Source organism: Anas platyrhynchos, chromosome 15, assembly GCF_047663525.1.
Source record: "Anas platyrhynchos isolate ZD024472 breed Pekin duck chromosome 15, IASCAAS_PekinDuck_T2T, whole genome shotgun sequence".
Lineage (NCBI taxonomy): Eukaryota > Metazoa > Chordata > Aves > Anseriformes > Anatidae > Anas > Anas platyrhynchos.
In genome coordinates, this window is record NC_092601.1 from 370,728 (window position 1) to 438,950 (window position 68,223).

Here is a 68,223-nt window from a genome sequence, read left to right on the forward strand (position 1 = left end):
CAGGCTCCGAGGGGCGTGGGGGGGGCCGAGGGGGTGGGGTCCGGGAGTGCTCTGAGGGGTCTGGGGGTGCTCACAGGGCTCCTGAGGAACGGGGGGGAAACGGGGGGAGCCCTGAGGGGGGGCTATAGGGGTTTATGGGGCTCCTGAGGTGCTCAGAGGGCTCCGGGGGTGCTCGGAGGGGTTTGGGGATGCTCAGCAGTCTCCTGAGGGGACAGGAAGGTAACAGGGGGAGCCCTGAGGAGGGCTACGGGGGGGCTTAGGGGGCTCTGGGGATGCTCGGAGGGGTTTGGGGGTGCTCAGGGGGATCCTGAGGGGTGGGGGGGTAATGGGGGGAACCCTGAGAGGGTCTTCGGGGGTGTTCAGGGGGCTCTGGGGGTGCTCAGAGAGCTCCGGGGGTGGTCAAAGGGCTCCCGAGGGATGTGGGGGTGCAGGGGGGAGTCCTGAGGAGGGCTCTGAGGGTGCTCAGGGGGCTCCTGAGGGGCAGGGGGTGTAATGGGGGGAGCCCTGAGGAGGGCTTTGGGGACTCTGGGAATGCTCAGAGGGGTCTGGGGGTGCTCAGAGGGCTTCAGGGGTGGTCAAAGAGCTCCCAAGGGATGCGGGAGTGCAGGGGAGAGCCCTAAGGAGGGCTCTGGGGGTGCTCAGAAGGCTCTGGGGGTGCTCAGGGGGCTCCCGACGGGGAGTACCGGGGGGAGGGCCTGAGGAGAGCTCCAGAGGGGAGCCCCCTCCTTGGGGGCTATTTTGTGACACTTTGGGGACACTCTGGGGATAATTTGGGGACAATCTGGAGGCACATTGGGGACACCTTGGGGGCTATTTGGGGACACACCTTGGGAGCTATTTGGGGACACCCTGGGGACAATATGGGGACACTCTGGGGACGCACCTTGCAGGCCCTTGGTGACGTAGTGGACGTCGATGTTGTCACCTGTTGTCACCCTGTGCCCCCCCCTCACCGGCGTGCAGCCCCCACTTGCAAAAGAGGCTGCGCTGGAGGAAGCTGCTGGCCCCCACCAGCTGCCTGATGACGTGCAGCTCCGCCATGCCCTGCGGGGACACGGGGGGGGGGACATGGGGCCACACACACACGGTGTCACCCCACCCCAGAGGGGGGGTCCATGTCCCCCCGCAGGGGTTTCTCCCTCTGAGTCCAACCCCTACGTATCCCCCCCCGGCCGAGGGGACGTGGCGGGGTGGGGTGGGGAAAAGGGGGGAAAAAAAAAAAAAAGGGGGAAAAGTTTTTTGTTTTTTTTTCCTGAACCAGCCGCAGATATTCAACGGGGACTTCGTGGACCGCGGCTCCTTCTCGGTCGAGGTCATCCTCACGCTCTTCGGCTTCAAGCTGCTCTACCCCGATCACTTCCACTTGCTGCGAGGTAACGGGGCCACCACGGGTGCTGGGTGTGATGGGGCAGGTTGTGGGGTTACGTTGAGCAGCCCTGGCTGTGGGGTTTTGTCCCCACATCCTGGGATTGGGTCCCATGCCTGGGGCCACAAGGCTGTGTGCCCCGCTCTTGGCTGCAGCGATGGGTTTTGGGGACTCGTCGCCTGTCCTGGGTTTTGGGGACTCATTCCCTGTCCTTGGTTGTGGGGCTGGGTTTTGGGGACTTGTCCCCTGTCCTGGGTTCTGGGGACTCGTTCCCTGTCCTTGGTTGTGGGGCTGGATTTTGGGGACTTGCCCCTTGTCCTGGGTTTTGGGGCCAGGTTTTGGGGCCTCGTCCCCTGTCCTTGGTTGTAGGGCTGCCACATGTCCCCTGCCGCAGCGCCATGCCCCGTGTCCCTTTTGGGGGACATCCTGGGGCTGCCCCATCCCCAGGATTCCCTGAGCCGATGTCACTGGTGCCTCGTCCTTGCCCCACGTCCCCGTCCTCCACCGAGAGGCCCCGCTCCCCCTGGCTGTGCCCCATCCCACATCCTCAGCGCCTCGCCCCCTGTCCCGGCTGCCCGGCGTGTCCCTAATCCTCGGGGCTGATTTTGGGGGCCCCCCCGCTTCGTGTCCCCCCAGGGAACCACGAGACGGACAACATGAACCAGATTTACGGCTTCGAAGGGGAGGTGAAGGCCAAGTACACGGCGCAGATGTTCGCCCTCTTCAGCGAGGTCTTCGAGTGGCTGCCCCTGGCCCAGTGCATCAACGGCAAAGTGCTGGTGGGTCACCCCGGGGGGGCCGGGGGGGCTGTCCCCAGGTGGGCGGGGGGCATTGGGTGTCCCCGTGTGGGGTCCTGGGGGGGCTGTCCACATTTGGGGCTGGGGGGGCTGTTTCTATGTGGGTCTGGGGTTGTCCCTGTTGGGGTCGGGGTCTGGGGGGGCTGTCCCCATTTGGGGCCCAGGGGTCATCCCCATTTGGGTCTGGGGGGCTGTTCCCGTGTGGGTGGGGGGGCATTGGGTGTCCCCGTGTGGGGTCCTGGGGGGCCTGTCCCCATTTGGGGTGCTGGGGGCTGTTCCTGTGTGGGTGGGGGGGCATTGGGTGTCCCCATGTTGGGTCCTGGGGGGGCTGTCCCCATTTGGGGCCAGGTGGGCTGTTCCCATGTGGGTGGGGGGGCATTGGGTGTCCCTGTGTAGGGTCCTGGGGGGGCTGTCCCCATTTGGGGCTGGGGGGGCTGTTCCTGTGTGGGTCTGGGGTTGTCCCTGTTCGGGTCGGGGTCTGGGGGGGCTGTCCCCGTGTAGGTCCTGGGGGCGTCCCTGTTTGGGTTAGGGTCTGGGGGGGCTGTCCCTGTGTGGGTTGGGGGCCTCCCCTGTGTTGGTCTGGTGTGTCCCAGTTTGGATCTGGGGGGCTGTTCCCGTGTGGGTCTGGGGGATGTCCCTGTAGGGGTCAGGGTCCTGGGGGGTGTCCATATTTGGGTTGTCCCTGTTTGGGTTGGGGGTGTCCCCATGTGGGTCCTGGGGGGCTGTCCCTGTGTGGGGTGGGGGCATCCCAATTTGGGTCTGGGCGCTGTCCCCATTCGGGTCATCCCCGTTTGGATCCAGGGGGCTGTCCCCGTGTGGGCTGGGGGTGTCCCTGTGTGGGTTCGGGGGGGGGGGCTGTCCCCATTTGGGTCTGGGGGTGTCCCTGTGCCCACCTGCCTGCCCCCCCCCAGATCATGCACGGCGGCCTCTTCAGCGAGGACGGCGTCACCCTCGACGACATCCGCAAAATCGAGAGGAACCGGCAGCCCCCAGACTCAGGTGGGACTCGGGGCTTAGGGGGGGGTGTCCCCTGTATCCCCCCCCCCCCAGCCGCTGTGGGGTTTTTGGGGGGGGGGGTCCCTAACCCTACACCCCCCCTGCAGGTCCCATGTGCGACCTGCTGTGGTCGGACCCGCAGCCGCAGGTGAGTCGATCCCCACCCTACAACCTCGGGGCTCGGTCCCCCCAAAATAACCCTTGGTTGGGAGGGGGAAGGGGGGCTGTGACGGTGACGCCCCCCCCCCCCCTTTTTCCAGAACGGGCGCTCGGTCAGCAAGAGGGGGGTGAGCTGCCAATTCGGGCCAGACGTCACCAAAAGTTTTTTGGAGCGCAACCGCCTCGACTACATCATCCGGAGCCACGAGGTCAAGCCCGAGGGCTACGAGGTGGCCCACGATGGCAAGTGTGTCACCGTCTTCTCCGCGCCCAACTACTGGTGAGTGGCACTGGGGGGGCTGTGCCACCCCCCCCTCCAGCTCCGGGGGGACCCGCGGAGACCCCCGAGCTCCTCCCGGGATAGCGAGGGGCTGGGTGGCTGAGGGAAAGGCTGCGGGCGTGGAGTCCTTGGTTTTGGGAAGGGTTTTGGCACCGTTTCCCGCAGTTTTGTCCTCAAAAAAAGGGGCTGTTCTCGGCTGGGACTTCTTAATTGGGTTAAAAACCGGATTACGGATGTTGGGACCCCAGATTACGGATGTTGGGACCCCCAGATTACAGATGTTAGGACCCCCAGATTACGGATGTTAGGACCCCCGGATTATGGATGTTAGGACCCCATATTATGGATTTTAGGACCCCCGGATATTGGGTATTAGGACCCCCAGTTATGGGTATTAGGACCCCCGGATTATGGATGTTGGGACCCCATATTATGGATTTTAGGACCTCCAGATTATGGATATTAGGACCGCAGATTATGAATGTTATGAACCCCCGGATTTTGGATATTAGGACCCCTGGATTATGGATATCAGGACCCCTGGATTATGGATATCAGGACCCCTGGATTACGGATATTAGGATTGGGATGGGCTGCCCAGGGGGGTGGCGGAGTCCCCATCCCGTGTCCTCGTGTCCCTATTTTTTGGGGGTTTGGTTGGGTTTCGTGCCCCCCCCCCCCCCCCCAGCACCTCTCGGCCTCGCAGCCCCCCCTCTGCGGGGTCCTCTCGGTGTCCCCCAATTTCTGTGTCCCCCCCCCGCAGTGACCAGATGGGCAATATGGGCTCCTACATCCACCTGCGAGGCGGCGACCTGCGCCCTGACTTCCACCAGTTCACAGCAGTGGTGAGTTTTGGGGGGGGGCCCCAAATCTGAGACCCCCCCCGGTAACCAAAATTCCCCCAAAATCCCCCCGACCCCCTCCAAAATTTCCAGCCCCCCTCTCCCTCCTTTTCCCAGCTTGGGGTGATTTTTTTTTTTGGGGGGGGGGGGGGGGGGGATGCTCATGGGGGTCGTAAGCAGGCGGGGGGGGCGATGGGGGCACAGAAGGGTTTGTGGGCATGGGGGGGGCTTTGAGGGGCTGTGGGGGGGTCTAGAGGGAGCTATGGGGGGGGGGTCGGGGGGAATGGGGATCTATGGGGGGGGTTTGGGGGGAGTGGGAGGCTATGGGGGGGGCTTTGGGGGAAGTCGGGGGCTTGGGGGTGACTTTGGGGGGTGCAAAGGAGGGGTGGGATTTGGGGAAGGGGGGGGCAGTTTCAGGGGTGCCCCCCCTGGGCCCCCCAACCCCATTTTTTCTCCTTTTCCCCCCCCCCCAGCCTCACCCCAATGTCAAGCCCATGATGTACGCCAACACCCTGCTGCAGCTGGGCATGATGTGACCCCCCCGCGGCACCCAGGGGTGCCCCCCCTCACCCCCCCCGCCCCCACCGCACCTCCTCCTCCCCCCCCCAGGGCGTTTTTAATATATTGGAAGATTGTATTTATTTCTCCCCTCCCCCCCCCCACCTCCTCCCAGTGCTCCCAGTTTGGGGGCTGCGCTGGGGAGGGGGGGGTGGCACTTGGGGGGGGGGGGCTGCTGGGATCTCCTCCCTCCCCCCCCGGAGGGGGGCTGCTCCCCCTGATAAGCAATGGGGGGGGGGGGCCGTGCCCCCCGGCTGTGTGTGTCCCCCCCCCCCCGCCCCAGGCCGGGCGGTTTTACTGTCTGTAATTAAAGATGTTAAAATAAATAAAGTTATTATTGTAAAGCGGGGGAGGAGCCGCCTCAGTTTGGGGGGGGGGCACTGAGGGGGGGAGGGGGCTTCCCAAACATGGGGCAGCTTCTAGATCTTTCTCACAGAAACCACCCCTATGGCCCCCTGCCACCAAAACCTTGCCAATTAAACCCACGACACAGAGAAAATCAACAAATTCCGGTCCCATTGAGATTGGAAATACAAAATTCAATGAAATCTTTATTATTATTATTATTATTATTATTATCATTATCATTATCATTATCATTATCATTATTTAATAATAATAATTATTATTTATTTTTATTATTTTTTATTTATTTATTATCATTATTATTATCATTATCATTATCATTATTATTATTATTAAATTTGGAAACCCAAATTTGGAAGCCCTTTGCTATGGGCTGACTTCACTCACACGGTCAGGAACCAAATCTCAGCTGCTGCATTTTCTGGCCTGTGTGAAGCTGAGCACGAACGTCAGCCCTCAGACACTTGCAAAATGCGTCCAGCAACCCCAGGGAGAACAAAGATGTCCTTTGAAGGGGACCTCCAGGAAGAGCTCTCCTAGAAAAATAAATGACCAAGATCTCTGGAAGAGCAGGATTTTCCTCCAAAACGACGGCCTCTTCTCTGGATCAACGGAGCCAGCTGAAAAAGTGGGGTTAGAAAACCCAGGAAAGGAAGTTTTTTCAGGAGGTAAAGACTTCGTGGCTGGGTTATAAAACCGTGCTCCGTCTCCTATAGTTGCTGTCACATACAGTCAAGTGTTCCCCTCTCTCCATCCATGAGATTGCCCAAGATGTGCCTCAGCAGCCCAGCCGTGAGCTACCAGTGACCTCCCAAGCAGAGATCTTGAGGACTTTTTATTTCTAGGGTTGGTCACCGTGTAACGGGCAGGCTTCCTCCAAAGCTTTGCGTGTCACGTTGCGACTTTTCTTGTTTTAACCTCCCAGAATTGCGTCGCCACAGAGCAAAGAGCCTTTTTGGGGTCAACGTTTCCCCCAAGGGAAATACTCAGCTTTCCATTCCAAACATTCCTCACAGGTTGCCCAGCGAGGTTGTGAAGTCTTGCATTGTCTGGATTTAACCTGGCAAAACTGCAGCTGCTTGTCATAGAGAGCCCTTTTTGTGCCAGCATTCCCCCCCCACAGAGGATATTCTTGTATGTAATCCTGTTGCTTCAGTGTTTTTCTTTTAAGCCATTAGACCTTCATTTTTTTTTGTGGGTCTAGAATCAGAACATGCAGCAAATAGGAGGTGGAGTGGAGAATGGCAGGCAGGGTGCCACAACCCCGGCAGGTACCTGGGAACTTCGGGTGGCCTTTGGTGGGGTGCTTTACAAAGGGCACTGTGAAAATCAGGCACCAGCACCAGCAACTTGAGTCCATGTTCGGGCAGAAAAAAAAAAAAGAAAGGATTGCATAAGGAAGACGCACCTGCAAAAATGATTCAAGCTATAGGTGGTGAAGGAACAGCATTTCACCCACACAGCAAGAACCCAACAGCTTGCAGAAGGAAAAACTTCTCCTTTCTGTTCATCAAAATCAAACCAGCCAAGTGCTTCCCTTGTTTAATGTCTTCCTGCACCAAGTCCTAGTTAAGGGTTTCCATAATGCGGTTGCAGAATGGCTCCTCAGATAATTTTGCATCTGCAGGGGCTGCTCAGGGACCCCTCCTGGTCCTTGGCACGTGGGTGCTGCTTCATGCTGGCTGCGACACAGATTTCTTGCTGTCCCTGGCTGGCACCAGCATTACGGCACCTTCCACCACGGGCCTTGAGGAAGGCCATCAGAGGCATCTCAGCCACCAAGAAGGTGGTCAGGAAGGTGCTGCCTTGGCCAGTCCCTTCTGGGGTCCCATTTGCAGCCGTAGGCAGCCCTGAGGCCATGGGGGATCCCGTAAGCTGTCGTGATCCTTCCCTCCACTGAGCAGCAGAGGACAAAACAAAGCCCTGACCCAGAGAACCCCACTGGTATGGAGCCGACTTTTATCCCTGGTGGTTCCATGGGCTGTAGGATTTCTAATCGTAATTTCCTTCTGTCACTGAAACTGAGAGAAAACAAACACCAAGTATGAAAGGCAAGGGGCTATGGGGGACAAAGTTTTGACTCCAAATGCAGGGGCACGTGGTTTCTAACCATAAAGTAAGGTGAGAGGCAGACACCCCCAGCTGCAGACAGCTAATGGGAATGTCAGTTCTCTGGTCCAGAGACTCAGCTGTTGGATGCTGCTTCTCAGCAAGGTATTTAATGCCATTTCATCCACAGAATTGCAGAATCCTAAAGGACCCTAAAGATAATTTAACTCCAACCCCCCTGCCACAGACAGGGACATCTCCCATTCGATCAGGCTGCCCAAAGTCCCACCCAGCCTGGCCTTGAACACCTCCAGGGATGGGGCATCCACAGCTTCTCTGGCAACCTGGTCCAGTGCCATCTACCAGACTAACTTCTTACCAGGGGAATAAGCAAACAGTCCTAAGCAAATAAATGAATCAATAAAATCTTTTATAGAGCAAATCATTCCCGAATCAAGATTTAAGCGTTACCCATTTGTAAATGTGACAAAATCTTGCAATGCTTCTGTACTGAGCCTGTCTGGGAAGGACTTCTTTGTCTTCACAGCGGCTTCTATGGTGCTGTGTGTCCTTCTTCCACTTTTCCTTTGCTTAATAATTTTTATCTCAACGCACAACTTTGGTTGCTTTCCTTCTCTCCTCAGTGCCACGGGATGTGGTTGTGTGGTGCTTAGCTGCCTACCGGGGCTAACCAACAGCGTCACAGTACAGTGTTGCTCTTGCTGACCCAGCCGGAGGCTGCTCAGGAAGAACCGCTTGCTCCCTGCATGCTGCGATGATAAATATTTCCCCAGCTCTTTGTATCACCCCTAAAAAAGACTGGCACCCCACATGTGCATTCGGCATGCTTGTTCCCATTATATATTTTTGTCAGAGGAAGATATTTGCAGAGGGACTGTCCATGAGCAGTGGCCCAGATCTTGTTCTACGCTGCTGTCCCTTCTTTGGGGAATCCATTTCTTGTGGTTCCAGGGGAAGGACTGGAGCTCAGCCCAGCTCCTACAGCTCCCTCTCAGCTCTGTCCTGCAGGTTTGGGCAGTGGGGGGGGGGTTCACAGAGCAATGCTGTCATTTGTCCATGAAGTCTACAGTAAAGGTGGCGTAGTGATGAATGCACCTTCCAAGGACCACTCGCTGGAATGGAGCTGGTCTTAACGAGATAGGATTTAGTAGCTTAGTGGGTAGTATTGGTGATAGGAAGACGGTTGGACTAGGTGATCTTGATCTTGAAAGGTTGTCCTTTCCAACCCTATGTTTCTACGATTCTACGATTCTGTGACAACCTTGGAGAAGTTGTCAGGATGTCCTATTCCTAGCAGGGCACTGGATAACTAAACCCAGTCCCAGAGAGCTTGAGTAGATATTCTCGCCGATACTGGAGGTATTTGTGATCACAGAATCACAGAATCACAGAATTTCTAGGTTGGAAGAGACCTCAAGATTGTTGAGTCCAACCTCTGACCTAACGCTAACAGTCCCCACTAAACCATATCAATATCCCTAAGCTCTACAAATCTGGCTAATATTCCTCCCTGGGTAACATGCTGATTGCCATGGCATTCTCCCTGTCCAGAGGCTTGTTCTGTGCACATGGTCTGTTTATGAGCTGGTCGCTCACACGCCCTACACAGTCAGCACAGGGACATGAGGTCCTCCGCATCCTACCCTGCTGTGGAACGAAGGGAGGTGTGCCCATGGTCCCCTGCCGAGGCCTTCCCACCTGTCTGAGGACCTGGGGATCTAGCCCAGGTGGAGATACTTCCAGGCAAGACTTCTGGAGTTAGGTTCGCTGAATCCTAACCTTATGGCAGGAGAGGGAAACCGAAGAGGCCTGATTCGCCTGCCCATCCATGGATTTCCACTGTAGTACTGAGTCTCCCAGACAAACAGCTGTGAGAACCCCCCCTTGTGATTTGGGTCTCTTGTTGCGTTTTTCAGAAGTAGTCCTAAAATGAAGTATTAAATGACCTCAGACACAAGGAGTGGCCCTGTGCCACCCCAGAGAGACCCGGGCCTTGCAGGCAGAGTGCCTGGTGCTCTGTGTGATGAGGGGTTGGGGAGACGGCAAGAGATGGGGGACGGCACCTCCGAGCTGGGCTATTTGAGCACAGTCCTGTGCTTCTTTCTGAGGAGAGCTCCAGACCCTCTTCCCATGCAGATGTTTAACTGCTGCTTAAAAATCCAGGGCTGCACAGCACTGACCTCTGTTTGGCTACGTGTTGGGATTCCTGACAACGTGGCCTCCTGTGGGATGCTTCCCCTCAGGAGGCACGAAGGAGGGAGCCGAGTCTCCACCTCCCCAGCCTGTTTCTTCAAGCCCCAGTGCCAGGCTTGCAGTGGGGAAGAGGGACAGGGGCTGAGCTCCTACTCCTCCCTCCATTCCTGCACCAAGAGAGAAGGAGATCTGCAGCCCCCGCTGCCAGCCTGGCACTTGCGCTGCCTGCAGGTAAGAGCCAAGCAGAATCCTGCCCTGGATAACGGTGCTCAATCCACCGGGGGTGCCCACAAGCTAAGACCCTCTGTAAAGCCATGATTGTGGCTGAGCACAGAGAGAAGGGGCACACGGGGTCATCACAGGGCTGACAGGCTGCAGTGTGGTGCAGTGCATCCGTCCTTCCTGGGAGAGTGAGTGCTCATCACCTCCTCATCGGTGTGCAAGGGAGATGCTTGCCTGGGCAGGCGGCAGAGTCCTGCTGAAGGTCAGTGAACACCTCTTCCTCCTGCAGCCGGCGGGTCAAAAGCAGCAGGAGGAGACATTGACTTGGAGGAAGTTTTAAAGGTATTTTCCTCACCCTTTCTTGCTGCGTCTTGTCTGATCCAGGATTGCACTGACTTGTGGTTAACGACTCATTAAAAACTCAAGCAGTGCAAAATGTCCAGCGAACGGGACAGAGCTGGGAGCTGACAGTGCAGGAGCGGTCCTGTGTTAAAGCCTGGGTCAGACCTTGTTTGAAGAAGCCAGGGTAATATCCCACTGTTCTCACTGAGATCAAGACCACCCCACACATGCCATCCCTGTTAGGGGGGCACCTTGAAACAACACAGCTCTAGGAAGGTATCCCTACAGTTCCAAGGCCATCACATCAAATGGCATCTCCCCCAATTTCCAGCACCACCAATGTCTCTAGGCATCCCCGGAGCTGCACCTCCTGGAGCACGAGCACCCCTGGAGCAGTACGGGTCACACCCTCTGAAGGTAAAAGACTGATGTGATCAGACATTGCAAGAAATGTCTGTCCCCATCTAGGAGAAAAAGACACATACGTGAATGGTGGACATCCAGAGGCAGGTGAGACAAGTTTCCCCTTAAGATACAGCTCGGTTGACTCTCCTAGAGTCCTGTGGGAGTGCTGAACGTGCTGCTCTTCCCTTAACCATGCCCAGATCTGCTAATGAGATGAAAGACGCTTTCATTACAGCTCAGGATAAATCAGGCGACTACCCTTGTCCTCTCCATCAAGACCCATGGTTAGCTACAAGTGGGTGCAGATCCTAGGAGAGAACAAGGTCAAAACATCTCGGGAGAGAGCGGGAGGGAGGGTGAGCTGTCTGCCTGAGGTGTCTGCAGGTAGGTTCATCCCTCTCAGTCCATGCAAAGCCCTTGGAGCTGCAGCCCATGGTGGCCAGGGTTCAATTCTGCTCCTCCCTGGATGAATGCCAGTAAGAAATCCTCACTTCTCCCTTGTGTGCAGTGTGCCCTAAGCCTGCTGAGGAACTAATGCCACTTCTGTTCTCTTCTTTCTTTTCCAGCTGCAATCAGTGCTGCTGCACACCGATAGGCCAGTGTACTCCTTTAGCTAATGCAGCACAACCCTTGAAGGCAAGCAGCAGTGGAGAACAAAAAGGCATGCTGTGCTCGGCATAGGACTGAGAGTGCAGAGAGAAATTCAGCCTTAAAAGGGGAATGCTCAAAATCTTCACCACTGCCGTCCTCACACCAAGATACAGCTGCTGCTGTTAAAATATTGCTCTTCTTGTGCTCTTCTCAGACAAAGCACAAATGAGAAGGGAGAATCAAACCGTTCCAACAGGGTTTGCTTTTATTGGGTTTTCCTACTTTCCTAAACTCCAGGCTGTGCTGTTTGTGCTGTTTCTCCTCATGCACGTGGTGACCCTAGTTGGAAATATTATGATAATGTTTGTTATCAGGCTGAATCAGCAGCTGCACGTGCCCATGTATTTTTTCCTAAGTGCTCTGTCCTTCTCAGAAATCTGTTATACCTTCTCCATCATCCCAAAGATGCTGTCCGGATTAGTGCTGGGAACTAGAACCATTTCTTTCCTGGGCTGCGCTGCACAGATGCATTTCTCCTTCATGTTTGGATTCACGCACTCTTTCCTCCTGACGGTGATGGGATATGACCGGTACGTGGCGATCTGTCAGCCCTTGCATTACAGCACCGTGATGACCTCCCGAGCCTGTACCCAGCTGGTGGCTGCCTCATGGGCAGGGGGTGGTCTCCTGGGGCTGCTGGTGACCAGCGCTGTGTTCCAGTTACCGTTCTGCCAGTCCCACCGCATTGACCACTTCTTCTGCCATGTGCCCCCCATACTCCAGCTGGCTTGTGCTGGTGGCGAGGTGGTTGGCACTGTAGTTGGCATCTTTTGCATTACTGCCTTGTTGGGATGCTTTCTGTTCATCCTTCTCTCCTACGCCTTTATCCTTGGCTGGATCCTGCAGATGCCATCAGCCAAGGGGAGGCACAAAGCTTTCTCCGCCTGTGCCTCCCACATCACCGTAGTGGTGGTGCACTATGGCTGTGCCTCTGTCATCTATTTGAAACACCAGTCACCCCGTGCTGCAGGAGCTAGTGTTCTGATTGATGTGTCTTACACTGTCTTCACCCCCTTCCTGAGCCCCATCATTTTTAGTCTGCGAAACAAAGATATAAAAAATGCCTTTTGGAAATCTCTGAAGAAAGTATTTGTCCAGGATCTAGTTTCAGTTACAGGAGTGATTATTGCTAATTTTTATTTATTTATTTTTCCTTTGGTAGTTCCTTGCTGCTTTTGAAAGAATAGCCATACTTTTTTTTCCAGGCAAATGATTCATTCCTGCAGACGTGACACCTTTTGCACTCACTGGGCATCACAGGCTGCACTGCAAGGCTTGGCTGGAGCACCTAGGTGTAACTTTTAATGCTGAAAATTCAGCGTCATGCAGAAGCAAGAGTGGACAAAGCTCTCAACACTCCCAGAGGAGACACGAGCCACTTCTTGAGGAGCAGCAGGTGACTGTCTGAGACCTGGTGCAGTAGGCTCTTGTCCCCACCATAGGCACTCTGACTGATCCTCTAAGTATGACTTTGTCTCTTCTGGTGCTGACTGTGAAGCTGGCCTGAGAAGGCTTTGGACTGATTCCCTTTTGTCTTGTTCAGCTTTTGACAATTTGCAAACTCAAAAGTGCTTGCTTGAAGACAAACACGTTTTACTATTCTGCTGTTTTGAAAAACTCACTTCTCTAAGGAATTTAGATGTGGATTTAAAAAGGTAGTTTTAGAGTATAAGGATTTTGTTTGAGATAAAAATATTTATATATTTATTTATTTCTCCAGGTATTTGCACTCCTGTTTATGCAAAAACAATCAAGCATTTAAACAGTTTTCCTACATCTGGATAGGTGCAAAATCATAAAATACCTCGTTTTTTCTGAACACTGATTTTCAGGCATAATTTCTCCCCCCATGACATACGTGTAACTTCAGCAGGACTGTGTTCTCTCCCAGGGCTACAGACACAAGACAGGGAGATCTCTGAATCCACTTGCTTTAATTAATAGCTTTGTAATAAGTAATTAACCTACCAGTGCTCTTCTGTACTCAGAGTGAAAAATGAAGGAAGTGTTACTCAGTAGTAGCACATTTGTGCATGATTGTTACTGCAAGTGAGAGGACACCACTTGAATGTGCTTTCAACAGAACTAAGGAAAACAAACAAACAAACAAACAAACAAATACTGGGTAAAAGTCATTGTACTTTGCACAGACCAGTAGATATATTTGTTGGCCCAGCCACAGCTTGAGGAACAGGCAGACTTCCAGGGTCTAACATCCAGGATATGAAACACTACACTGATTTCATAGGGACCAAGACAATGATGTACAAAAAGAAATGCACAGAAAGATGTCAGGAAGGTTGTGTGGGGTTGTTGTCTCCCCATTTCATCCCATCAGTGCACAGGAACCCTTGGTGAGACAGATCTCAGAAGGGAAGGATAAGAAAGAGAGAAAAACCCATCAAAGTAGCCTGATACCGACAGGCAGTGAGCATAGTCAGGAGAAGAGGAGCTTTGGACAGGGGTGTGCCAGTGCTGCCCTGGAAAATTCAGCCTGCTTTGTGCAAATCTGACAGGACTCTGTTTAAAAAGAAAGTCCAAGAGCCTGCTGAGCTCAGATCTGAAGGATAGGTCTGCCCTTGGCCTTTTGGACAGGTGGACAGGGGCTGGAGCATGGGGAGGTAGGAGTAGGGCTCTGGCCATGTTGGCACGTTCTACTTTGTGCCTGGCTGATTGCATGCCAGAGCTTGGCCATGTCACTGCTTATAGCTGGCTTTAAAACGTCAAGCTCAGCAGAACCACCTGAAGAACCCCCTGAGAAACAGACATTACCAGCTAGAGTTCCCATTGCACCAGGCCTCTGCTGGAGCAGCCACCAGTGCCCCTGTGCTGCTTGTGCCTGTGCTTCCTAGCAGAGATGAAAGGTGATTCAGACGGAAATATTTATCCTTTACATCCATAGAAATAAACGTGGCATAGCACATGTTGGTAGTTTTTGTTGTAGTTTGATTTTTTATTTCTTTGTTATTTGTTTTTTAAACAGCTTTCTACTTTGGTTTCTGCCTGCACAGAAATCCAGTGCAAGGCACAGGTTGGTCAATCTAGCTCTAAACAGGCACCGACTGTCTTTGTATTGCATTTTATATGGACTTTAGGACTATAAAACTCACATCCTCCCTTCTTAACACTGGCATTGCTGCAAAGGGCAGACACTGATGGCAGTGGTGGGCACTCAGACACACATCTCATTTACCCTTGGGACCAAACAGCTACAGCTTGGCCCTGGGAGAGATCTGCCCTCGAAGCAGGGACCAAGATGCTGTCCTTGTTTCTGGTACTGTCCTTTTCCTGTAACATCGAATTTCATATCCATCTCATAGTCCATTTCCTACTTCATCAAGTAAAGTTTCATCCTAATTTTGAGATTTGCTTTAATTCACTATAATTATTGTGGAAGGTGCTGTTCTGGACATACCTTAGCATTTGGCCTTCTGTTTCTCTGGCCACCTACAACCATTTTCTTGCTTATGGATGCCTATTTACAGCTTCCTGAAAATGGAAATTTTCCTGGTCTTTGCATGGTGATATGCCAATCACAAGGCATTCTATGATTGTTTTCTGAAATTCTTTCACCAAAGAAAAGCCTGGACTTCAGAAAGACCTTTCACACTGTTCCCCTATCAAATTCAAAAGAGAAATGTGGCTATACTGGAACAAGCCCCATGTAGGGCCACCAAGGTGATTGAGGGACTGGAGCACCTCTCCTATGAGGAGGAGAGGCTGAGGGAGTGGGGGCTGCTCAGACTGGAGAAAAGGAGGCTCCTATCAATGTCCTTAAATACCTGAAGAGAGTGCAGAGAACACAGATTCCAGGCTCTTTTCATTGGTGCCCAGTGCCTGGAGAAGAGGCACTGGGCACAAACTGCAACAAAAGAGGTTCTGTGTATATGTCAGGAAGTGTTTCTGTGCTGTGTGGGTAGTGGAGTACTGCAACAGGTTACCCAGAGAGGTGCTGGAGTCTCCTCCTGGGAGATCTTCAAAAGCCGTGCGGACATGGTCCGGGGAAACCTGCTCTAGGTGCTGGTGCTAGAGCAGCAGGGTTGGACCAGATGACCTCCAGAGGTCCCTTCCAACCTCAACCATTCTGTGGCTCTGTCATTCTGTGAAAACAGATGAGGAAGCTGCCTCCTTTTAACACTTGCAAGATCCAGTGGGGTAGGTGGTCTCTGATGTGGCAGCAGATTCCCCTGTGTTATTTACAGCCATTTGCATGGGCATCTCAGTATTCTCGGGGAGGAAGGAGAGACTGTCCAGCATGAAGAGGCAGAGCAAAACATCAGATAAAACCTTTAGACTTCTTCCACCCACGTCTTTTATGTCCCATGCTCAAATCTTATTGAGCGACTAACATACCTTCTTGGGTGGAAAGGACTTCTCACCCAAGACCACAGCCTCAAAAGCCAACTTCTGTCCCACACAGGAGCATGTCAAGGACTCGCTGTCCTCCAGGTGCTGCTGTGGAAGTAGGAAGGGCACTGCAGAAGGGGAGCTACCCTCCATATTTAGAGGGATGTACCAGAGGACCTGCTTCTGTGCGTTATCCTGCCTCTTATCCATGTCAGGGCTGTTCCAGTCTTCACTAACACTTCTCTAATCTGGATTCCGCATAATGAAATACAGCAGTGAAAAGGTCTCTGTTTCTTTACCTTAGACTCTTCCTGCATCTTCCTCGCCCCAGCCCTGCACATGGACACATTTGTACCTACAACTCGTCCTGCTCGGGCAGAGCTTTAGAGGCATTTGCTTTGGGCTGCAAGGAGGCACCAGGAGGCTGGGTGTCTGTCACTATCTGCCCATGTGAAAAATCACTTTCCATCTTTTTTACAAACTACCTTTGATTACTAAAAGGATGCAATGAGGTCTCTCTCCTCTCGTCACCTCGCCTCATCTTGCCTCTCCTCTCCTCTTCCCACCTCTAAAACATTTCCAGTACTGTTATTCCCCATGGAAAGTGGCCTTCCATGGAGACAATTTGTACCTCATGTACCATTGAGGAATGCACCTTACATTTTATTCAGCTATACCATGTTTTCTCCTTGTTCATTCACAGCCAAGAGAAATCCTTCTGTGTGCAGGTAGTTCTCTAAGTAAGGTAAGAACAGGCATATAGAGCTGTAACTCTCAGCTATGGACTGCAGTAGAAAATGCACAGATGTGAGAGAGTTCTCTGAGTTGCAGGTGGATGATAAAAGTGGGGTGAAGGGGTGGCTAAAGAGTGCCCATACATTGTCCAGTGGCGAGGGTCCTCCTTTTCCTCCACATTCAGAATTCAGCAGGAGATACTATGAATCAATAACAATTATAGAAAGCTGGTATTGCTTATTCTTTAAGTTGTAAAATAAAGATATTTAACAAAGACAGAGAAGTGTTTTTGTTTATTTGTTTGCTTGTTTTGGTTTTGGTTTGTATATGCATTGATATCTTCCCTTTTTAGCTACTCTCCTGATATTTCTCCAATTGGCCACACAGGACTTGAAGGCAATTATGGGCAGAGTCGTAGCTAATTAGGACTTTTTTTTTTTTTTTTTTTTTTTTTTTTTTTGTGTGTGTGTGTGTTTTAATAAGCACTCTGGTGCAATTGTTAAGATACTGACAGCCTTCATCTCCAGAGACAGCTTTTGGCTAAACAGGAAACTCATGACTGAGCTCCAGTGCAAAAGGGCAATCTATAGGAGGTGGATGCAGGGAACAGCTGAAAAAGAGGAACTGAGAACCACTGTTTGAGCACAGAATTTGGAAAGCCAAAGCTCTCCTAGAGCTGGCACTTGCAAAGGACATCCATGGTGTGCATATGAGCTGCTAGTGTTTCTTTTACAGTAAAAGAGGAAACAAAGAAAATGTGGGTGCACTGCTAGATGGGATGCAGAATGTAGCAGGGGTAGATGCAGATAGGTCAGTCTTTACCAGCCAGGTCCTTTAGGCTTTTGTTCTTACACAGAAGACTCAAGGAAGAGAAAAATGCAGTGGATGAGGATCAATTCAGGGGCTACTTGAGCACTCAGCCATGAGGAGACCATGGTCTGGAAGGGCTGCATCCAAGGGTGATATAAGAACAGATCAATGACACACAGACCATTCTGTACCATCTTGGAAAGCTCATGGAGATCAGGAGAACCATCTGTTCATTGCCAAAAATGGGCACACATGATACTGCTAGGGGAAACCTGGGCAGTATCAAAATGGACTACAGAGCTCTGAGGGCAGTAGTCAAGTGCACAGGGACCCAGGTGGTATTCCCCTCAATCTTGACGGTGAGGGGAAAGGTGTGAAAAGGACGGCACTGGTAGGACAGCTCAACAATTGGCTGCTGAACTGGTATTGATGACAACTGGATCCAGTTTGAGGACCGGTGTCTGCCATGGAGAGATGGGGTGCATCTTTTCTAAGCAGGGCAAAGACATTTTTGCCAATAGAATGGATGGCAAGGGAAGACTTTTAAGACCTCTTAAGGAAGACTTTAAACTATGAAAAATAGAGGAGAGAGAGGGCAACCAGTAGCTGTGTGAAGGAACAATGCACAGGGCTGGGGTGATGTGATGGGGAGGGATCACAGGGTCAACAAAATTGGGATGAAGGGGGGGGGTGTGCTGGATCTGGCTGGGATGGAGTCAGCTTTTCCCTGCAGCAGCCCATACAGTGCTGTGCTCTGCACTTGTAGCTAAAACAGCCCTGCTATCACAGATACCACACCAGTGTTTTGTCTATTTCAGAGCAGTGCTGGCACAGCATTAAAACTCTCCAAAATCCCCCAAAGCCAGTAGGCTGAGGGTGGTCGGGAAGCGGAGAGGGGACATCACCAGGGCAGCCAAACCAACCAAAGGGATATTCCATTCCATATGATGTTGCACTCAGCAATAAAGGGTGGGAAATGGTAAGGAGAAGGGGTGGATTGGGGCTGGGAGGAATCTGGAGGAATCTGTCCTCCCAGACAACTGTTACATACATCGGAGCCCTGCTTCTCAAGACATGGCCAAACATTGCTTGTTGATGGGAAGTAGAGAATATGTTTCTTTCTCTTACTTTTCCCTTTAATTAAATTATCCTTATATCAACCTGTGAGCTTTTTTCTTTCCATCATACATTGTTCTGCCCCTCTTCTTTTGAGGAGAGGAAGTGAGAGTGGTTGTGGTGGAGTTTAGCTGCACAGCAAGGTAAAACCACCACAGTCCTTTTAGGTGCCCAACATGGTGCTCAAAGGGTTGAGATAACAGTAGATTTGACCAGAGCACTTCAGAGGGAATTTACAGTTATCATACTTAGTTAACAGTAGTCACAATTTTGTCTGCTTTGCACTTAATATTTTTCTGTGATCCTGTTTTTTATGGTCCATAACATGTACTTCCTTTTACTATGTATGAGATCTGAGAGTTTGCTAAGGCTGTGTGTGTTTTTTCAGATCACTGTGCTTGAGCCTAATATTGCATTTGGGCCTTGAATTTGCTATCTTCCCTGTACTTTGGTACTGTCCCTTGGAGAATATTGGAGAATATGCTTAGCCATAAGACTGGGAGAAAAAAGGAGGACGGACAGAAGTTCAGAGGGATGGCATTTGTCTTCCCAAGAAACCCCAAGGTTTGAGCAGCCCTACTTTCCTGGAAGTGGCTGAGCACCTGCTTGCCAATGGGAAGTAGTGAATGGAGTCCTTCTTTTGCTTTGCTTGCATGTGCATCTTTGGCTTTTCCTAGAATGTTATATTTATCTCGATCCATAAGCTTTCTCATCGTTGCCCTTCTGATTCCCATCGCCATCCTGCTGGGACAGGGTGGGCAAGTGGCTATGCAGTGCTGAGCTGCTCACCTGCCCAGCCCAGAAGCGTGTCACAGTGGAACCCTTTGTGACCTCCCTTGATGACGCCCCCATCTGCTACCAAATATGCAGCTGTGACCCAGACCCTCAGTGTCCGTGCAGGACAGTGACGGGACAGGGCAGGAGCACAGAGCCTTTAAGGAGTCTAAGTGCACAGCCCACGTCCCAAAATGCGGTTCCGACGCTGCCGCCACTGGAGAAGACACCGTGTTGTCCTGGGGAGGTATCCTTGCAACCATCGCTTCATTCCTCCATGCCGCAGGGCGGTAAGGAGAATCCAGTCCTGCTCCAGGACGAACTGGCAGGAGACCTGGTCTCCTGAGGAGAGCAGATTTCCGCTGCACTCCTTGGATTTCCTGCCACCGAATCCCAGTGAGTGAGCATCCCGTGGGGTTGGGAAGGTTGGGGCCAGGCAAGCATCCCTGCTTGAAGCCAGGATGTCTTTCCTGGCACGGCAGCAGCGGGATCCTGTGGGTGGGGGGCAGAATGGCACCTGGATGCTGGGGGTGCTGGGAGCCCAACCCAGCATGGCCTCGCCCCGGGTTGGGAGGGAGCTTAGAGGGGGCCTAGATCCTGCTGCCTCAGCACCCTCAGAGTATAGAATTTGTTGCTAATTGAATACCTAATTGAAATCTACCCTCCGTGAGGTTAAATCTGTTAGGCCTTGTCCTGTCACAGCACTCCTGATAAAGAGTCCCTCCCCAGCTATCCTGTCGGCCAGGCCCTCCTCCAGGTACAGGAAGGCCGCTCTAAGGGCCCCCTGGAGCCTCCTCTTCTCCAGGCTGAAGAAGCCCAGCTCTCTCAGCCTGTCCTAGGGGAGGTGCTGCAGGCCTCTGATCAGCATCAGGGCCTCCTCTGGACCTGCTCCAGCAGGTCCGTGTGTCTCTCATGCTGGGGGCCCTTCCTCTCCTCGCTCCTGCCTTCAGCCCCTCACTGCAGCACTCCTCGCTCTTCTCCATTGCTAGATGCCTGGTTATGGGATTTTGGCAAAGAGGAAGCCAAGAACTTCATCCAGATTTTTGTCAGCACAAAGAAGGTAAGGGCAGCCACTTCTGTCGTGGCTGTGCTGGTGTGTCCTGACAGGGCCCTGGCCCTGCTGCCAGGCAGCAGGAGCGCTGCTGGCTGGGCAGAGCTGCTGCCCTCTGTGTGTCTCAGACAGCACTGCACGTCGCAGCACTCCGGTGCTGTGGGCTCTGGTTCTCCCCCCTCACGCTCCCCGTGGTTCTCTTTGTGGCTGCCAGGATGAGGAAAAGAAAATGAAGTTCCTGGAGAGCATCTGCACCATGTGCAGAGACTGTTCCTTGTTGGAGGACATGGATGCCTTCTGCCGCGAAATGGAGCTGGCAGAGAACATCAAGGTGAGGGGACGCATGGCGGGTTGGGGAAGGGGCAAGGCCCCTTGAGCGCCAGCCCCCTGTGAGGCTGGGGCAGGGGGAGGTGGAGACAAACCATGCACAGACACCAAGCTGCCCAAGGCAGGACTGGGTGTGCTGCTGGGCCTTCAGCAGCAGGCACGGGGGGCTGGTGTCTGCCACGTCCCATCCTGGTTGTGCTTTGCAGGTTTTGCTGGAAGAGGAGCCCACAGACAGTTTGCACACAGCGTTTCGAATGAAAGCCATGCTAACTATTGCTACGCTCAGGTACCTGCTAAGCCCCTACTTTGGCCAGCACATCCCTGGGCAATGTCCTGGTGGCCCTGAAGCTGACAGGAAGGTTTCCCATCCCTCGCAGGGATGCCTGTCCATGGGAAGACATGTCCTCCCAGGGACATGCCTGTCCTCCCATGGATGCCTGTCCTCCTTCCCTAAGCCTTGAGGCACCACTCCAGCACCAGCGTCCAACAAGCTCCTATCTCCCTTCTTAGCGCCACAGTGGAGTCAGCACTGGATGGCAAAAAGGAGAGTCTCCTGCATGCCTGCTTCAAGAGCGTCTTCTTTCTGCCTCCCTATTTGGACATGTCAGCGGCAGAAAAAGATCTCTACACCAAGGTATGTGCTGGGTGAGGTAGCGACACCCCCAGTCCCGCTGGGCTGCTGCCATGCTCCCACGTGCTGAGGCAACTGGACAACGAATGCAGGGCCGGGGCCCAGATTTGCTTTCCCAGCCTAATCTCTTCTTCCCCTTCCCCTTCTCTGGCCTGATCCAGGAGGTCTCCACACAGAAGTTGTTTAGCCCCAAAGTCACCCCCGGGCTCTGTGAGGTGGTGCATGTGTCCTCCCTTGCTGCTGGAGGTTCAGTCAGCTCCTGGGGGTGAGAAGGAGCTCAGAAATGCTTCTCTGATCCTCTGTCCTCCTTGCAGACCATGAACGCCATGGAAATCATGCTGCAGGCCTTTGTACGCAACTGTCCAATCTCCAGTGTCGGCAAGGAGTTGCAGAATATTTTGCAGGTCTGGCATTTGCAAAGAGTCGGTTTCCCAGGAGTGGTTCCACAGCTGGGGGGGTAACGAATGTCCATGCTGCAGTGGATGGCCCACCCCTAGTGCTAGGACTGAGCATACTGCAGGCAGGCGCCCACCTCCTTTGGGGAAGCCCACCAAGTTCTTCTGGGAGCCTGGCATCCCCTGGCTGTGGTCAAAGACCCTTTCCCCTCTGAAGAATCCTCTCATGTCACAGCAAAACCTTGCCCATGGCACTTCTGGGCCAGCCCCTGCAGACCCCAAGAGATCACCGTGTGCCAAAGCAGTGGGAGAATTTTAGCCCACTCCTTGGGCACCACAGTGGCGGCAGCTGGAGCTGCTCTCCTCCGTTCCCCCAGTCCCTCCAGTCTTCTCTTGCCAGGTGTGAATGGGGCAGAGATCCCCAGGGACATGCCCATCCTGCACGGGAGCGTGGCCCTGATGCCCTGATCTCCTGGCTGCCCAGTGGCTGTATCCCTGCCCCATTGCGGACCCCTGGTTCAAGCCACAGAAGCCAGCCTTCATGGAGGGGGGACAGAGGGCCGCGTTCTGGGGGAGGGCGCAGGAAGGAGCTGAGGCTGCGCTGGCAGGTGGCATCTGCCTGTCTGCTTGACCACAAAGTTGGCTGGTGGATCTGTGGCAAGCCTGCAAGGGCAGGAACGCAGGGGCAGGAGCCCTGCTGAGGGCTTTGCTCCACCTTGGGGGAAGCTTTGATGGACGGCGTGAGCACAGCCAGGGGTTCAGCAGTGCTGCTTCTGCTGGAGAAGGCATCAGCTCCAAGGGCAGACCAGCAGCTTCTCTGCTCACAGGCGCTGCTGCACTATGCCAACTCCCATAACACAGCTGTGCGCAAGATTGCCCTGCAGAAGATTGAGAGGATGAGTGATTTCCTGGTCACATATTTGGGGAAGGTAAGATGCCAGGAACCCTTCAGCCAGCCTGTCTCCCCTTCCCTACATTCCAGAGCATCCTGCAGCTTGGGGGTGCCTGTGCAGCAAGACCGGGCACAGGTGGGGGCCTCAGCAGAGCTCTGCCCTGAAGAAAGGGTCTTTGTCCCTCCTTTGCCCTTGCTCTTCCTTCCCCAGGTCCTGCTCTCTGCCTCCACTTAACCCTTCTCTCCTCCCTCCCTCGCCCAGACCTTGTTCACTGCTAGAAAATGCAAGGGCAGCCCTGGCACCCACAAAGAGGTCCACATCCCCATCCTGGGACAGCTGCTGGGCCACCTCTTCATTTTCAGCGGTGGCAAAGATACCACCAGAATCAGAGCTTTGGATGCTCTTTATCACTTCTACGCATTCCTCACAGAAGGAAGAGGTAAGAAGGTGTGGTGGGCAGCGTCCGTCTGCACACAAACATCTACTGATTTGCCTACTTGTTCTCCCTGAGTATTGTGAAGGATCGTTTTTGTGCTTGGTGGAGGCTGCCCACGGAATTCTGCCAGGTTCCCTGGCCTCCTCTGCTCCTCACAGCAGCTTCCCGCAGCATTCTGGCTATCGTTTTCCACAGAAGCTAGACGCTCACCTGCCGTCCAGGAGCAGTTCTCTGCTGCTGTCCTTCCCAACCCTCCCCAGATCACCTACCACGCTGTTTTGTGGTGTCCCCCAGTCTAAGCCATCGATCGATGAGCACTTCCCAAATGGCATCTTCCCCGAGGAGTGAACAGCAGAGCCAGCCGTGCATCACCAGGGATGGTGACGCCCTCCAGAATGCTCCCTGACTGTTTGCTCCCTGCCGTCTTAAAGGCAGGTGTCAGGGGGCTTCCTGCACATCCTGACCCCGAGCAGAAGGGGGTCTGTGACACGCTGCTACCCCCACGGCACCCAACGCCATTGCTTCTCCTCCTTCTGCATCATCCCTGAGGTCCCTCTTGCTCCCAGCACTCCTCACCTTGTGCTTTACATCCCTGCCCACCATTCTCCTCGCCGTGGGTCTGAGCCTCCCTCCTCAGACATTCCTAGTGAAAGTGCTTTTCACCATTTGGCAAGCTTGTTGGCAAAGATGCTCTTCCTTACTGACTCTTTGGTGTTTCTCCCTGTTTAGAATGCATATTGAGAGAGGACATGCTATATTATGCAGTGAGACACAAGAAATTGGAGTATGCAAAACTTCCATTTTCTATAACATCAACTCCGTGTGAAATTGCCAAGGTAATGAGCTCTGGCCTTGCTGGGGATCTTGTCCGCAGCATCAGCAGGCATCTCGTGTGAGCAAAGGGGTCCAGAACCGGTGGGGCTGGCACGGCCTCACTCGCCCTGCTGAGAGGGTTCCTCTTGTCCCCAGGCTGGGGCTATGCGAAGGCTGCTCCCCTGTGTCCCGGCAGCAGCTCCAGCCCTCCTGGCCACCAGCAAGCCCTGGTTACCTGCAGGGCCAGCACTCTGGCCCCATATGCCCCATCCTCACCCCTTCCCCCGAGGGCCCTCTCTCCAGAGCTGCCCTTGCTGCTCAGCTAGGCAGCACCCTTGGGACACTCAGTGAGGCATGTCTTCGCTCCTCCTTCTTCCCACAGGGGTTTGGAGGACATCTCTTCCCTGATGAGAGGCTGGACATCATCCTCACAGCCCTTGAAGCTTTACAAGACTCCAGCATCCATGACAAGCAGGGGGCCTGCAGCGTGCTGGACGCAGCCTTGGAGGACCCTGACTACTGGCTGACAGATGTAAGTGGCCTGTGGCCATGGCCCTGCCCTTGAGCTCTTCCAGGCGTGGTTCCTCTCTCCGTCCCTGCCTCCCTCCCTGCCTCCCTCGCACATCGGGGTCTCTTGGGCTCCAGAAGCCACCTGAAGCCAGCAGAGAGCAATGGAAGGGGCCAAAGTTTGAGTGGCAGCTGTGGCAATGGCTGCGGTCTGCTGGCAACACCATTCCCACTTTGTCCCCCAAGGTGCCAAAGACCATGGAGTGCATCAGGAGAAACCTGGGCAGCATCCACACGGCATCGGCGCGGCAGTGCCTGGACTCCCTGCTTCTCGAGCTGACCAACATGATGTCCAGGGAAGAAGCCAAGAACTTGCTGCAGTTCTCTCTGCCACGTGACAGGTCCTGGCCTTAACATCCTTGAGGGCTTGTTCCGCGTCGGGAGATGCACCTGGAGACTCTCTGCTTGCCACACCAATGGCAAAGAGCAGGACATCCCCAAGGAGCACAGCCCTCCTTCCCACCAATGTGTTCCAGCCCTACTGGGCCAGCCAGGGCTGCAGCAGCCCAGCTGTCCAAGACAGCCCAGAGTCCCCCAGCCCCCAGGGAACACCAGCTCAGCCCCCTCCTGCCTGCCCAGGCTGGGCCCTCAGTGCTCCCCAAGTCACAGGGGCTGCAGGACAGCCTGGGTCCTCTGGGGCTGGCCCAGTTTGTGGCCCTGCGGCTGAGGCAGCCTCACTGACAGAGTATTCTGGGCTTGCAGCACTGACCTGGCCATGTGGGAGGTGATCCTGGCCATGCCAAAGACCTTGGAGAAGATTTTAAACATCATCATGGAAGACTTGCCGCTGCGCAACTGGTGCACCGCAGTCACCGAAGACACCTGCATCCGTCGCTTGGCTGTGAGTTCCCAGATGAAACCTTGCTCCCAGCAGGGCTACGTGTGCCCCTTCAGGCACACAGGCACAGCCCTGTGCCCATCTACCCCCAAACTGCCAGCTCCCGCAGGACGTACGGACACATGGTCCCTGGGGCCGGCAAGCCCCTGTAGCTCCCCGCGCCTGGTGCCTCTTTGGTGCCAGCTGGCGCTGCCCCATCCCTGCCCAAAGGTGGGAGAAGAAGAGGCTGCAGGGAGCCCTGCAGGCCCTGCCAGGCTCTCACTGCTCTTTCTTGCAGATGCTGGCCCAGAATCACATTTCTGAGGAGGACTTTGTTAACCCAGTGCACCTCCAGAGCTACCTGAGGCACCCAAGACCAATGATGCGCTTTTTGGTTCTGAACGGGCTCTGCACCGTGTCAGAGAGCCCTGAGAAGGTGAGCGGGCCATCGTCAAGCAAAGCCATGTTGGCAGCCTGGGGCTTTGCTCTTCTGCCCTCCCGTCCCTCCCCGCTGCCACGAAGCAAGGCAGGAGGCTGGTGCTCAGGAACCAGAGCCCTTTGCCCAGGGTGGTCTCTCACTGCCTCACGGAAGGGAAATGGTGTCTTTCCTACAGGCAAGGAAAATTCAGGTCCTGCTGCCAGACATCCTGGAGGCCCTGCAGGACACCAACACAGATGTGGTGCTGAAGGCCCTGCTTGTGCTGAAAAACGTGATGGCTCATGTGGAGAGGTGGAAGGCCAGTGGCCTGGCTCTGCAGCTGGCTGAGAAGCTCCTGCCACTCTTTGACCACGTAAGTGTGCTGCGGGAGCCCGAGCCCTCAGCTGGGCCCCCTGTAATGAGGGCTGCCCTTCAGCCCGGCCCTGTGGGCAGCACTCAGGCAGGGCCTTCCCAGTCTCCTCGTCAGCCCAGGCGCTGGGGAGCTCTGCTTGGGCATGGCTGGTGCGGCTGGTGGCGAAAGTGGGGTGGCTGGCGGGCAGCCTGCGATGGCAACCGATTGCGTTGCCCTTCACGGGCACCAGGCCTTGCAGCTGCCCCTGAGCAGCTCCTCTGGGAAGGATCCAGCGCTGAAGCATCTCACAGTGCTGGGAGCTCCCTTCACATCAGCCACGCTAATGCTGAAATTCCTCCTGTCCTGCTCCCTGCCAGGCGTCCAGCCAGGTGCGGGAGCACTCCATCTGCCTCTTCCAAGCCGTGGTGGAGGCTGTGCTGCAGCAAAGGAAGAAGGAAATGAAGAGGAGAGTGCACAGGAGCTTTCTCCCACTCTACTTTCACATGAGAGACCAGAGTGAGAGCGTAGCAAAGGTACAGATCTCAGAGCTGAGCAGTTATGTGGGCAAGGGTGTGCTGATGCCACAGGGTTGCTCTGGGGGATCTCTGGCCGTCAGCATGAGCTGCCTCCGATGGTGGCTGTCCCGTGGCCTTGCCTTGGCCACTGAACCCAGTGCACGCTGCCCCCCACCACAGCCTCCCCTAACGCACTGGGAAAGGCTCGCAGCCCTGCCAAGAGGAGGGGACAGAGGGTCTCCTTCCCAAGGCTGTGCTGCTACCTCCCAACCTCTGCTGCTCCGCAGGCCTCTGGGAAAGCTCTCGCCGTGGCTGCAGAGTTTCTGCGACGCAAGGAGCTGAAGCGCTTCGTCCAGACAGAACAGACGTGGAGGATTGGGGAGTGCTTGGTAAGGACCCAACTTGGTTTGCCCCAGCTGGGCAAACGCGCCCGGCCAGAGCCCGCTGCCTGCAGCCGCATCCTCGCTCCCTTCCTGCCAGCACAGAGCCCCAGGGGGCTCTTCTGCAGGCCCCTCTGCCCTCCCTGCCCCCAGGATGCTGGAGGAGACCCTGGAGAGGGTGTGCAAGCCCCGTGACCCTGCGTTCTCTCTCTCTCCAGCTGCAGCAGGACAGAGGCAGAGTAGAAGAATACCTGCAGCAGAGCCAGCCCTACCTGAAGGCCACTCAGACCAACTTGCGACTTGAGGCCGTCAGATTCATTGGTGAGCCCAGCCCCTGGGTCCCTCTTGGGGCAGCCTTTGGCAGCCCCAGGCACTGCCCTGGCAGTGAGGCACAGCCCTGTTGCCCCCAGAGCCCCCCGACTGGGCCCTTGCTCCAGGGTGCAGGAGGGGGCACAGCCTGGCTGGCCAGGCCAGGGGCTGTGCTGCTGGGAGCGTGCTGGGGAGCGGGGCTCTGATGGGATCTCTGTGTCTAGGTCTTGCTGCGCGCTACTGCGAGGACCAGAGCGAGGAGAAGCTGAATGAAATCCTCAGCGGTGAGTGAGGGCAGTGGGGGGTGTGCTAGGGCTGGGGGGACAGCGGCAGAGGCCCCCGTGCCTTGCCCTGCTCCAGGGAAATGCTTCGGGGCGGAGGAGCAATGCAGCCATAGGAACGAGGGAGAGGAGACGGGGTAGCCTGTGGTGTCAGGGAATGGCCTCCCAGCCTGGAGCTGGGCAGTGCCGCTGAAAGGGTTGAGTGTCCCTGAGGGAGAGTCAGGGGAAAGGGCAGTAAGGCTGACAGAAGGTGGGAGCCTGTTGTAGAGCACGCAACCAGGACGAAGAGGGAGATGAGACAGCCTACAAGCAGCTAGGAGCAGGGTCACGATTGCTAGCCCTTGCTCTCATGGGGAAGCACAATAGCGAGAGGAAAGAGTCCAGGAGATTCCTGGAGTGTGTGAATCCTCCCAAGGGATGGAGGCAGGTGGTGAGGGAACCAGCTTGTGAAGGTGCCCCACTTGACCTGTGGTGCGCAGGTGGGGAAGGCCTGGTGGCTGCATTTGGGACATTGCTGAGCAGCAGCTTTCAATGGATTCCTTTGTCCCTCCTGCTCCTCCTGGCCTGGGGAAGAGTCGAGTGGGGCTGGCATGGTCTGCAGGGGATGCCTGGGGATCTCTGCAAGGAGTGGGTTTTCATCTCTGCTCTTCTTTCTTTTGCAGTCCTCCAGCCTTCAGAGAACGACCCGGAACCCATGGTCCGTTCCTTGGCAGTTCAAACCACCCTGATCCTGACGTCAAGGCATAACGCAATGTCAGGACGGAGATTTCCACTGCTGTGTTGCTGCTGCTGCTAGCCCCGCAGCAGTCCTCAAAAGAGCAATATATATTTTAATAGAACTAGGTTGTTGTCTCGTTATTCCAGCAGCTCCTTCACAGTGACTCGGTGCCATGACGCTGAGCTAACTTGGAGGCCACCAAGGACGTCTTTTCCCTGGGCCCGGTGACTGCATGGCGCCTACTCAACCAGTGAAAGAGTCACAGAACCCTTGTGCTTGGAAAAGGGCCTTCAGCTCAAGTCCAAGTTTCAGCTAACACCACCAGGCCCACCACAAAACCACGGCCCTTAGCGCCAAGTCCACGCATTTCTTTAATAGCTCCAGGCCTGGGACTCCAGCAGTGCCCTGGGCAGCCGGTTCCACCCTTTGCATGAAGAAATTCTCCCTGACATCCCATCCTGTGAGTCCACCTGTGGTAGGTGCGCCCAGGTAGAAGAACTGCTCAGCCTCCTGGCAGAGCTTCGGGAGGAGGTGGGCAGGCTGAGGAGCACCAGGGAGTCGGAGAAGGTTGAACTGTACTCTGCCAGCCCTGGGACAGATGCGTCAGGCAGACACAGCAGAGGAAATGGAGGATCCCCTACCCTCTGGCCATCAGGCAGAAGGAGTGCATCTCAGTGACGAAGGGATGGAAGTTTAGATCTGCTCGGGGCAGCAGGCGAACCCCTCCTTGCCTACCTCACCTTCCTTTCAGGTGCCCTGAAACAACAGACTCTGGAAGTAATGGACACACAAACGATGATGTGCATGAAGGTCCATCCAGGTTGGAGGGGTTTTCTAGGGCAAGTCAGCCTTCCCCAGTATCACGACCACCTCCATCAAGAAGAAGAGAAGGGTTACTGTCATAAGTGACTCCCTTCTGAGCAGAACAGAGGGCCGCATATGCCGGCCTGACCCAACCCATGGAGAAGTCTGCTGCCTCCCAGGAGATCAGGGTAAAAGATGTTTCTAGAAAGCTCACTCGCCCCGTAAGGCCCTCTGAGCATCATCCATTATTGTTCTGTCCCCGGGGTTTTTCGGGGCCCGGTGGCAGTGCCGTCCCCTCTGTGTCCCCCTTCGCGCAGGTGACACCTTGGTGCTGGCCGTAGGCCCAGGATGACGCCGAGCTCCAGGCGCACGGTGCCAGCGGCCCCGGTGCACAGCCGAATGCGGTCGCCGTAACCGGGGTTGGGGGTAAGCGGTTGGGGGCCCCCCCCCCCAGCCAAAATTGGCTCAGGCGCTCCCACCAGGTCCCCTGGGGCCGCCAGGTGATGCAGGTCAGCGCGTGGCACCCCGGGGTGCTGGGGATCTGGCAGGAGCCGAAGCCCATCAGCTCGCTATGCCCCAGGGAGCCCTGGTGCCACACCTCGAGGTGCAGCTTGGGTCAGCCTGGGGGGGGCGACAAAAGGGAGGGGGCATTGGGGACAGTTGGGGACAGGTTGGGGACACTTTGGGGACACCTTAGCGGGTATTTGGGGACACTTTGCAGACACCTTGGGGACACCTTGGGGACACTCTGGGGACGCACCTTGCAGGCCCTTGGTGGCGTAGTGGATGTCGATGTTGTCACCCGTTATCACCCTGTGCCCCCCTCACTGGCGTGCAGCCCCCACTTGCAGAAGAGGCGGCGCTGCAAGTATATATAATCCTCTATACCTAGAGGATTGGTTATCTACTTTGATCAATCAAATTTGATGTATGTGATGCTGCTGGGGATGATTAGTATACATTGTGTGGAACAATGAGTTGGGTGAAATATTCTAGATATGGGAGTCCAATAATTGCTAAAAACTTGTTTATAAATCTTGCAGAGAATATTGTGAAAGCATTCTCTTCTGGTTCAATTGGCCTTGGCCAAATCTGAAAACAAGACACGGATTAATGATACTCAAAAGAAGATGAGGGAGGGCTACGAAGATGGTGAAAGGCCTGGAGGGGAAGACGTACGAGGAACGGCTGAGGGCACTGGGCCTGTTCAGCCTGGAGAAGAGGAGGCTGAGGGGAGACCTCATCGCAGTCTACAACTTCCTCGTAAGGGGGTGTCGAGAGGCAGGAGACCTTTTCTCCATTAACACCAGCGACAGGACCCGCGGGAACGGAGTTAAGCTGAGGCAGGGGAAGTTTAGGCTGGACATCAGGAAGGGGTTCTTCACAGAGAGAGTGGTTGCACACTGGAACAGGCTCCCCAGGGAAGTGGTCACTGCACCGAGCCTGACTGAATTTAAGAAGAGATTGGACTGTGCACTTAGTCACATGGTCTGAACTTGGGTAGACCTGTGCGGTGTCAAGAGTTGGACTTGATGATCCTTAAGGGTCCCTTCCAACTCAGGATATTCTATGATTCTATGATTCTATGATTGTGATATATGGAGTGGTAATTTGTGTGGAGAAAATGGTTGATATTAATAAAGAAGGGGGAGGTTTGGGAGTGTGGCCATGGGGCTTGGAAAGCCCTGTGGTTGAGATAAAATTAGACTCTTAACAAGGAGGCCATCAGGAATGTAAAAGAGTTTAGAGGGAACCAAGAAGGGTGATTCAGGAGACTTCATGCAGGCTCGGGTTTCTTGTTCTCCAGCCATTAAGGCATGGATGTTTCTGGGCGTTTGCTGTTGTTGTTACATTCAAAGTTGTTTGACCAATTAAAAGTTGTTTTGAAAAGAACTGCTGTGGAGAGAAGGGGATAAGAGGGGAGCCTGCCTTCAAGAAAGAAGAAGAAAAAAAGGCAACACGATGAAGTTACATCAATAAAGAAGCAGGAAAAAGAAGTGAAGAGGAACAGGCTGGCAGAATGGAGACCAGGACGGGAACAGGCATTTTGATTGCCTCATGAAGATAGGTTCGGCCAAACTCAGCAAACTGCTCAGAGAAGCTCGTACTGGAAACAGGCGCGCCAGAGCTGGAGAGAAGCTCGAGCTGAGAGAAGTGGAGCCAGCACACAACTGCCCCTCGCTGCTAAGCAGCTGCGCATTATGGGGAATCATACGTCCTTAGGAACAAAGACTGTCCTGGTCACCTCACAGCTTATTCTCCTTATTAACAATCGGACAGTTTATGATCCTGAAACATGGGACCAAACTGAGGTCAAGGTGTGGGACTCTGCAACGAGAAACGACAAGGTTGCAGTGGGATTGCTTGGCACCTGGCGAGCAATCTCTGAGGCCTTAAAGAGCCCTGTGGGACCACAGTCAGAAACGTGTGGTTTGCCAGACTGTGAGGGAGCCGCGGGCTCCTTTACTGCTCCTTCTGCCACGCCATCGGCCCCTCTGCTGCTACAGCCATCGAAGGCTTTTGCTGTTACGCCCATGGTGACCTGGACGTGCCTTTTGGCCCAGGCCCTATGGCCTTGAGAAGGAGCTGGATATGCTTGTCTTCGATTTGGGAAGAACGGGATCCATAGGGCCTGAGGACCGAGTTGCTTGACAACATAAAGCAAGACATATTGTTCAAAAGGAATGGAAAACGGAGACTTGTTAGTAATCAAGAAAAGGAGTGGAAAATGGAGACAGTTGAGTCGTGGAACTTGGAGGATTGTTTGTTACCTTTCCTGATTGTACGTATGTATAGGCATACTTGGGTTTAGTATGTAAAGCGATGTTCTGTATATTTAGAATGTTTGATGTTCGTGTGTGCGTGCTGGTGGAGCGTAGACTCCCCCCACACCCAGCGCTGTTTACTTGCCTTTTATACCTTTTATAGCTTTTATACCTTTTAGAAATATTTGTTTTATAAATATTACAAAGTTCAGATTGAGTTGAGACCTCATGTATAACAAGGGGAAGAGCAGAGCTAAGAGCAGAGCTGAGCGCCTCCAGCCCCCATTTCTCGCCCCCACCCCACACAAAACAGCACCGGGGGGGGGGTGGTCCCAGGAAAGCTAGGGGCTGCTGGGGGGGTCGAGGTGCTCTAGGGCAGGCGCAGAGGGAGCAGAGCAGCCCCTGAACCCCTCAGGGGGCCGATCCGGACCCTGTCCCAGTTACCCCAGAGCCAAACCAGCAGCCAAGCCCTCAGGCCCACCCCAGTGCTGGTGGAGACCCCAAAAACGAGGGGTCCAGACCCCTCCTGTCTCACAGGAGACCCCACACAAGACCTCAAAGACATCCCCTTTTGGGTACAATTCCACCTCTCTTGGCAAAACTTCCCACTTTTTGTAAACAACTCCCACTTTTTGGGAATGACTCCCCTTATTTAGGTAACAATGCCACCTTTTTGGGGAAAATTCCCCCTTTTTGGGGAACAACTCCCCCCTTTTGGTAATAATTCCCCATTTTTTGGCAACAATTGCTCCCTTTGTGGGAAAAACTCCCCCCTTTGGAGAAAAATTCTCAATTTTGGAGAAAAACTCCCCCTTTTTGGGGAAAAAATTTCCCCAAAAAGGGGGAATTGTTCCTAAAAGTATGTTGTTGTTACCCAGAAAGAGGGAGTTTTTCCCCCAAACAGGGGAATTTTCCCAAAAAAGGGGGAAATTTCCCCAAACAAGGGAATATTTTCCCCAAATGGGGAGTTGTTTCCCAAAAGGGGGAATTGGTCCCAAATAAGGGAGAAACGTTAACAAAAAGTGGGGAGTTGTACCCAAAAAGGGGGGATTTTTCCTTATAAAGGGGAAGTGTTCCTCCAAAATGGGGAGTTTTCCCCAAAAGACGGGGAATTGTTCCCAAAAGAGGGGAGTAGTCCTCAAAACAGGGGGAACTGTTTCCAAACAATGGGGTATTCTTCACAAAAAAAGGGGAATTTTCCCCCAAAGGTGGGCATTCTTGCCTAAAAAGGGGAAATTGTTCCCAAAAAGAGGGATTTTTTCCCTGAAGAGGGGGAATTGTTCCCCTAAAAGGGGGAATTTTTAACAAAAATGGAGAACTGATCCCTCAAAATGGGACTCTTTCTGAAAAAAAGGGGGAGATGTTCCCAGAAATGGGGAAATTGTTCCCCCAAACAGGGTAATTGTTAACAAAAATGGAGAATTGTTCCCCCAAAATGGGACTGTTTTTGAAAAAAGGGGCAGTTGTTCCCCAAAACGGGGAAATTTATCCCCCAAACAGGGGAATTGTAACAAAACTGGAGAATTGTTCCTCCAAAATGGGACTCTTTCCGAAAGTGGGGGAGTAGTTCCCAAAAATGAGGAAAATGTTCCCCAAAAAGGGGGAATTGTTATCAGAACTGGGGAATTGTTCCCCAAAAGGGGAATCGTTATGAAAAAGTGGGAATTGTTCCCAAGAGAGAGGTGTTTTTCCCCAAACAGTGGGAATAGTTCCTAAAAGTATGTTGTTGTAACGCCAGCTTTGTAGCCCTGCTCTGGGCACACTCCAGGGCCTCGATGTCCTTCTGGTACTGAGGGGACCAAAGCTGAGCACAGCGCTTGCGGGGCGGCCTCACCAGAGCAGAGTACAGGGGAACGATCACCTCCCTGCTCCTGCTGGCTGCACTATTTCTAATGCAGGCCAGGATGCCATTGGCCTTCTTGGCCACCTGGGCACACAGCTGGCTTGTGTTCAGCCGAGCATCGATCAACACTCCAAGGTCCCCTTCCTCTTCATAATTTTCTAGCCACTGTGCCCCAAGCCTATGGCATTGCATGGGCTTCTTGTGGCCAAAGTGCAGGACCCGGCACTTGGCCTTGGTAAACCTCACCCCATTCAACTCAGCCCAGCAGTCCGGCCTATCCAGGGCCCTCTGAAGGGCCGCCCTACCCTCAGGCAGGTTGACACTGTCTCCCAGCTTGGTGTCTGTAGTGGATTTATGTGGCAAGGTTTTGGTAGCACGGGGGCCACAGGGGTGGCTTTTGTGAGAAGGATCTGGAAGCTGCCCCATGTTTGCTAAGGGCCCCTCTGCTGACCAGAGCTGAGCCAATAAGCGATGTTGTTTTGCGCCTCTGTGAAAGCATATTTAAGACAGGGAAAAAAAACGCTGTGCCACACAGCAGCTGGGAGAGTGAGAGGAGTGAGGAACGGCCTTGCAGGCGCCAAGGTCAGTGAAGAAGGAGGGGGAGAGGTGCTCCAGGCGCCGGAGCACAAGTCCCCTGCGGCCTGTGGTGAGGACCCTGGTGAAGCAGGTTGTCTCCCTGCAGCCTCATGGAGCACCACGGTGGAGCAGGGTTCCACGCTGCAGCGCGTGGAGGAGACCACGGTGGAGCAGGTGGCCCTGCACCGATGGAGGCTGCGGCCTGTGGAAGACCCCTGCCGGAGCAGATTCCGGGCCACACCTGTAGCCCGTGGAGAGGAGCCCACGCAGGAGCAGGTGACCTGGCAGGAGCTGCTGCCTGTGGGGGACCCAGGTTGGAGCAGTTTGCTCCTGAGGGAGGGACCCCGTGCTACGGACCCATATCTGGAGCAGTGCTGGAAGAGCTGCTGCCTGTGGGAAGCCCACGCCGGATCAGTTCAGCAAGGACTGCATCCCGTGGGTGGGATCCCACAGCACAGGGGGCGAGAGTGACCGAGAAGGAGCGGCAGAGAAGAAGTGCTGTAGACTGACCATAACCCCCGTTCCTTCGTTCCCCTGCACTGCTCGGGGGGAGGAGGTGGAAGAGGGTAGACGGGGGAGAAGGTGCTTTTGGCTTCTTTCCTTTGTTTCTCACTTCTCTATTATCCTATATATAAATATATAGGATAATAAATAGAGAGCTACATATATAGAACAAAAATATGAAATAAAAGTACTTAAATATGTTTAAGAAAGATCAAATAAACAAATTTATTTAAAATATCTTAAAATACCTATATATGAAATTTTATATACCTATATGAGATACTATTTACTAAGTTGTTTACAAATAACAGAACAGTGTGCAACAAAAGCCTCTGGAGAGTAAAAATTAAGTATGTTGAAGACTACTTGTCGGACCAGAAGGCTGAGATTTCTTTCTTAATTTCCTAGTAAGAAAAAAAAAGACAAAATAGCAGTCAGCACAAATGAAAGCTTAAGAACACTTTCTATTACTATAAAAATAAATAACTTGTAATACATGGTTAGTAATATTTAGCAAACAGTGTGCTACCACCATCACAACGGCCTATTACCCCTTCTAGCTTCAGAGACATCCTTATACATCCAAAATAGAGAGGAGGATATCAACTATATGGATCTCTCTCAGCAGTGGTTTCACAACAATTAGAAAGAAGAAACAGTTGCTGAGAAGCCACAACAAGCTCAAGTTAATTTCTGGACTTTGAATAATTACTCCTTAAGTTCTCTCTCTCTCTCCATACAGTAGAGCACGCTCCTGACTAACTTGTACAGTGCACTCTGAATAGGAGAGATTTGTTTGCCTATGCTAAAGGAAGAAATAGAAAACCAAGAAAGCTACTTGACTTTTAATACTTAAATTAAATGTTAAGTTACAAAAGTTCACAGGCCATGAGATTAGAAATAAATCCCTTCTCAAGCTAAAAGATCTCATTTTTTTTTTCAGGAGCGGCCTCCCTGAATCTAAATACTCCTCTCACAGGCAGAACAGAGTGTCCGTTCTAACTCTTTATCGGATGTGGAAAAAGAGATCGAGATGACCAGTGCCTAAAAAAAAGAGGCACTCTCTTTTTAAGGCAGACTGATCAGCACAACACATTTTATCTGTTCTCAAGCACAAGCAACTCTAAGATAAATGGGTTCAAGGATCTTCAATGTGAAGAGTGAATATCCAGCGTATACTGGTAACACCTGACTTGGACCATGGACGCCTCACGCAGATTTCGGAGGAGTTCGGACAACTCCGAAATCATCTTTTACAGGAAGAGACCAGAGAATTTGACTCAGTGTAAAACTGGCACAGGCAGAAATCTCCCCAGTTACAGATGCTCAAGCGCATTAGTTAAAAAGAGATTAGAGTGTGACTAGAGAGAAGTCTCAAACTCTTGTTATATACTTAAATTTCTCTCCAGGGATGAACAACTGCTATCACCGTGCATGACTGGCTGTAGAGGGAGAGAGAGAGAGTGAAAGACTTAGAAAAGCACCTTCCCTTCGTAGTCCTCCCACTCCCAAAATGGTTCTCAAGGAAAACTACTGACAGATTAAAGTTAACTGCTTTGAAAGGGCTGTGTGGGTGGACCCGTTGTCTTCAAGTTCAAGCTTTTTCCTGCAGAAACTGCCAACAATTATGCCAAATATAACAATGGTTTTGCAAGATGGATAAACGTCTTCCAGACTGAAAGGGAGAAGTCGTACTGTTATTGTTGTCTGTGCACAGACACCTAAGCAGTAAAGAGCAATGCTAAACAACCACGATATCCCAGAACACACAAATACTGCGTAACAGTGACAGAAAGTGCTAGAATTCAAAACAAAAATTACCTTCACCAAATCGGTTTTGTCATAGTCTTCTCTCTGGTTGTAAATACACTGATTAATGACGCCATATACTTTTTCCAGGTGATAAACGTCAAATCCCTTCGTTATCTCAGTGACAAAGCATAACAGTTTCTGAAGACAACAATGGAGCAAAACAACAACTTTAGAATAGTATAAGATCCTTTGAATACGCTCTATATCTTTTCAGAGGTTGAACAGTAACAATACAAGTGACAGCCTACTTTTTCTTACGCTATTAAATAAAATGTGACACTTCAGAGAACAGATTAAACATCCCATGAGATTTCAGCAGGGAAAATATGAGTTAATTTTTCATATTTCAGAGAAAGGAAAGGCTGAAATTTTGGACAATCTTTTACTACTAATCAATTTCCTGCTTGACAAACCTGATCTCCTTCTATGACAAAGTGACGCACTGGGTGGACGAGGGAAAGGCTGTGGATGTGGTCTACCTTGACTTCAGCAAGGCTTTTGACACCGTCTCCCACAGCATTCTCCTCAAGAAACTGGCTGCTCTTGGCTTGGACTGGCGCACGCTTCGTTGGGTTAGAAACTGGCTGGATAGCCGGGCCCAAAGAGTTGTGGTAAATGGAGTCAAGTCCAGTTGGAGGCCAGTCACTAGTGGCGTCCCCCAGGGCTCGGTGCTGGGGCCGGTCCTCTTTAACATCTTCATCAATGATCTGGACGAGGGCATTGAGTGCACCCTCAGTAAGTTTGCAGATGACACCAAGTTAGGTGCGTGTGTCGATCTGCTCGAGGGTAGGAAGGCTCTGCAGGAGGATCTGGATAGGCTGCACCGATGGGCTGAGGTCAACTGCATGAAGTTCAACAAGGCCAAGTGCCGGGTCCTGCACCTGGGGCGCAATAACCCCAAGCAGAGCTACAGGCTGGGAGATGAGTGGTTGGAGAGCTGCCAGGCAGAGAAGGACCTGGGAGTGATGGTGGACAGTCGGCTGAATATGAGGCAGCTGTGTGCTCAGGTGGCCAAGAAGGCCAACGGCATCCTGGCTTGTATCAGAAACAGCGTGACCAGCAGGGCTAGGGAGGTGATTGTCCCCCTGTACTCGGCTCTGGTGAGGCCGCACCTCGAGTACTGTGTTCAGTTTTGGGCCCCTCGCTACAAGAAGGACATCGAGGTGCTTGAGCGGGTCCAGAGAAGGGCGACGAAGCTGGTGAGGGGCTTGGAGAACAAGTCCTACGAGGAGCGGCTGAGGGAGCTGGGCTTGTTCAGCCTGGAGAAGAGGAGGCTCAGGGGCGACCTTATCGCTCTTTACAGATACCTTAAAGGAGGCTGTAGAGAGGTGGGGGTTGGCCTGTTCTCCCACGTGCCTGGTGACAGGACGAGGGGGAATGGGCTAAAGTTGCACCAGGGGAGTTTTAGGTTAGATGTTAGGAAGACCTTCTTTACTGAAAGGGTTGTGAGGCATTGGAACAGGCTGCCCAGGGAGGTGGTGGAGTCACCATCCCTGGAAGTCTTCAAAAGACGTTTAGATGTAGAGCTTAGGGATATGGTTTAGTGGGAACTGTTAGCGTTAGGTCAGAGGTTGGACTCGATGATCTTGAGGTCTCTTCCAACCTAGAAATTCTGTGAATCACATCAACGGTTGTAATTGCAAGTCGACTGCTCCCAAAGCAGCAGGGAATGACACGATCCTCTTTGTAGGACAGCTGCTGCCACAGCAAAGCCACTGTTGCATTTCATTAGAGAAGCGTTGCAGCAGCGCGGGGCACTGTAAAAAGGCTGCAGATCTTGTAGATACAGCTGTGCCAGCTGGAAAAGGAAGCACCCTTAGGTGATTACCTTTACCCACGTGTGCCATGCCTACAACTCTGCTGGCAGAACAGGTTGCTCAAACGCCCAGAGCAAAGGTGGATTAGTTTGCTCAGTCCTACCTTTAAATTCATGGGTAGGTAAATAGCAAAGTGACTGCTTGTAGCAATCACCTCTCTCTCACACAGTCATTTCTATTACCAAAGATGCAGAGATGATAATCTCTGGCACAGCAACTGTGACAAGCTAGTGGCAGCACCTTCTTCCACTGCCACAGCTGTCCATTAGCTGTGTGAGCCTGCGAGTACGTAGCTTTAGGGAGCAGCCATACCAAATGGAAATACTACTGTCCCCTGGAAATAATGCTGCTTATCATCTTATCAGCAAACTCTGCCTCCCTCATGTATATATATATACACACACACACAATATAAGAACTTCTAATACTGCACTTTCAAGGAATTTCAGAAAAGTAGTCACTTCTCCATGGCTAGCTAGTTTACGTCAACCTGCTAACTTCAGGTTTAAAATCATCACTGCAAGAAATAAAGATCCTTTTCAGGTTCTTAATACATCAAAGCATGAAAAAAAAAATCCCCAAATGAAAGCCCTCAAACCCATCATTAAAATTACAAATCATTAAATGATATCCATAATAGTACTAGCAGGTTGTCAATGTGGTATTTTAAAATTCAGCAAGGCCTTTTATCTTAAAAATTAGGCAAAGAATCTGTCTCCTAAACTACAGATGACCAGAAGCAAATGGTAGCCTACAGAAATCTACACGAGGGATGGAAACTAAACAGTCACAGTGCATTACAGGCTGAATTATTTCACTATCTATATGTCCTTCCAATTAATTGTTTTAATTGGCATTGGTTAACAATGGGCTTAATTTGCAATTTTACATGTCGCAGGAATATGTCCTATTTGAGCATCAAAAAAAAAGCTGAAATTAGACATACTTTGAGCTCATAGCGATCCACGATAACTATGTAGTCTGTCTCTGTAGGAACTTGTACAGGGTTCTCATCACTTATCTGTTGCTGGTCTTCTTCCCAAGAACGTTCAGGAGTCACTGCTTGAAATGCCCAGGAATCTGGAAGGACACAAATTTCTTCAGTCAGGTTTCCTGTTTATCTAGAATACAGTCTCAGTGAAGTATCCTGTACCTGCAAAACAGTCTCTTTCTATAAATACAGAGACAGAATTGTTATCGTCTTCACTGAGAAATACTTGGCTTCTCCCTTCTTTCCAGCTAAAGTCACTGCTCCATAAAAATTAGAAACTAAGACATAAAAAAGCAAACAAAAATACCCACAAACAAAAAGCACTAATGAAAAGCTTAATAGTGGAAAAAAATAGTCATGTTGCCAATTCAGGTTAGGGAACACATCTTAGAGTACAACATTAGGGCTTAAGTCTCCTATTCCACATGTTACTCTGGATCCACGCATCTTGAAGTGCTGCTTTTTCACCTAAGCTGCTCGTTATTGGAAAGCACCTCGTACAATAAAAGAGTGTCAGTGACTGCTGGCTTTCAGTTAGGTACCATTAGAAAAAAACAGACTTCAGAATCAAAAATCCAGCACCTACAGAAACATGTGGGCTTGGCTTGCACAATTAGAGGAGCAACATCATTACGGAATAAACTGTGTGATGATTTTTGAGAGCTGTAACAGAAAAAATAGAGTGAAATTGAAGGCTAAAGCTAATAAATAGTGCAATCCTCCTCAGCAAGAATAGGGTGCTAAAGGATCTGATGGACTTCTCCCTTACCATTTGAACTTGGATTTCCATTAGTTATAGTTCCCCATCTTGGTGTTGAATATCCACAAAGCTTAGCACTTTCCTTTTCAGTGTTAAGTTTAACTTGACATATGTCAGAAACATGTTTGTCCACAAACTCTTCTTCATCACTATCGTTTTGGTCATCTGTTGGTACTCTGTTCTCTTTATCGAATTGAGAACTCCTCTTTGCTGCAGCACGCGCACAGTTGTTCCTTCTGCGCTTTCTTTCTGACGCACCTACAAAGAGACAGCATAAAAAATAATCCAAAACATAACCAAAAGAATTCTTTCTTCAAAATCCATTATCTTCATCTTACTCAACTGACAAGGAAAACAAAGGAACTGAGCTACCACTGCCTATATCCCTACATATGCTGAGAAAAGAGTTGAAAGTTAACGGGGTCAGTTTGCTATTAAGATTAAAAACAAGCAAACAAACCACACACACAGCTACGGAATTTCATTCACTAAACAGTCACTTTCAGGATTTTACATGCTGAGGATTCTTACTTTGGATGGGCAGCATTAATACAACGTGAGGTTATTTGATAAAGTCACCGTCTTACTACATGAACTAATACAGATGAACATCATCTGTTGCTACTCCACCTGGATCCCTACAAGTCCATGGGTCCGGATGGGATTCATCCCCGGGTGCTGAAGGAGCTGGCGGACGTCATCGCGGAACCTCTCTCAATTATTTTTCAACGATCCTGGGAGTCTGGAGAGGTCCCGGTAGACTGGAAGCTGGCAAATGTTGTGCCAATTTTCAAGAAGGGTCAGAAAGAAGACCCTAGCAATTACAGGCCTGTCAGTCTCACATCAGTGCCTGGTAAAATCATGGAGAAGATGGTTCTCGAACGTATTGAGGCGCACCTGGGGGACAATGCAGTCATTGGTCCCAGCCAGCATGGGTTTGTGAAGGGTAGGTCCTGCCTAACTAACCTGATTTCCTTTTATGATAAGATCACCCGTATGGTGGACCAAGGGAAACCAGCTGATGTGATTTTTTTGGACTTCAGCAAGGCTTTTGACACAGTTTCCCATAGGATCCTACTGGATAAAATGTCCACCATACAGCTAAATAAAAACATCATACGATGGGTGAGCAATTGGCTAACGGGCAGGGCCCAAAGAGTTATGGTAAATGGGGTTGCGTCAGGCTGGCAGGCGGTCACCAGTGGGGTCCCTCAAGGCTCCATTTTAGGGCCGGTACTTTTCAATATTTTTATAAACGATCTGGATGTAGGAATAGAAGGCATTTTGAGCAAGTTTGCTGATGACACCAAACTTGGAGGAGTTGTGGACTCGAATGAGGGTGGAAAGGCCTTGCAGAGGGATCTGGATAGGTTGGAGAGCTGGGCGATTGCCAACCTCATGAAGTTCAATAAGAGCAAGTGCCGGGTCCTGCACCTGGGACGGGGAAACCCTGGCTGCACGTACAGACTGGGCGATGAGACGCTGGAGAGCAGCCTAGAAGAGAGGGATCTGGGGGTCGTGGTAGACAACAAGTTGAATATGAGCCGGCAGTGTGCCCTGGCAGCCAGGAGGGCCAACCGTGTCCTGGGGTGCATCAAGCACGGCATCGCTAGTAGGTCGAGGGAGGTGATTGTCCCGCTCTACTCTGCGCTGGTGCGGCCTCACCTCGAGTACTGTGTGCAGTTCTGGGCACCACAGTATAAAAAGGACATGAAACTGTTAGAGAGTGTCCAGAGGAGGGCTACGAAGATGGTGAAAGGCCTGGAGGGGAAGACGTACGAGGAACGGCTGAGGGCACTGGGCCTGTTCAGCCTGGAGAAGAGGAGGCTGAGGGGAGACCTCATCGCAGTCTACAACTCCCTCGTAAGGGGGTGTCGAGAGGCAGGAGACCTTTTCTCCATTAACACCAGCGACAGGACCCGCGGGAACGGAGTTAAGCTGAGGCAGGGGAAGTTTAGGCTGGACATCAGGAAGGGGTTCTTCACAGAGAGAGTGGTTGCACACTGGAACAGGCTCCCCAGTGAAGTGGTCACTGCACCGAGCCTGTCTGAATTTAAGAAGAGATTGGACTGTGCACTTAGTCACATGGTCTGAACTTGGGTAGACCTGTGCGGTGTCAAGAGTTGGACTTGATGATCCTTAAGGGTCCCTTCCAACTCAGGATATTCTATGATTCTATGATCATAAAAGCCTCTGGAAATAAGCTCTCCTTCGAGTCTGGTATCAAGCTGAAGACTTCAAAAGCTGAATACGTGTTTGGAAGAGATTAATTAATGAGACAATTTTAAGGGAATATTCAAAGGAGAAAAAACGTGAAGACTTATACCTCGTACGCTTCCTGATTTGGTAAACCTTTTGTGAAAAAACAAACTTTGTGGTTTTGCCCAACATTCGTAGTATTCATATAGTATTGCAAAAGGATATGGGTGGAGTCCATGGCAAAATTCCCACTCTCACTAGTTAGACTTCCCTCCTTCAAATGGGAATCACAGTATGAGGTAGCTAAGATTTTAGCATTTGGGGAAGGGAGGGGTGGAGCGGGGGTAAAAATGCCATTTTGCATAATTAAAAACTAGTTAAGTATTCAGAAACTGCCATCCACAACATTTTTTACCTCAAGAATTAGCAATTTAGGGGCGGCTAAATGTCAATTGGGCCATCAAAGTTGTTTTTGTTTGTTTGTTTGTTTGTTTTTTATATTGTAAACCAACTTTCTTTGAACTTTAATTCATCACTATATTGAATGAATGACCTCTGGATTTCTCTCTCACATTTTGAAGTAAATTTGAAAACAAAATACCTCTGGCATAAAGAGCCAGGCATCAGAGACAACTGTTGCGCCTCAAGAACAGAGAAGGTATGAATGACAAGAGCAGCTGAATAAAATGCAACTTACCATTAGAAATGGGTGTACTGGCATCTACAGGTGCCGCTGTCATCTCCTCATTTTCATTACTCTCTTCATCTGGTTTGTCGTCTTCAGTAGCAGGGTTCTGCTGTGGTGACTTGGAGTCGTCCCATGGAGACCACGCTGGAGAGGTGCGACCTTGCAATAAAGAATAGAGACCAAAGATCTTCGTCGTGCATTTTCAGTTACAAATGCAGAGGCAAGTCTTAAAATCCTTAGCGTTAAAGCATGTACCTCTTTTCTCACGAGATTCTTTAATTTGTTCACAAAGTCGTCCAAACTCTGTATCCATTTCGTTCCTCACCATTGAATATGCAGTGTCTTGCAAAACACAGGCTCTGTGACGATCTGAAATTTTACAGACTTTAACTGAATGTTGTCTACCAACCAATGAAACTGTTTTGATCACAGAAAAAAATTGCTTTCTTCATAGGTTGGTTCCGAAAGGTTATCTCAGTGAATATGTTCAGCATAACAACATAGAAGTTAATTAAACAAAAGCACTAGTTCCTTGGGAACACTTATATCACAATTCCATGCCCAAGTAGCAAAATGGTAAAATATTTACAATGTGGTAAGAGATGTTCTCTGTGGATGTCCAAAATCATCTAATCCATCTGAAGTCTACTGTTTGAACACAGCATTTATCCATCTATACGTTTGTCCGATTTTTTAAACTAGGGCTAAAAAGCACATCCTCACCTGTAGATCTTTGATCCAGGTAGTACTCTAAGGCATTGTTACAGATTAGATCGATGTCCTTCAGATAGTCTCCTGCAGTGAGGTACTGGTGCGAGTCAATTTGAGTCAGAACTGTTAAAAGATCCATTGGCTCTTTAATCCTTGTGGCACAGTCAGGTACCTGCAGATCAAATACAAGCATTCAGAGGTTTTCTTAACCTTGCACACTGTCTACCAAATTATTCTGAAAACTTTAAATAAACGACTTCCTAAAAACTCTGAACATTTGCGATGCATCAGAAGATGCTGAAATTAACCAGTTTGCTTCTCAAAAATGGAAGGGCTCTTTCAACTGGCATTAGAGCTGCTAGGAGAGGACAACAAGAAGTAGGGCGGTCAGAAGCACGTGCATGGTAGAGAAGAAACACTGAGGGTGGGAGATTCATTTCACTTTGCTTCAGAAAATCACAACAGTGAAAGCTGAGTAAGCCATCCGAAATTCTCTTTGCTGTCGACATTGAGGAAAAGGTGCATGCATTGCACCTGTGAAGTACCTATTGCAGGCATCTACTTTAGAATGAGGTAACTGGGCCCAGAGGTGCCGAGTTCTTCCCTCAGACCGTAAGAGGAGCCTAATAACTAGTTCAGATGAGGACATATGTATCTGTCTGGATTTTTCACAGCTCAAGAACCTAGGAGAAAAGGGGAAGAAAAGCCAGTGGACGCCCACATGAAGAGGACTTTGCTGATCCGCAGGTATATTCAAGTTATATCTGTCTTTGAAATATACGCCCCTAGTTTAGACTTATCTAATCAATTAAGGAGAAAAAGGGATCTAAGCAGCCAATTGGAGGAAAAAGAAAACACACTGCACTTATGGTTGATTCCTATTGAGGAGTTCCAGATGAAACAGAGAACAGGATCTCAAAACTTACTTTTACAAACGGCTGCTCCTATTCCTGTTCCCACAGGTACCGACAGTCCAATAAAGGGCTTTAGACTTCATTAAAGTAGTCCTGTAAATACTGTTTCTAATTATAAGGGAGGATCTCTGTGCTTTTCAGTGCTGTGACATGCCTACATACCAAAGCCTTTTCACGAGCAAACTGTGTTGGCATTTGGACTGGCTTTTTAGAATGAAACCAGGGCTTTCAGCGAATAATCCAATAAGAGACGTTTGAGAGTCAGCAGAAGTAAAAGCACTGCCTCTGCTTCTTGCAAAATCCTAATAGTGCAGCCCTAAAAACAAAGTTGAACCTTCCCCAAAACGCTGAGAAATACCAACACTGAGAAGTTACAGACACACACAGATCAGCACTAGTTTACCTTCTGTGGGTCAACGGGCTTTGCAAATTCCCTGAAATGTCTGTCAGTGGCAAGTCTGTGAGTAACGTCCCTCAAGAAAATTCTAAGTTCACGCAAGGTATCCTCCTCTTCCTCCTCCAGCATCCCTACTTCTTCCTCTTGTGGCTTCTGAGGCTCAGCTGGTGGTGCTACAGGCAGGACTTCCAATGTCCGATCAACTTCAATTAATCAGGAAAAATTAGCCAATTTACAGTACTCAAATTCAAGCATATGACAAATTACTGACAGAAAATGACCACCAAAGCAAATCCCAAAGAGCTAGTAACTTCAATAGGAAAGTTTAAGATGTACTTCTTATATCCTCCTCACCTGTTTTCTTTACAGGAGGCTTAGCCACTTGATTTAGAATTAGGTCCTCAAAAAAAGCTGCTCTCTCTGCCCTACCAGGCACCTCAATATTGCACACTTCTCCAAATTCCTTATTAAATAATTTTTGGATCTAAAGCAGAAGGAGGAAAGACATTTCAGATTTAAGGCCACAAAAACTCATCTTCTATTCCAAAAAGACGAGTACCTTTTAAAATTAATAATAACCTGAAGAACACAAACTGAAAAAAGTTATCTTCCTGGCCTTAAAAGGCTACATTTTCACAGGCTGGCACGGCAAATTCAAATATCACCTGTAGAATTAAAGCTCGGTGAAGGGATTGTATGCTACACTGATAAAGTAATGGCTTTCACCACATCCAACATCACCTCCTTTGTATTTACTTGCCTTGCTTCATCCCTTAGTTAGAACCTTTATGGCTATAGAGGGAAGAGAAAGGCTTCAGCAGACAAGTGAGGGCTTTTTGCTGAGTTTTTATTTCTCTACCAAAAGGTGTCTGAAGTAGCTAGTACCTCTACGTCTTCCTTCATTTTCAATTTCTAGTATTAAAAGGTAGGTAAGGAATTTCACTACTTATTTTAGAAGGAATTTAGAACCTGCACAAAAACTTCTGTGGGAACTCAAGCACTTTCAAAGCAGTTGATAATAAACACGTCTAGGTAAGACCCGTTCTCTTCCCCCAATAACTGAGACAAAATAATCAGAACGAGAACAGCGTGTTCCTGTTTTGGGCACCTTCCCTTAATGTAAACTCTCAGAAGTCAATGAAGTTCTGCATGTACTTTTACTACAGTTTATTTAGGAATACAACTAGAATTCCATTCCAAACTTACTTGAGCAGAAATTGGAACTCAGCTTTCCAGCTTGGAAAGCTTTGGCCTATATGAAGAAAGAAACTGATTTTTTTTTTTTTTTTTTAATCAAAGTGTTTCAATTCTCTACTAAATTGCATTATTAGTAGTTTACCCAACATAGCATGGAATGGCAGACTGTCAGAAGAAATCTCTTCAGTAAAAACATCCTCTTGTCATTTCAAGCACTGCATATTCTTGACTGAACCACTTTGTAGCCACCAGAATTATTGTATTAATTTATTATTTGCATGCGTGAGAAGGGGGTGAAAGTCACTTGCTTGACTCAGAAAAAACTTTAAGCAGATGCTTTCACAGTATTCTTTTTCTCTAAGCAAATTTTAAGTGACTTGTTAGGGTGCCTGAGTAATAACAGTATGCATTTAACAGCACAGCATTTTGATGCTGGAAGCATTCATAAATTACAAGAAACTGAAGAAATAGTAAGAAAAGTATTGAAAAATACCTCTTCTGGGAGATCTGAGTGACGTACATCAGACGTAGCAAGCAGCAAAACTGGCGAAAATGCTGGAATATTACGTAGCAGAGTTAGAAAAGTAAGTTTCAAGGCAGGTCCAGCGTTGTACCACCATAAATGGATATCTGGGACATAAATTATGCTCGGTGCTGTCTTCTGAGCATTTCGGATCAGCTAGTGAAAAGGAAAGCTTGGGTAAGAAAACTAAAACACGGAGAATAACCTGTTAATACATAGCTACATAGCCATCTGACTGCCCCATGAAAGGAAACTATGTGAACAGAGTGGCAAGCATCCTGTCACATAAGGAATTTCTCTGGGCACCCTTTCAGATTATCAGTATTCGGAGAACTCTAGTCAGAAGATGGGAAGGATATATTCAGGCAGTGGCTAGACACCGTAGCTATATGGCCACAGCCACAATCATCGCATAACAAAGAAAGGAAATGTCCCTCTTATGGGACACATCAGTATTCAGTCGTGTAACATGTCTGTCCTTACTTGTATAGCTCTCAAATGTTTCCACTAAAGGTAAAAATATTTTAAGGTAGTGATGCCAAACAATAAAATGGATTTCCTGCCTAAAAGTAAAAACACCAAATCTGTTCATTTTTTCTAGCTAAAACCACATCAGCGTGTTAATGCTTTTATTGCACACACTGCAACAGCACAAGTTGTGTATGTCCGTGTGAAAACAAAATAAACAGAAGCCCCAAACCTTGGTTGCCTTACTAATATAATTTAAAAGAAGGCTACAAAAAGTAGCCGACATGCAGTCTGGTACAGAGCCATCTACTGGGAGCACACAGTCTTAGGAGGCAATGAGAACTACTTTCTGGATCCCAGGGAGATGAGCAGCATTTCTTTCCACAAAGAGATGTTCATTAGCAACACCGCCCAGCTTCCTGAGCTGCTAACAACATCCTCACTGTAAAATTGGGTATGGAAAATGTGGACATGTACAACATCCAGATTGTTTGTGGTGCTGTCTAAAAGAAAAGGGGATTTTCAGACAGAAGCAAACATCCCAGCACATTAAAACAAGGCCACCTCCATTACCAATGAATTTTGCTCACCTTACTTGCAACTCGATTGATCTTCTACATACAGTCAGTGAATCCGATGAGAATAAAAAGAAAAAAGGTACCTGTCCGCAGATTTCTTCTGGCGGTGCAACGTTTGTAAGCAGAACAGAAAGGTCCAGGGTGTGAACGGGAAACTTCTCCAAAGCGTGCAACACCACGGGTGCCACGTAAGAAACCTGGCCGTACCCTTCTTTTCCTACTATTAGCAGACAGGGCCGGCATGATGTTGGTTCGCAGAAAGCACTCCTAGAACAAGAGTTAAGAAAACAAGTTTATAAATGAGGTGCTGAATAGACACACAGATGTTCCAAGTACTTTTCCTATAGATTTTCTTTTCCCTCCCCAAATAATCCAAATGGCAGTGGTACATTAAATACATGTAAGATTTCCAGTTAAGTTATTCAGTCATTCCAATTGTTTCATCTTCTTCCCTTGTGTTTCCTATTCTTTACTAAACCAAGACTGCAAATTAATATCCCTGCAATCTTGCTTTACTACTAGGAAATAAATTTGTGAGGAGCATTTGTTTCCCCACTACAATCAGGCTGTACCTTTGCTGGCTTAAATCAAAGATGCTAGAGACTTAGCCTTGCTCTAGAGGACGGAAAATCTTCTGGACAGCACAGCAATAGAAACTGAGAAAAATAACTGATCCAGCTGCGACAACATGATCTAACTTTCCAACCGAGGGCTTGCATGACTTCCATACTAAAATACCACAAGATTAACACAACTTGGTGGCTTAACAAATAAAGACACCATTCAAATTTTTCTCAAGGTGTTTTAACAAGCCATTTCTCAGTGTTCTTTCTACTACAAAATTCACTACTGGTTTAACAATCCTGGAAAACAGAAGGGCAAAAGGTGGCAACACAAACCCATAAAGTTGGGGTACTTTTAGCTAAAAGGACAGATAGGACATGTATGCGGTCTTGAGTCTTTCAAAGAATGCCATGGATTAAGTCAACGTGTTCTGGTAGTCTACGGATCACTTTGGCTTAGGAAGAGAAGCCTGGGCTTTTCAATTGGGTCATTCAGAGCAACTTCATTACAACTTTAGTCCCTTCACCCTCTCTTCTTGTGAATACCAAGCACCCCTTCTACACACTAACTTGATGTTACCCCTTCGTCTACCACCCCTCACACTTTTAACAGCTGGAACTGTTTACAAAGACTCATCAGACCTGAGAATTTAAACATAACAGGGATCTATCTTTCTTTACCTGCTGAAACAGAGGAGTTTTTTCTCTGGTCCGTCAGGCATTCCATCTTTGAATTCATCTCCGGAAACCAAGGATGCATCGTCATCACTGTCGAACATACCATCTTGTAAAATAGGATTTAAATGGTCTGAAAGGCAAAAGAGGTTTGTTAACTTCCCTGAATAGCCTTTGTCTCTTTCTCTTACATTAATACAGCTTCTAAATCAGTGCCAAAACCCTTTCTTCATTTGAGAGCACACACTGAAAGCTATTTCCTAGAGTTCATCCCACCACAGATCTAAGCAGATGGCACAAGGCCCTACAAAGCTGTACCAAGTCCCACTGATGTGTACATATAAGATACGCTACTCTTGGTGATTTTTTTCTCTCCCTTAGAATAAAGGAGCTTACGAACAATCTTTAGCAGAATTATAAAGAAGTGGATGCTGTGGTTATACCTTGCTGTCGGTCCTCCTTTAGCACTAGCTGTGCCTGCGGGAAGATCTTATGCACAACTTGTAAAATATTCGCTACTGATCTTTTAAAAAGTGGCTTGAAAATGGGTGATAGTGCTTGTACGGGTGAAGCCTCGATCCTGTTTGATGCCGGAACAACCTTCTTCGGAGCCATGAAAAAGTCCTTTGCTTTTATTTTAATAGAATTAACGTCTAGTTGCAATTTCTCCCTACTTGCATAAATCTGAGGATAGCATCGGCGCAGAGAGCACAGAGCAGCTTCAGTACATAGAGATTTGATATCTGCACCACAGTATCCTAACAAACAAAAATCAAACGTTACATCAGTCAAGGCCCAGGTTTACAACATGCAACATTTAAAGAATTTGTCATGTCAAAACCAAACAGGTTAACAGGGAATTCAAAGTGCTACCGCTCTGCAGGGAAGTTTCATGTTGCTCACTGCCTGATATCCTGCGCTTATGCAGCTGAAGCAGGCTCCTCATCAAAAACTATACTCTTGAGGCAGATGCCCCAGAACCATTTAATGTTCTCAGACAACAAGAGGAACGACAACAAAGAGTAAATAGATGAAAGCATCTAACTCTGATTGCTATGAAGGCGTGCCAGCTGCCTCGTTGACTAGTTGTGAAGCAAGGCACAAGAGCTTGGGTACTGCCTGGTACAAGCTAAGGTTCTTTACAACTTGCTCACAAGCAAGAATCCATTTTGGTTTCAGTCTTAACAAGGCATTTCTCAGCTAGTTCATCAAGCAACATGTCCGGTGGCTTAGGGGTCCAGTCACGAGTATGAATCTTGAAAATTTCTTTTCTAGCCTGGAAGCAAAATCATTGCATTTTAGCTTGTCTCAAGTTTTCCTTAAAAATACCAACAAGAAACAAACAAACAAAAAAACCAAAACAGTCCTCCCTCAAAACCCCTCATCTACTAATACGCTTTTCTTACTTGCTCAACTTTCAAGTATTTTACAGTTATTTAATATACACTCTGCATTGTCAACCAGGAAATTGAATATTTCTTATTTGTTACACTGGACTTTTTTCTAGGAACCTACAGTGAAAGAAAAGGCATTTATAGCTTCAATAACAAGTTTCCAAACTATGAGACCTAAGGACCCAGAGGAAAATACTGCAATGAAAAATTTATCCAGAAACATTTCTTTGTTGTCCAAAAAAATTCTCTAAAATTTAACAAGCTTTCATTGTGACAGTCTCATTACTTCATCACATTTGCTTTTCAGGCAGTAAATTCACAGAAAGCACTTCTGGCACAATGCTTCAAATTGCTACAATTACTATAAAGAAGAAAATAATTATGACTCAAACTACTACCACCGATCCGGGGCACAATCAAATGCAAACACGTCCCCTATTCATTCAGAAGTGAAGGACTGAGACCAAAAACACAACTTCATGATGAAAGCGCCCAAGTGGACTAAATAATTAAGCAAACAGGTACAACTTTGGGAATGAAAGGTTTGATTACAGAACTAACTACTTGGTGGTATCATCTTGACCATATATATTCAGTACCAGATTTGCCCTCCATGGAACAACGCAGTGTCTCCACATATCACTCTCTTGTTCAAGTTGTCAATTTTTTTTTCCTATAAAGTTGGACTTTGCCATGGTAGCGCTAACGTTGAATTTCAGTTCTCACCTCTTTATTTGGCAAGTTGAAGAGGAACTCTCTGTCAAAGCGTCCTGGTCTTCGTAAAGCAGGATCTATAGAATCCAGTCTGTTGGTAGCTCCGATTACCACGATCTCCCCTCTGTTAACTATGCCGTCCAGAAGCGTCAGAAGAGTTGAAACAATGGAACTAATAGAAAAATATAATTTTTACTTACTGGTTCAGTAAATTTTGTCACATTCCACATGACTTTCTTCCATGAGTAGTCAAAAAGGACAAGCTTTAAGGACAAGACTCATTTTAAGACATAAACAATAGGTAAGTTAACACAGACCACATGCTGATATCAGGCTTAGTAAATTGGTTTCAATTATCGTTTAGAAGCACCTGTTTTGGCATTGAGTTACAAGTTTTCAGGATAAATTAACGTGTTCACAGTAAATTAAACAGGTCATCATCCTTTTTTTTTTTTTCATTCCCCAAAGATCAAGCAGATTTTATGTAGGTGCAAAACTGTAATACCTATGAATGTGGTCTTGTTTACTAGAGCGCACAGGAGCGAGACCATCTATCTCGTCAAAAAAAATAATTGAAGGTCGCATCTGATAGGCCTAGCACAAAAACACAGAGTAAAACACCATTATCTAAAGGAAAAATACACAAAAACATCATGGTTGGAATGTCATCTAAACTAGATTTTTCACTTCAGCCTCTGGGACCTCTACTGATAGAGCTACTGGAGTATCTGGCATGACTAACAGAAGACAGCAGTCTGTGTCAACCCACTGTATCCGGGTGACAGGAAGCAAATCGTTCCAGTAGCTCCTACAGCTGACATTCACAGCAGAAACACTGGCATTTCCGTTTCAGTGGGAAAAAAAAATAACAAAATACAAAAAAAGCAAGTTCTACTTAAAAACGTTGACCACAGAAAATAATGGTTTCAACTCTGACAGAACACACTGTGCATTTCAACCTTACCTGTTCAAATAACACACGAAGTTGGCGTTCTGATTCCCCCACGTATTTTCTCATGCAGTCCGAAGCACTTCTCATAAAAAATGTTATTTTTCTGTCACTTCGGCTATATTCACTGGCAAGTGCACGAGCAACTAGTGTTTTCCCTGTTCCTGGGGGGCCATAAAATAGACAGCCTCTGCAATAAAAAACGATCCAGATAGGAAAAAAAAACATCATGATGAGTACCTCCTACAACCATCATCTCTAGAACAAGCGTCTTTCCTAACCAAAACACATCATGTACAAGACAGCAGTAATAGCTGAAGTGTGGGTAGAGTCAGAACAGATAGAAGTTCTGCATTTTTACGTTTCACAAGAAAATTCATTTTTTTCACCCAAAGAAATGAATAAGGGGGTAACTCAAGTGTATAAAACCTTCAAAAGAGAGCATACTGTCCCAGAAGGACACTTCCAAAACTGCTGACAAACAGTTTGATCACAGCAAACTGGAGCCAAACAGGCAAACTTCAGCACAGAATCTGAGAATGAGCTGAATGGTGAATCACCACTTCATTCTTCAGTGATAAACTGCATATTCTTGCTTTCACAATATGCAGAATCTGATAGTAAAGCATTTAATGCTCCTCTCAAAAGCATTAAGTTACTGGGTTTGGTCTCTCAGACCATCTATTGCTGATGGCACGTGAGGAAGCCTAAAGCCGGAAGGAAAAGTGATGCCTTAGCACTCAGAGGGAAAAAAAAAAGAAAACAAAAGTAGGCAGGAAAAACAATTGGGCTTCCAGGCAACATATTACAATTGACTTCCACTAGATAATCCCTGCTTGCTTACAAACTAATCAAGCTGACTTGTACATAAAACTGAGAACAAAACCACTCCAACCCAACTAACCCAACTTTTTAAAGACACCAGACGGTAAAACTTAAAATTTTAAGACGTTGCTTATATTTTTAACCTACAAATATTCTAGATTCTATCCATTTTTAAGAAACCACTTTTTGCTACTACTAAAACAAACGTTCACCGCTGCCAAAATGTTGAAGCATGGAAGCATATTGATGCCTTAATTGAACTTTCTCCTGAAAACAGCTGACTTACGATTTATCACTTTAATGAGTTACCTGGGGGACTGAATATTGAACAGCTGAAAAACTTCTGGATACAGGAGGGGAAAAATCACCATCTCTTTCAAAGCTGCGATGTGTTCGGAAAGACCACCCACGTTCTCAAATCCAATCTAAAGAGAAATTCAACACAACAGAGTTTGTATGTTAAAGAAAGCAGCAACCTAGATCAAGGTTTCATCAGAAATTATCTCAGCACAACGGAAACATTCTGGGCAACTTTTGAAGTTGCTTTAGAGAAAACCATCAACAAAGGTAGTTGTAGATGGCACACTGAGATCTTTCATAATCCCTGGAAACACTCGCTGACACGATGATTAGTTTAAGACTTACCGCACTATCTATTTGCATTGCATCTCCCTGACTTCCTCCAACTTTCTTTTGATCCCTCTGAACTCTCTTTAGATCCTGTTTCTGAAGTTTCACTCAAAAAGTCCTGATTTGAATTAAGGAGAAGTTATAGGGCTTCTTTTTCTTTAAGATGCAACTCGAAGATTTTTGTTTTTCATAAGAATGCCAAGCAAATGTAGAAAACATTAATTAATATATAGAAGACCTAACTAATTGACATAAACTCACACAGTTAAATTTAGATAAACTTAAACATGGCTAAATATCCATTTGAAGGAGATTCATCCCTCCCCTGTTCTCTAATGACAGCAACCTTCTTGGAGATGTGCTCTCGCTGTCCTCACTGCTCTCACCACTCTCCTCCGTATCACATGTGCTAAGCAAGGGAGATGAGCAAGAGGGTGTAGAATCACTGATGTCATCTGCATGTCTCTGTCTGCAAGCAAGCATATAAACCAGAAAGTTAAAAAGAAAATAGAGCAGATACTAAGTAACACCAAAAATTAAGGGAATTCTATCTCAAAATTTACTCTGAGATCTATTTTCCAGTCCATTGTACTCCTTAGGAATCTGATTTCAAAGGCCATGACATGATTTTCCTCGTGACAACTGTCTGCTTTCAAGAATGCTCAACAAAATATCTGGCAATCAACAGCATTCTCTACGCACTAACTGCTTACAGAATCCAAAAAGCCTTTATCATTACTAAGGCAATTTATGATTTCATTTAGATCTTTTATTGTTTAAGGTTAACTTCATACAGAAACATTAGTTGATTCCAAACAGAAACTAGAGTCAGTATTTGAGTGATAACTTTTTTTTTTTTTTAATCCAACAAAACTTCCATAAAGCCTCTCCCTCTAAATCGAATAAAATTATTTTTGGTTTTAAGAAAATAATTTGTATCCTTCAAGATTAAATAGTCTGACTAAGATTTTTAAGGGGGGATTCTGGCTTCAGTTCCAGAACCAAAGAATTTCAGTTACAGAAACTCAGACACTACCTCCATAATCATCTTATCAGCGACCCACAAATATTGGATTTAAAAAAGAAACCAACTTAAAAGTATCCACCTCCTGCCCTCCAAATATTTCTTTCCTCTCTATCCTCAGACTACCAAAGTACCGATCATAAACTTACTCTGTAATTACCACTAAACTGAAAACCCTTTGAAGCATTATGCAGTAAGGAGACTGACAGCTCTACGGATAAGTAAGAGCTATCACTAGCCATACACCAACCTGGCACGTCTTCTATATTTTTGTGACCCAGCATTTTCAAGTGACTCTTTCTGTCTGACAGAACAGGGCTGGCCCGAGTTAGTCCTCTCTCGATCTCTTTGTCTTACTGAAAGGAAAGAATTTAGAATAATGATACAGATACATTTAAGAGAGGAGGATATCACAAGATAAAGAAAATGCCACGTGTTTCACTCATCCCTAATTCCAGAAGAATTTTTAACCGTTTTTGCTTTTCATCAGTGCATGGTACAAGTGGAAAACTACGCCCTTTTTAAAGGTGAACTGAAAATCACAAGAGCAAGACTATTAAGTGTGATTAATTACTGTTATATCAAGGATACATAGCACTAAGTACGCCAAACAGCAAAGAAATACAATGGGCACAGGACACACGTGTCTGATAAAAACAGCGAAGTTCATGTGCAGAATGAAGGTACAGAACTGAAACAGAACTGTGTGCGCAAACACATGTATTTGCATTGAAAAAAATTATCTCACTTATGTGCAAGAAATAAGGTTTTAAGAGAAACTGTGCGTTCAACCTACTTTCCATAGGAGCTTGGTAGCGGTCAACAGGTTTCCTCCGTCGAAGGTTGTAACGCCTTGGAACATCTTCACCGTCATTTTCTTTGTTCTCACTTCCTCTTGATGTTTGTACTGTACCACAAAATGACACCGAATCGTTAAGTACTTTTGCAAATTATATGAAATCCAAAATGCATTACACAGATGCCTGTAAGTTTTATTATTATCATTATTTTAATGACACAGTGGATCCTGCAAAACCTTAAGATGAATTTATGCAAGTCACGTTTCAGAAATCACAAATCCTAGCAGATGAGCATGCATCTAGACATTGTCTGTCCTCTCTGAAACTGCTGATGGACTTGTCGTCAGCCTCAGTGTTTAACAACAGGCAAAATTCTGTCATATTGCTTAGCTAAGATGCAGATCTTCTGAAAACAGCTATTTCAGAAAGTCACTTCTTAGTTTGAGAAAGTGTTTAATGGAAAGGGTTTTAATAATCTGTAGTGCTAAGACTAAGCACAGTAATCTAAGTCCAAGTCTAGCTCTGCCACAAATTCTGTGAGCAATAATGGGCCAGACACAGGCTTGAAGCTCACCAATGAGAAAACAATGCCAAATGCACATAAGCTTAGGCCATTAGCTTCTGTCAAGTAACCTGAAGTTGTTTCATGAAAGATGGTAAAAAACACAAAAACCAGAGTGCAATTATCTACTGGGTTCTGGTGAATATCCTCTCACGTTAACAGCAGGACACCGAGGAAGGAACGTACATACTCCGTTCACCTACCTGTTTGCCAAAAGGACTTATCTTTTTTTCTTGGAAAGCACCGCCCTCTTTGGTTTTTATTTTTTAACCCCAAAGGTTGCATTGCTTTCTGAATGCAAGGTAGGTGCCATGGGGTATACAGACAGCACACGGAAAACTGAGCGATCAGTAAATGAGTTTGTGATCACTACCATCTCCAGTCCTTGGTGTTCCAACACTTCTATCACAAAAGCACGAATTTCTCTGCTTTATTGCTCCACTAACCCTTTCCTTTGTTCCAGTAACTTCCTTTGTAACAACACTGACACTTTCCTCACTCTTTTCTGGCGTATTTTTCATTATAAAAGTATATTCTAGCTCTTTCCTGATTTAAAATTGTAGTTTGCATTTTGATCATCAATTAATTGCCCCGGGCTCATTTCCCATTCAACGTGCTATTTAAAACTCCTCTCTACAAGTCTCTACTGCACAGCTCCCTGAAACCCACACACTTTAACCAAGCTTCTCCCTCTAGACTGGCCCCCGCCTTGTATTCAAGCTACTCTTATTCAGACTTTGAGCTAATGTTTTCCTAACTAAACCTCCAAAGGAGTCAACTCTGCTTCTCCCTTACTAGTCCATGGCCCAGCCATTCTTCCTCCGAAGAACTTCCCTCGGGTTCCCACCTGCCACTGTGCATCTCTCTGCTCCTCTGGGCCTCTGAAGGGAGGAGCAAAGTATTTTCTGGGGCTCAGCCTCCTGTCACTGTCTCTCTGAGCTCCTTTGCAGGTGTGCAGGTGAGCTCTCTCACATAATCTAACTTGTCAGCTCATCTACTGCAACACCCTTTTCGGTCCTTAAGTACAGTCTTGCCCTGTTCTGATCTGTTTAGAAAGCTCCTACAAGGATGATCTAATTTACTGCCTTAATCACAACTAACGTTCTTCTTAAAAACTGTAAGTTTTCCCATCACTTCCAAGTTAATATGGCCTTTCGTGGCTTAACCTCATTCCACAAGTCACTGAGTACCCAGATGACAGCTCCTAATTACAGGCCCTGACAGCAGCTTACGGTGACTGCCTCCTAAACGCAGAAACGCACAACGCTATCCTCCCTCCTGCTGAGCTTCACGCTTGGGAGGAGCTTTTCATAAACATCTGGCAGCCTATCTACCTTGCTTCCTGAAAATTCTTGCTGTGCTGCTCAAAACCATGAAAACTGTCACGCTCCTGCTGTAGCGGTATCACCGTTCCGCATGCTGAGTAATAGTAACGCTGTCCATTTCTTTCCATTCCCACCTGTCTACAACCATCTGTTGCCTTTTATCTTGTAAGCAGTTTGGAAAAGCACTGTTGTTTTTGGTGTTTTTTTTTTTTCACCTTTCAGCTCACTACAGTACAGCCCTAGAGCTCATACTAAGGCTTGTGAAGTCAATAGCAACACAGAATTTTTACAGAAGACAAATACCCAGTAGATTAGCTTCTTTCAATTGTTTAAGGCTTTTGGTTAGAACAGAGTAAAGAAAACTTAAAACCAGAACTCACCAATCTCATCTGGACTGCCAGGTCCAGTTCTTTCAAAGTCTGACTTCACACAGGTGAAGATATCAAGGTTCTCCTAATTCCAAGCAGCAAGAAAGATCGGTCACAAACGTGCAGAAAAACAGACGTGCATACACGTACATCCACTGACAGACACGTCTGTCTGTTGATGCTTACACAGTAACATTATCGAGGCACCCCGTATACACACAAAAAATAAATTATTGCACAAGAGGAGAGAATGGGAATATGATTGCGTGCACCCACAATCAGCAACAAGAATTTCTGCTCTAAACCAGGGCTCGGTACATGCAGTGGTTAAATACTTGCCCAGATACACAACTGAGTGCATTAGTTAATCAGAGGTTAATAACCTACAGCGTGACAGAACCAAGGAAAAAGAACTACCTTTCTAGCAGACATACCAAAAGAAATCATACAGGCGTGTGAGAGATGCTAATAAAAAGTACTGTGGACAATTCTGGATTAATTTCACAGCCCTGGGCAACCAGCTCTAGGTGTCCCTGCTTGAGCAGGGGAGGGTTGGACCAAGTGACCTCCAGAGGCCCCTTCTAACCTCAACCATTCTGTGATTTGAGAGAAAAAAAAGGGAATTCAGAGCTAAACTAGAAGCTATGAAAGTAGGTTATCGGGAAGTTTTAAAATGATGTGCCTATCCTTCAAAAGAACAGTAATTTAATAAAATAGTTGAATTTAATAGAGCAAAACTAAGACAGAGGAAGTATGATTGCTGCATACAACTTTAACAGGGGTTCCTCTAGAGACAGGGGTTTATTTAAGCTCTCAGGCAAGGCCAGCACACAAACAAATATACATAAAGTAGCCATCAGTTCATTCAGCTGGAAATTTGAAAGGCTTCAAGTTCCTGAAAACTCTGGGAGCAGTTTGCAACCAAGGAAGAATTCTAAAATGCAAGTTAGGTCAATTAAAGAAAACAGCTCCATTTGCCTGTAACAGATGACTAAAGCTACATGATACTGGAGATTCTTTGTGAGCTCTCAGGAAAAAAAACGTTAACAGGAATCAAAATTCGAGTGAGTGACCAACACAGGAAGCTATGCACTGCCTTTTGTTAAGCTTTCCAAGTAAGTGCGTTCCTGAGCATGACGAGAAATATGATTTAGGAGTTAAGGATAAAAAGCTGAACAGCTTAAACTGCCAAGCTGATGGAAAGCACCAGTCTTTTTGCATATTCAGTCCCCCAGGCAGAGCTTTTAGTAACATTTGGAGTAAAAACCCAAGTCCGAAACAGCCGTTTGTAAACAGCGTCCATTCAAAAAGCAGAAGGCAATTCAGAAACTGGAGTGGAAGACATGCATTTCAGCATCTCCCCGTTATCCCACATCTTCTGCAGAAGATGCTTCCTCCACTCTTAAAAGACATCTGGAGCAAAACCGTATCAGTAAGACATGAAGATATAACCAGAGAGCAAGACCAAATGGTAGTTTAGACCACACTATTCTTTGGAAGGAAGTTATTTCAGTTCAATTAAAATTACAACTAAGTTACTTCCCTACGTGAAATACTCTACAAAAATGGCAAACTGACGGAGTATTTGCTCTGTCATTTGTACCTCAACATCTTCCCAACATCTTTGGCATCTACGCATCTGCTCCATTTCATCCATTTTTTGTAGCACAACTTCCGCAGTACTAAGATACAAAGTTGACATGTAAGAGCAAAGTTAGGCATGTATGAAAAAAATAAAACAGCACACGCAATCAATAAGAGATTTTAATGTAGTATGCACAAAGCAAAAGTCATTGACACTTAGCCAAGATTTTAGACATTACCAAAAAATTAGGTCAAATCTTTAGTTTTGATAGAGATTTAAGAACAAGCTTTTGAGGATTTGCAAACATACGCTGTTTTCAGGTTTATTTTCCCCTCTTACTGAGCACATTTAAAATATATATATATTTAAATGCAGGAGGAAAATAAGAATTCTGACATCCTAGTAAGATGTTATAAAAAAATTACGTCAACTTTTAATCCTACTTAAGTTGCTCTGCACAGTAGCATTAAGTCATTTTTTGTTAACCAAGGAAAGGCTGTTTGTTCTTCTCTACACGGGAATCTAAGTTTTGCGTTGTAGAAAATGATGAAATGAAAGGAAAGCAAATTCTGAAGCAGAAAACAATTTTGGCTTCAGAAACAGAAATAAACCATGGACAGAAACGCAGAATCGCTAGGACTACTTTGCTTTGACTGTATCAAACCGTCCTCAGTTTCTTAACCAAGCATTACATTCACTTTTGTGAGTATGGAACAAAAAGTTCATTAAAAATGACGGCACTTCTGATGCTAAGAAAACTGCCAAATGGGGAAAACTCAACGAATTGAACTCTCAATGCCAGGAGCAGCCATACCTCTTTGCTGTCAAAAAAAAGAGCAAGTCAAGGCCAACATCATGCCATAGTGCAAAGGCTTGCTAAGAAAGATCATTTTAAGAGGTCTGCAAGAAAAGATGACTTACTTTGTTATAAGTTTGTCAAATAGAATGGACGAGTTAGTAGTAGAGTACCGACTGCGTCGGACTCTACAGCTGCGGCGCAGCTCCAAGTCCCTGTTTTCTCCTTGGACTCGTCTCATAGTTTTTGCACCAGCTCTACTCCTCAATGTTCTGGTGACTGAAACGCAGAAAAAGTATTTTGAAACAGTCAAGATGGGATTCTCCTTATTTCACCGTTGCTCTTGTAAAATGTAAACAGACAAACAAAAAAGGCACCCTGAAGTGGATTGATTTTTCTTTAAATTTCAGATCAGAAGTTGTTGACACAACCACTGCATTCCACTTACTTATCGCTCTGCATGTTTAAACTGTCTACTTAAAACTGGGACCTGTAGAGACATTTTTAAAGAGACTGAAAGCTAGCCAGACAAAAACAAACACACAACTTTTGTTCCATGCAGGAGGGAAATTTACTCCAGTTATTTCTGTCTTGGAAAAGTGAGAACAATCAACACCTTTCTCTAAGGTGTTTTCACTCCATTCATGTCAAACTGTATCTAACAGTGCTCAAAAAAAACACTATTACATTGCAAGCCTCTTCCTAAGAGGTGTATGTTTTATTACTCTGTTTATGCATGCAGCACTTTCATTTCCTGCATTATGATCTGACAGCTCAAGGAGGTAAGAATCGTTTCAAGAGAAACACCCAAACACCAGATAACTCAAACTCGTGCTTTTTAGAAAAAAGCCTGCCCATTGTTCACCGTACAGCACCCTTTGGCACAGGTTTGTTGCTTGCACTGTCATTAAAAGAGCCAAGAGGACAAGGGGAAGGGAAGAGCTACACCACTGTGGTGGTAGGATCACAGCTAAGGTTTAGTTTTGTGGTTGCCACCTATAAAACTAAGTTTAAACTTACCAAGTATCAATTTACTTTGCACAATTAGAACAGTTTGCTTTGTGCCTACAAAGCTGCAATTCACACTGCTCCCTCCCCAAGGAATTCATAAAATCTCCTATTTGCACCTACCTCTCTTCACAGAAAAGTCACTGATGAGTGAATTCAGCTGACTACAGAAGGCTTTGGGGCCAAATGAAAGCGATGGAGTGACCAAGTGCCATCCTCTTCAGTAACCAGCATAAATCGGTATCCCGGGGAGTTACAGCCACTTGCCTGTGTTATATTCTTTTTTTTTGTTCCAATTTCGGCTTTCTCAACTGCCTACATTAAGAAAGAGGACAGGGGAGAGAAGGGAGAAGAGACTTTTTGTATTAGACCCATCAAGGATGGGAAATTTCACCATGTTTACAAGCCAGTGCTCCATGGTATACAAAGAGAAGCCTGTAGGCCTCACGGAGGATCCAGATCCCAAGTCTGTTGTGTACCATATACATGCGGTTCTGTATGTACCCACATTTCCTAGCTTGCTCATGTTGAATTCTCAAAATTATGAGCAATAGCACCCAAGTGGAAAAGATACATGTCCTGGTTTCAGTTAGGACAGTTAGTTCTCCTAGTAGCGGGTAGGTTGCTATGTTTTGGCTTAGGATGTGTAAAAGGATGTTTAGAAGAGTGCTGATACCACCCCGATGTTTCAATTGCTGCAGAGCAGTACTTACAACAAGCCAAGGACCTTTCGGTGTCTCACTGTCCTACTAGCGATCAGAATTGGCACACAGCAACAGCTGCGAGGGGACAGATTCAGGATGGCCGACCCCAACTGGCCAAAGAATTCTATGCACACAGAAATCACACACACAATTTCTAGGTTGGAAGAGACCTCAAGATCATCGAGTCCAACCTCTGACCTAACGCTAACAGTCCCCACTAAACCATATCCCTAAGCTCTACATCTAAACGTCTTTTAAAGACTTCCAGGGATGGTGACTCCACCACTTCCCTGGGCAGCCCGTTCCAGTGCCTAACAACCCTTTCAGTAAAGAAGTTCTTCCTAAGATCCAACCTAAAACTCCCCTGGCGCAACTTTAGCCCATTCCCCCTCGTCCTGTCACCAGGCACGTGGGAGAACAGGCCAACCCCCACCGCCCCTGAGCCTCCTCTTCTCCAGGCTGAACAAGCCCAGCTCCCTCAGCTGCTCCTCGTAGGACTTGTTCTCCAGGCCCCTCACCAGCTTCGTCGCCCTTCTCTGGACCCGCTCAAGCACCTCGATGTCCTTCTTGTAGCGAGGGACCCAATACTGAACACAGTACTCGAGGTGCGGCCTCACCAGAGCCGAGTACAGGGGGACGATCACCTCCCTAGCCCTGCTGGTCACACTGTTTCTGATACAAGCCAGGATGCCGTTGGCCTTCTTGGCCACCTGAGCACACTGCTGGCTCATATTCAGCCGACTGTCCACCATCACTCCCAGGTCCTTCTCTGCCTGGCAGCTCTCCAACCACTCATCTCCCAGCCTGTAGCTCTGCCTTATGACAACATGCTGCACCATGGATAGGGCGGGGCAGCCGGGCTGCTAGGGGTTACGCTGGGCACTGGTCAGCGGGTAGTGAGCAACTGCATTGTACATCACTTGTTTTGTACACATTACTAATAGCAGTACTATCATCATCATCATCATCATTACGTCGTGGTTTAGCCCGGCCGGCAGCTAAACACCACGCAGCCGTTCGCTCACCCTCCCCCCTCCCTCTCTGGGACGGGGGAGAGAAATGGAAAGTGAAGCCCGTGAGTTGAGATAAAGACAGTTTAATAAGACAGGAAAATAATAATAACAATAATAATAAAATAATAACAATAATAATAATAATACAATGGTGATAATAGTACTACTACTAATAATATGTACAAACAAGTGATGCACAATGCAATTGCTCACCACCCGCTGACCGATGCCCAGCCTAACCCCGAGCAGTCCGGCCCTCTCCCCCCGGCTAGCCACCCCTATATATTGTTTAGCATGACATCAGATGGTATGGAATACCCCTTTGGCTAGTTTGGGTCACCTGTCCCGGGTCTGTCCCCTCCCAGCTCTTACTGCACCCCCAGCCTGCCCACTGGCAGGACAGAGCAAAAGGCTGAGATGTCCTTGGCTTAGTATAAGCACTGCTCTGCAACAATTAAAGCATCGGGGTGTTATCAGCACTCTTCTCATCCTAAGCCAAAACACAGCACTCCACCAGCTACTAGGAAGAAAATTAATTCTGTTCTAACTGAAACCAGGACACATTATTATTTTCCTGTCTTAATAAACTGTCTTTATCTCAACTCGCAGGCTTCACTTTCCCGTTTCTCTCCCCCATCCCAGAGAGGGAGGTGGGAGGGTTGGAGAAGGGCTGTGTGGTGTTTAGCTGCCGGCCGCGTTAAACCACAACAACACCTCAAAGGGGTTGGGGAAAAAAACACATGTTTTAGAAAAGACTTTCACTGAGAAGAGGGATTCTAGTTTTAAGGTACTGGTACGCCATCAGCATGCTCATAGGCCTTTGCTGATTTTAGCCGGAGGTTTATCAGGCCACAACTCACTGCACATGCTTTCTCTCTTGCTTTTCAATCTACAAATCGAACAGAGATTGAGCATATAGAAATACAGTACCTTGAAAAGCGTCTTCTGTTGACAGTTCCCCTCAGTATCGCCATACTTTCTTCAAAGCTGGAGACCGAACACCGCAGCATGCTTTTTCTCATTGATCTTAAACGGTGTCCGTTGAAACATTCAATACTGGTAGAAGAATAATCCTAGGGAAAGAAGGAAATAAGAAAATATTTATGTGAACCACGTAGATTCAGATAAAGAAATTCTGCCTCACGCAAGTTTAGTTAACCCTCCTGACTTGGTAGTGGGGCAACTAATGGCAGGCAGACACTGAAACGCTGCTGTGCTCAAGAAAAACCTGGAGGAAACAAACAAACAAACAAACAAAAACTTTCAAAACTAAAGCTTCCCTCTCCCCACCATTTTCTTGTGGATAACTTAAGCTTAATATCCTTGGCAAAAAGATATTGCAGCAAAACCTTTCACATAAACTTAGTGTTTCGTGAAAAACAACAACAAAAAAAACCTTTAAATTCAATTGGAATTTAAATTCAAAACTTTGAATTCAATTGAATTTAAATTAAAAAAACTAAACTAATTAAATTAAAAAATTTAAATTCAATTGACTGTTCAGAGGAACAGTCAAGCTTGACATTATACATCCTAGAATTAAAATCTAGTTCGAGTTTTTCTCCCATCTCCAGACCTTGCTAAAGATGCTTATTAGGAGCTCTGTCAAAAAAAAGTGTAAGGCTTGTTATATCAAAGCTTTGAACCCTTCTTACTGCCCTTGACCTTCTTCACATTGCTGCTCCTACAAGGGTGAGTACTATCATTTTTAGTACGGGAGGGAAGCTGTGATATCCTTGAGTGGGGGGTCGTTCTGTTTACAAAATGAAGTTCCAGCAAGAGTACATCAAATGAAATTTCACTCCAAAGTCAGAAAATAGACAAGATTCTTCTGCTTCCCGGCACTAACTTTACTAAGAGCTTAGTTAGTGTTTGCTCAAGGTAACAGCAAAGGCATGAAGAAGTTAGAGGAGGGCACTGGTAAGGGCACGTGGGAGAATGCTTTTCTCCCTCCTGTTCTCCGTGCTGATAGAAAGGGGCCTCACGAGATGCTTGCCCTAGCACAAGTTTGAATCCAGGCATCTGAAACAACTCTTGAAGACATTTTTTATTCCCCAGACCCAGCAGAGATGAAACAAGACCTAAAGCTTGATGAGACCAGCCTGGTCTGCCACAGTGATGTTTAATGTTTTTCCTCCAGGAGGCTTAAGAAAGGAAAGAGTGGAATAACTCAGGAGACCTCTGTACACATAGTTATGCATTTATTTGATGACTTCTCTGCAACAAGCACAGTGCCGTGTACTCGTGTTATTCTTTATCAGCTCTTCTTTTATCTTCACCTTGTCTCAAACAAGGGCACAGCCAGGAACAATGGACCAGGAACCCTGACCATCCTCTGGCTCCTACAAAAGCATCCCAAGTCAGTGAGACAGCAGACACTGAGAAGCACTACGTTACCTGCAGCAGGCTGCCAGCAGGGCAGAACTGGCTCGTATCAGTCACACAAGGCTGAAAAAACGCACTCAAGAAGTGAAATTCAGCAGAAGCAAGTGGCTAAACCAGAGCAAGGAAACTGCAGGAAGGAATTTTGTAGTAGTTTGAAAGTTATTTTCCTCCTACTATGGGAAGTGATCAACAATTGCTTCTAAGAAGTTAGCTGTTGGGTGTCTCTAAGGAAGCAAGCAGATGCTCAAGTGCCAGCCAAACAGGTAAGTGTGTTTAGGCTAGGAGCTCTGGTGTCAAGTCCCTACGCAGATGACTCAGGAAGGCTCAGCAGAGAAAAGGGCCACTTCCCACTTTCCCCAAACAAAAAGGGAACTCTGGAGCACACGGGTGTCAAGTACAGGTCACAACAAAACGACCTTGTTCGGCCTGAGGAATCACAGCGGGGTTGTAAAGCTGCAGACAAACAGCCTCCAGAGGGACAGCTGCCGCTTACGGTCTGCCACAGGACTCCTTGGGACTGGAAACTTGGGAGAAGACGAAGCCATCAGACTCCGGTTTACCTGAGACTTTCTGCTGCATGCTCCTTAATCTAGATGGATGAAATACGCCGAATAACTGAAGGTAAATGGCTTGCTGGTATCGGGAAAACTGCAAAAGCTGCTATTGCCGAGTCTTTGCGCACCAGAAAGTCAGGGAAGAGACATTAGGATGTGAACAAGCAGCTAGGAGCAGGATCGCCATCTCTGTCATCTAGGGCACTTCTACATGTCTCTGCTATATGAGTGCTCCAGCAAAGGCTGGCGGTCCTACAAACGAAACAGGAGTGACTCTGTGCCTCGAAGCATGGGAAAGTTCTGCAAGGAGGTGAAAAAACACAAAGAAAGAAACCAAACCAAACACACCTTACAACCTGTTTCATGAGAAGGATTCTGCTTTCGCTTCAGTGAAAACTTTACATTTAACTTCCTCATTCCTGCTCCCACAAGGAAAGCGGGCCAGCTGTTTGCCCTGCCTGACTTTGCACAGCCTTCCCTCACGTGCCACGGGCAGCTCAAGTCCTTGCAGGCTTTGACAACCGCTTCTCATGCACACTGCAACGGCAAAGTGGAGATACTGAAGTGTTGTCGACGGAAGGAAGACACAAGCACTCAATATGAGTGATCAGTATGCTTCAACTTTACTAGATAGCCCAGTCGATATATATACGGTACAAGATAATTAGGTCATACATGTTACAAAAGCTAAGCTTATGATTGATTATTGCTATATCCTGTTAGTGCAGACAGCTATAACCACAAGTTCTCTTTTTAGAGCTAACTATAGCCCCAAGGACACTGTATTCCTTGCTCCAAGGACACTGTTCTTCTATCCCTTTTACAGCTGTCAGCTGCAGGCCTTATGTTTTACGGTTAGCCCAATCTTATACTAGCGGTGTGCGGTATTTGGCAAGATCGTCCTCATCTAATTGCTTAATGTTTAGGTGACCTCTGCCCTCAAGCCATTCCTCTACACTGAAGCAGCCTCCAGCGCCTGCTTGCAAAGAGACGACACCCCAAGGGCTGCTTCCTGCTTAGTTCAGTAGACTTGAAATGAGAAGGGGGAAGAGAAAGAGCAAAACAAAACCCCAGCCTGAACCCAAAGAGCCGAGAACGCTGAGCTCGGCGGCACGGAGAGCTGAAAGCACCGCTCGGAGGCGGGGCTCGCCCTGAGAGCTGGGAGGTGCTTTGAGGTGGTTCTGCTCTGCCTTTGGGAAGAGCAGAGCTTGAGCTCTAGCTAGCTGTGTGTACAGCAGCCAATTCCTTCAGGTGATGCTGAGCGGGGATGGGAGCAGCCAGACGGAGCTGGAAATGGTGTGGATGAAATACCAGACACACAAATCGTCCCTAAGAGCAAATTCGGGCTTTCCCTAACACCATCAACCCCTTAAGGGAAGTCGTAACCACATTACACCCCCTAACTAACGTTTTTTTACTTCAGCACTAATTAACCCTGATTTTTAGCCTTGCTCTCCGAGCCCCCTCAGCACCCCCCGCGTGCACCTGCCCGCGGGGCCGCCTGAGGGGGTGGGGGGCTGGTGAACGAACCCCCCCCCAAAGCTCCCCGCCCGGGCTCGCTCGGAGGGAACCCCGCGGGAACTCACGGCCGGGGCTGCTCTCTGCCTGCTCGTCCTCCTGCCGCCGGGCTGCAGCGAGAAGAACTCGGAGCTCGAGTCCATGGCAGCCAGGGACCGCCGGCGGCTGCCGGCGCTGCGCCTCAGCACCACCATGGCGGCGCCGCAGGGCCTCCCGGAGGCGCGGCGCCCGCTGAGGCGGCCCCGCGCCGCGGCCCGCTGAGGATCCCTCCGCCTCACACGGAGCCCTCCATCCCCCTCCTCCCCCCTTTCTTCCCTCCTCGGCGCGGCTCCCTCTTCCGGCCCTCGCTGAGGGCCGGCCCTCGCCCGCTCTTTTAATTTTTTTTTTTTTTTTTTTTTGGAAGTATTTTTTAAATCTTTGCCGGCGGAGGGTTACAGGCGGGAGGCGCAGCACCGTTTGAGCCTTTTGGCGGGCGGGAAGCGGCGCGTGCCGCCCCCTCAGGCGGGCGCCGCCTCCTCACGGGCTCCGCGCCCGCCCTCAGGCGGCTCCCTCAGGAGCCCGGCCCCGTTCCCCAGCACGGGAAATCTGCCCCCGGAGCATGGCGGAGCTGGATGAGGACCGGTACCGGCCGGCGGTGCCTCCCCGAGCCGCCTGCGCCTACACCGGCTGCTACTGGTAAGGGAGGCGCCTGAAAATGGCGGCCGGCGCCTGAGTGGAGGCTGGCGGCACGCTGAAGGGGGGAGTTGAAAACGGAGCTAAAAACCCCGCAGGGAAACCTTCCCGGCCCGGTTTGGGTTGCTGGAAGTGAAGGTGAAAAGGGGATTGAAAAGAAAACGGTGCCGTCGACGGTTGTGTTTTGCAGTGAGGAAAACGTGTGGAAGCTGTGCGACTACATCAGGAGTCGGGGGGAGCGCCCTGTGGAAGAGTTCTACGCGGTTTTCATCTCCAACGAGAGGAGGATGGTGAGTGGGTGAGTTGTGCGCTCCGTGGGGGTGGTAAACCACAGGCGGGGGGAGGTGGGAGGCGCTTTAACTACCCCAGGCCTTTTAACTACAGCCTGGGGTAGGTGAGTCTTGGCCCCAGGCCCCCCTGCAGCAGCTGAGAGGCACGCAGGCAGCAGCACCTGGGAGCATGAAGAATTTCATTTGTTTCTGGCCTCCAGACCCCACGCAGTATTTGCTCAAGACATCAAGGCAACACCAGAACCTGAGAAGCAGTAAAAGGAAACAGCTCGACCTGCTGCACCAGAAGAGAGCCCTGCTCTCTCCTCTAGAAGCCCCAAGGATAAGGATACCCTCAGGGGAACAAAAGGTTCACGGCATTCTTTCCAAGCTTAAAAGAAGTTGCCCTAA

General features: G+C 48.6%; 5 protein-coding genes and 1 long non-coding RNA gene across 19 annotated transcripts in view; 4 read left to right on the plus strand and 2 right to left on the minus strand.

Moving 5' to 3' along the window:
• The window catches only part of LOC139998752 (serine/threonine-protein phosphatase 5-like), a 5,684-nt gene extending 593 nt beyond the window's left edge, over positions 1-5,091 (plus strand). The window contains exons 1-8 of one of the 3 annotated variants that reach the window (XM_072023913.1): positions 878-1,158; positions 1,268-1,373; positions 2,003-2,145; positions 3,075-3,162; positions 3,267-3,307; positions 3,420-3,598; positions 4,362-4,443; positions 4,914-5,091. In XM_072023913.1, coding sequence (XP_071880014.1) covers positions 916-1,158; positions 1,268-1,373; positions 2,003-2,145; positions 3,075-3,162; positions 3,267-3,307; positions 3,420-3,598; positions 4,362-4,443; positions 4,914-4,976 — 945 coding nt within the window. In that variant the 5' untranslated portion in view covers positions 878-915 and the 3' untranslated portion in view covers positions 4,977-5,091. Of the gene's footprint in view, positions 1-877; positions 1,159-1,261; positions 1,374-2,002; positions 2,146-3,074; positions 3,163-3,266; positions 3,308-3,419; positions 3,599-4,361; positions 4,444-4,913 lie in introns of those variants that run through there. The other 2 variants (XM_072023912.1, XM_072023914.1) reach the window with 2 other exon arrangements.
• Positions 5,092-9,857: 4,766 nt separating this feature from the next.
• LOC139998726 (olfactory receptor 10H1-like) lies at positions 9,858-14,170 on the plus strand. Of its 5 annotated transcripts, none has more exons than XM_072023752.1 (3): positions 9,860-10,191; positions 10,276-10,375; positions 10,523-14,170. In XM_072023752.1, the coding sequence occupies exon 3, from the start codon at positions 11,413-11,415 to the stop codon at positions 12,424-12,426; it is 1,014 nt and encodes a 337-aa protein (XP_071879853.1). In that variant the 5' UTR covers positions 9,860-10,191; positions 10,276-10,375; positions 10,523-11,412; the 3' UTR covers positions 12,427-14,170. The 5 variants fall into 5 exon arrangements, with proteins under 5 accessions (XP_071879852.1, XP_071879853.1, XP_071879854.1 ...); XM_072023753.1 differs by having other exon boundaries at positions 10,279-10,375; XM_072023751.1 differs by having other exon boundaries at positions 9,858-10,701; positions 11,163-14,170.
• Positions 14,171-19,131: 4,961 nt separating this feature from the next.
• LOC139998763 (maestro heat-like repeat-containing protein family member 7) lies at positions 19,132-29,077 on the plus strand. The gene is made up of 17 exons (XM_072023995.1): positions 19,132-19,425; positions 20,019-20,089; positions 20,295-20,411; positions 20,614-20,693; positions 20,918-21,041; positions 21,353-21,442; positions 22,261-22,362; positions 22,588-22,765; positions 23,492-23,598; positions 23,958-24,107; positions 24,329-24,483; positions 24,845-24,983; positions 25,258-25,395; positions 25,574-25,750; positions 26,107-26,262; positions 26,532-26,633; positions 29,054-29,077. Exons 1-17 carry the CDS (start codon positions 19,224-19,226, stop codon positions 29,075-29,077), a joined length of 2,112 nt encoding a protein of 703 aa, XP_071880096.1. The 5' UTR covers positions 19,132-19,223.
• Positions 29,078-34,620: 5,543 nt separating this feature from the next.
• On the minus strand, positions 34,621-53,486 carry LOC139998728 (ATPase family AAA domain-containing protein 2-like). 8 transcript variants are annotated; one of them, XM_072023757.1, is made up of 16 exons: positions 52,909-53,485; positions 51,790-51,964; positions 50,838-50,997; positions 49,161-49,993; positions 48,724-48,850; positions 47,563-47,746; positions 46,404-46,589; positions 45,068-45,197; positions 44,720-44,916; positions 43,415-43,574; positions 42,947-43,060; positions 42,701-42,850; positions 39,814-40,062; positions 39,000-39,133; positions 36,246-36,374; positions 34,621-36,099 (listed from the first exon to the last, which is right to left on the minus strand). In XM_072023757.1, exons 4-16 carry the CDS (start codon positions 49,330-49,332, stop codon positions 36,019-36,021), a joined length of 2,013 nt encoding a protein of 670 aa, XP_071879858.1. In that variant the 5' UTR covers positions 49,333-49,993; positions 50,838-50,997; positions 51,790-51,964; positions 52,909-53,485; the 3' UTR covers positions 34,621-36,018. The 8 variants fall into 8 exon arrangements, 6 of the variants coding, with proteins under 6 accessions (XP_071879858.1, XP_071879860.1, XP_071879856.1 ...); XM_072023759.1 differs by having other exon boundaries at positions 34,621-34,828; positions 52,909-53,481; XR_011803503.1 differs by having other exon boundaries at positions 34,808-34,828; positions 36,246-38,034.
• A 1,597-nt stretch (positions 53,487-55,083) lies between these two features.
• LOC139998729 (uncharacterized) lies at positions 55,084-59,885 on the minus strand. The gene is made up of 3 exons (XR_011803505.1): positions 59,815-59,885; positions 57,321-58,990; positions 55,084-55,160 (listed from the first exon to the last, which is right to left on the minus strand). It is a non-coding gene; the product is annotated as an uncharacterized lncRNA (long non-coding RNA).
• Positions 59,886-65,944: 6,059 nt separating this feature from the next.
• Positions 65,945-68,223, plus strand: part of LOC139998764 (maestro heat-like repeat-containing protein family member 7) — a gene marked incomplete at its 3' end in the record, with an annotated part of 17,646 nt that continues 15,367 nt past the window's right edge. The window contains exons 1-2 of the mRNA XM_072023996.1: positions 65,945-67,546; positions 67,734-67,833. Of these exons, the coding sequence (XP_071880097.1) occupies positions 67,470-67,546; positions 67,734-67,833 (177 nt within the window). The remainder of the gene's footprint in view (positions 67,547-67,733; positions 67,834-68,223) is intronic.

What these genes read in the sequence shown, in the direction of transcription:
- LOC139998726 (XM_072023751.1), top strand. Translation starts at nt 11,413, where the DNA reads ATGAGAAGGGAGAATCAAACCGTTCCAACAGGGTTTGCTTTTATTGGG.
- LOC139998763 (XM_072023995.1), top strand. Translation starts at nt 19,224, where the DNA reads ATGCGGTTCCGACGCTGCCGCCACTGGAGAAGACACCGTGTTGTCCTG. An exon ending in CTGACTACTGGCTGACAGAT is followed by an intron (nt 24,108 to 24,328) that starts GTAAGTGGCCTG and finishes TTGTCCCCCAAG; the next exon opens with GTGCCAAAGACCATGGAGTG. An exon ending in TCCTGCCACTCTTTGACCAC is followed by an intron (nt 25,751 to 26,106) that starts GTAAGTGTGCTG and finishes GCTCCCTGCCAG; the next exon opens with GCGTCCAGCCAGGTGCGGGA.
- LOC139998728 (XM_072023755.1), bottom strand. Translation starts at nt 49,332, where the DNA reads ATGGCTCCGAAGAAGGTTGTTCCGGCATCAAACAGGATCGAGGCTTCA. An exon ending in GCCTCCTGTAAAGAAAACAG is followed by an intron (nt 44,917 to 45,067) that starts GTGAGGAGGATA and finishes GATTAATTGAAG; the next exon opens with TTGATCGGACATTGGAAGTC. An exon ending in TGGAAATCCAAGTTCAAATG is followed by an intron (nt 39,134 to 39,813) that starts GTAAGGGAGAAG and finishes GTGTCCTTCCAG; the next exon opens with ATTCCTGGGCATTTCAAGCA.